The sequence below is a fragment of the Xyrauchen texanus genome, chromosome 38 (genome assembly GCF_025860055.1).
Source record: "Xyrauchen texanus isolate HMW12.3.18 chromosome 38, RBS_HiC_50CHRs, whole genome shotgun sequence".
Classification (NCBI taxonomy): domain Eukaryota; kingdom Metazoa; phylum Chordata; class Actinopteri; order Cypriniformes; family Catostomidae; genus Xyrauchen; species Xyrauchen texanus.
Window position 1 is genome coordinate 2,651,977 of NC_068313.1, and position 50,793 is coordinate 2,702,769.

The window sequence follows — 50,793 nt, forward strand, 5'->3', positions numbered from 1 at the left end:
CTTCATGAATTTCTTTACAGATAAAATTGAAATAATCAGAAATAAAATTGGAATTATGCAATCATCTGTCATAGCACCTCAGAAAACAGTGTCTAATAATTTTCCTCATGTGCAACCTCAATCCTTCGCTATCATAGGTCATGAAGAGCTAACAAAACTTATCGAAACATCAAAAGCCACAACTTGTTTGTTAGATCCTATACCAACTAAGCTCTTAAAAGAGGTATCTCCTGTAATATCAGAACCTCTTCTTAATATCATAAACTCCTCGCTATGCTTAGGACATGTCCCAAGAAACTTTAAAATGGCAATTATCAAACCGCTTATTAAGAAGCCACAACTTGATCCTGGAGAACTTGCTAATTATAGACCGATTTCAAATCTCCCGTTTATGTCAAAAATACTAGAAAAGGTAGTATCCTCCCAAATATGTTCATTTCTACAGAGAAATAGTATATATGAAGAATTTCAATCAGGATTTAGGCCTCATCACAGTACAGAGACTGCACTTATCAGAGTTACAAATGACTTGCTCTTATCATCTGATCGCGGTTGCATTTCTCTTCTAGTGCTTTTAGATCTTAGTGCTGCATTCGACATGATAGATCACGACATTCTCTTGAATAGGCTGGAGAATTATGTTGGAATTTGTGGAGTTGCATTAGCATGGTTTAGGTCATATTTAGCAGACCGCTACCACTTTGTCTATGTAAATGAGGAATTGTCAAACCAAACAAAAGTAAAATATGGAGTGCCACAGGGATCAGTTTTAGGGCCTCTGCTTTTCTCCATGTATATGCTTCCCCTGGGAGATATTATCATGAATCGTGGGATAAGTTTCCACTGCTATGCTGACAATACACAACTTTATATTTCTTCAAAACCTGATGAGATTTCACAATTCTCAAAATTAGCAGAGTGTATCAATGAAATAAAAAATTGGATGGCCAGAAATTTCCTTCTGCTCAATTCTGACAAAACAGAGGTTCTAATTATTGGACCAAAAAACTCTAAAAATAAGCCGTTAAAATATAATTTGACTCTAGATGGATGTACTGTTACATCATCTCCAACAGCAAAGAACTTGGGTGTTTTATTTGATACCAATCTGTCCTTTGAAAATCAAATTACAAATGTTTGTAGAACAGCATTCTTCCACCTAAGAAATATTGCTAAATTAAGGCACATGCTCTCGGTTGCTGATGCCGAAAAACTAATTCATGCGTTCATGACCTCAAGACTTGATTATTGTAATGCATTACTGGGAGGATGTCCAGCAAGATCAATAAATAAACTTCAATTGGTTCAAAATGCAGCAGCCAGAGTGCTGACGAGAACCAAGAAATATGATCATATTAGCGCCATTTTATCATCGTTACATTGGCTACCTGTTAAATTCCGTATTAATTTTAAAATTCTGTTAACTACGTACAAAGCTTTGAACGGTCTAGCTCCGCAGTACTTAAGTGACCTTCTACCACGCTATATTCCAACACGTTCAATAAGATCCCAAAATTCTGGCCTGTTAATAGTTCCTAGAATATCAAAATCCACTAAAGGAGGAAGATCCTTTCCATATTTGGCACCTAAACTATGGAATAGTCTCCCAAACACTGTTCGAGATGCAGACACACTCCCTCAGTTTAAGTCTAGACTAAAGACTCATCTATTTAGCCAGGCATACACCTAATTTATCCTCCAACCCACAATTAGGCTGCTTTAGTTGGGTCTGCCGGAACCAGAAACCAGAAACATTGAGCAGGATCTCTAACTCTGCAATAAATTGAATGGCATCTATGCTTACATCTTTTTATTTGTTTCCCTGTCTCAACCTCGGGACTCCTATCCTGAGGTCACCAGAACCGGCTGGATCCAGCCCCATTCCTGCTTCATGTTGGACTCCACTGCAACATGTCGCAGAATGATGATGACTAAATGCAGCCGGTGTCAGCCAAACATCACTTCAGTCTATTATGATGGACTTCAGAGGATGAAATAATGCCAACTCCAACCTGCTTCACCTCGGTCTATTGATGGACTACGATCTTGAAATGGAATGCTTAGACTAACTATTGCCAACAAAAGCCTTCATCAGCCAATTAACAAGGACAATTGCATCTATGTGAATTTCTGCAATTAATCTAGATGGACTTCAAAGACATTGGTCATTAATCTTACAGTTCAAACACAATCAATGTTTAATCACTGACCCTTAACACTTAGTTTAATAATTTTAAACCATGATTTTACCTATACATAATTAATATTTACATTATACTCATGATGTTAGCCAGAGGGGAACTGGCCCCCACAGTGAGTCTGGTTTCTCACAAGGTTATTTTTCTCCATTAATCTACATCTTATGGAGTTTTGTGTTCCTTGCCACAGTCGCTTTCAGCTTGCTCACTGGGGTTATTAATACAATTATCATTTAATTATTTTTAAACACTATTAATATCTTATTTTATCTAAATTACACAATGATGATTCATAGACTTTATAGACATTACAGTTTTATCATCTGTTAATACTGATATTCTGTAAAGCTGCTTTGAAACGATGTGTGTTGTGAAAGGCGCTATACAAATAAAATTGACTTGACTTGACTTGAATTGACTTGACTTGACTGCTACCCTTTACCAGTGTACATTACACAGTCTTTGATCTGTCTTTAGTTGTCCTTCATCACTCTTTTCCTTGTTGAAGATGAGTGCACAGTAGAGTAAGGAAGCCATCATCTCCATTCTACCAAATATTTCATAGGACACTGTTCTTCTCTTGGTAGAAAAGATAATAAACCAAGAAGTGGAGAGCAAAGCAGATTTGCATTATGTTAGAAAAGAGGACCTTGCTGAGTTCATAAGACCTATCCAGTGCAGAAAACTTGTAGAGTATTGGAAATTAAAAGGTAGCCTGTTACAGTATTCGGCTGAACTCTCTGACAAATGTATTTTGTGTTCAGATATTCTATATAGCTATCTGACACTTTAAAGCTATTTCAAAGAATGTGGCCTGGAGCTTTGAAGCATCTAAAAGGACTTAAAAGCATCGTAAAAAATGTTTGTGTGAAGAACAGACCAAAGTTAACAGACAAAGTAAAAATCTTTACATCCTTTACGTATTGATGTCCTATTTGTGAATGAATCATTAATTTGAGTCAATCTTTTCAATGATTCAAGTTGACCCATTTACAAAACCAGTTTAAAAAATGTGTTCACTTAAAAAAGGATCGAGTCAGTGAGATAAACTGGAGAAACGAATCAGTCTGATTCATGAACGAATCATTCAGACTTGTTTTGTGAACTGGTTCAACTGATTCATTGAAAAGATCTGACTCAAAGGAATTATTATTTCATTTTAGAAGACATACATAGAACACCAATCAAATGGATTATTTAAAAAAATACTTTATGGTGTTTTGCATTATTTCTGAAGCATGAAATGTCCAGTCCCCATTATTTGTACTGGTAATTTCTCCATGCAATTACATTCTTCACAATGTCTCCATTTGTGTTTCACGGAAGACAGAATATTAGACGTGTTTGGAACAACATGTGGTTGTGTAAATGATTATAGAATAATTTTGGGATGAACTATTACTTTAATGAAGTAACACTGAATAAACAGTGTAATTTAAGACACAATCGTAATCTTTTTCCATCAGAACTCAAAAACTGCCCTACAACTCATCCCCACTACCCAGTACACAGCTCACCCCTTCCAAGCACATCAAGGTCCAGAAGCCCTTTTCCATTGTGCAGCTACCCCTCCCTCTTGCCAATCACTTCAGGGGCCAGTAATCCTTTGTTGTCTTCCTCATCTTCACCACTGCCATCAGTACAACAGAAGTGTTCAGAAACTTTCCTGGTCCCCTGGGAACAAATGCCACCTGGAGTCTGTGCTTCCATTGCCAGTAGGAAGAGGCCTTCATCATCTGATCGAGGGGAAATGGTTTGGGTCTTGGTTGATGACATGAGGAAATATGAAGCCAACCCAACCAAGCCGCAGTGTCATATAATTGCATGGAAGGCTGTTTCCACAGTCCTTTTCTGACGTGTTTTGTGGGCATGTTGTTGGTGAAGTATTTTAATCTCTCTTGGAGCAAATTAAAGTTTGTTTTGAATATCTCAACAGAAACAACACTTTAGCGAGGCGGAGGTCTGTTCGAGGTTGTAGAAGTGCAACTCAACAAAGGTCCTGCTGACAGCTATGGCTGTAAACTCTGGCAGCATGACCTTCCACCTGAAGAAACTGAAACCACATTGGATGAGAAAATGCAGCCACGTTTTTCTCACACATGGGCTTTTCAAGAAGTTCAACAACTCATGGCAGCAACGTACCACCCACCATGCAAAATGATAAATGCAACACCAGAACACTCCGCTGAGTACCTGAAGTCTCAGTGGTCTCAGTGGTATGAGCAAATATTTTGAGACCTTAACAGACACAAACATTATGCACAGACTTGAAGCATCTCTTGAGGAATATGGTAGAAGTATTGTGGAATTCTTCAAACAAAATCCAACTAATGCCAAAGTAAAGACTCTCCTTACTACAAGTAAAAACAGTGTGGCAGCTCCCCATGTTGTTATGGTACTTCTGTCTCCTTTTAAAGATCAGCCTGATGCTCTTATCCTCCAAGAAGATGTATGTATGTGGTCTTTCACTGATAATGTTTCTTTTTGTAACCCTAATAGTTGTTCCTATTGTACTGCATTTGTTTTTCTTTATAAATGTTGCCAAATTAAATTTTCTCAGTTTTCTGCCTCTGCTGCTGTGATCGACATTCCCTGGATTTGCCTGACACTCCTCCATTGACTGTTCTAGGTATGGGAGTAAATGTTCATCTTTCCCCTGTAGCTGTGGCAGATCCTGGCACAGATATATAGACAGCCACCTAGTGATGCCACCGTTCCTTCGGGCGGCACGACAGGCCACTGCCCCGTCCTCATACATAGCTCTCAAGGTGCACACTCAACAAAACAAAATGCTCCCTCAAGCTTCTACAACTTCAACGTACCAGGATGGTGCCTGCTGCACACTGGAGTTTATCCAAAGGTATCACACTGGCATTTTAAATATAAGCACATACATTGAACTGTCACTGGTATGTGGATCTTTCCATTTTTCCAGATGGTATGCTGTTATTGAGTTTTCGTCTTTACTTGAATAACAAATCAAAGCTCATATTTGCCACAGCTAAGATAGAATTGATTAAATGCTAAAACTTTTTTGAATTTCTAAACTTTATGCTACTATCTATTAAGGTCTACATGACTTTTAAATATTTTAACCACTTAAGTATTAAAGATTTTACATCTAAACTTGTGTTAATTCATAGTTAGATCACACATATAGAGACTCCTCCTTCATAGACAAGCATATAAAACATTTTAGGAGATGCATTTGGGGAATGTTTGCTTGATGAAGGCCTCTCAGCCAGTATAATGAGCCATTACATTATCTCCTGCATTATTCTGTTCTTTATATATTTCCAAGTACAGATGCTTCATTGGTATTAACCCGGAACATGGCTCTAAAGCCCATCAGGGAAGGTTACCAGGAAACGGACTGGCAAAACAGTTCAAATGAAGCAGACATCCCTGGACCCACATGTATGTACACTCATGAGGAAGCTTATGGACTTTAAGTGTGACTTTTTGTAATGTGTGTTCGCTGTGTTTTAACCATTTATGCATGAGTTGTCTACAAATTGTTATTGTTTGTTTAAATTTTCTCCTTTTCCTTGAACATCTAGAAGTTCCAGAAGAATTGACTTAAGATGGTTTGGAAGGAATCAAAGTTTTCCATAGCTTGTTTTTAATTTCATGAAGATGTTTAAAAATCTTAAGCGCCAGTGGACAGTGGACAAACACACTCTGATATTTCAGTTCTCAAATATCGTTGAATTGTATTTTTGAATTGTAAAAGTATTGTTTGAAATGAAAGACTTTATGTAATACATTTGCCTCTGAGTTCCTGTGATCTTTGATGTGTGTCTTCTAAATTATAATCTTTTTCGTATATGTGCAATAATTGTCTGTAATGTGATATACAAATTAACGGTAATGTACTGGAACAATATAATGAGAAAAACATTGACAGTTTTGAGCTGTATTGTTGAAACACAGCAATGAACCGGGAAATGAGTATGGTAATCTCCTGTACTTTTGAAATGAATGCAGTAATAAACTGTCTACTTACATTACAGTACTGTACTGTAATTCAGACATGCAGTATGAGTACTGCATAAAAACTGGACTCTACTGGTGATACTGCTGCCAGTAAATTACTGTACTTATACAGTTCACTTTTCACAGTAATAGTGCAGCATATAAACAGTAAATTGCTGTGAACTAAATTTACAGTAACTCATTGCAAACTGCTAAAATGCAGTAGTGACCTATTTTAATTATGATATAGTACAGTATTCGTGCATTGCTGTAGCAGTACTGTGGAAAAATTGTCCGCTACTGGTGAAACCGCTGCCAGTAAATTACTGTAATATCATGAACATTTTTAACAGTGATAACATCTGATGTGTCGGCCTCCAGCTCAGTGGAATTTTCTCTTGGTTTGGATCATGATTGGCACCTCATGGGAGCATGTGATGTTTATAAGTACTGGTGCAGTCGCTACAATCCCATAATGCTCTGCTCAGCAGCTGAGATTGGGCAGTGCCTGCTAGAATGTCCTAAATGAGTCAGGATTATGTGTCTCTCTTGCTCAGATTGAGAGTAAAGCCACGGCTTGAGCGCTTTGTATCTCTGCTGCTTGGCTGAGCACAGGAATGAGCACAGCAGTTGTACACAGAGGATTCCTCAGGAAATATGGTAAAGTGAACACTTTCTCATTGTCTCTTCTTTCTACTTCCTGCACTCCAGTTGTGATGGCTAACAGTTTTTCTTATTTTCTTCTTATTATTATTTCAATTATGTAGATTTTGAGGCTTAGTAACATTTGTTTATGCATAACCCTCTGAATTATAAATGTCAATTAGTTCATTTAAGAATAGTGCAGTATGTATTGTATATACTATTCGCCTAAAACTTTTGTTGCTTTGTCGTAGTGTAAAATAATGCCGTCTGTAGTAATTTGTTGATTTTATGTCGCACTGACGTTTTCCAATACTGTACATCTATTATATTGTCATTGAACTTGTATTGAATGTGGTAAATCTGTCATTATAGAGTAATATGAATAGATTATGAGCTACTTTTGATGCATGGCCTGTATTGGCAAGATGAAGACGAGGTCTTGTAGAAAAACACAGCTCACCGATTGAAGATTTAAAGAACGTGGCATTCTATTTGAGTATGTCAAATATTGTCCACATTCAGGACTAAATATATGACTGAATATAACATCGAATCAAGAGCTGTGACACTTTTCACTTTTCTAAAACACAGCTTATGATGACCAATTAGATATCATTTCAGACATTGTCTGCACAAACCAGAAACTAAACCTGGAAATTAAAAAATGTTTATGATTTTGAAACATGGAAAACAAAGAAAAGTTTTGGCATAAAATTAATAATAAATATTTCAGATTCTGCAAGTTATTGTGTGACTGAGCATATTAACTCTTCTTTCCTTGCTTCCATTGAAAGGGACGTACTAAGACATTCTTAAATTCACTTTTCTTTGTTTTGGGGCGGCTGAGGCTCAGGTGGTAGAGCGGGTCGGCCACTAATCGCAGGGTTGGTGGTTCGATTCCCGGCCCACATGACTCCACATGCCGAAGTGTCCTTGGGCAAGACACTGAACCCCAAGTTGCTCCCAATGGCAGGCTAGCACCTTGCATGCAGCTCTGCCGTCATTGATATGGGTGAATGGGACACAGTGTAAAGTGCTTTGAATACCTTTTAAGGTTAAAAAGGCCCTAAATAAGTGCAGACCATTTACCATTCAAATTCAAAAGCATTTTTTACCATGCACATTTATTTAATTCTATTTTTATCTATTCAGAATTATAAGCCATTGCAGCACAAAATATCTATTAAAGATGAAGTGTGTCATTTCTGCGCCACTAGTGCCGCCGAACAGAAGGGCAAGAATGCACGTTGTTTTCAGATACACCCCATCTGACACTGATCGAAAAAACATAGTCCCAAGAGAGTATTTGAACACCAAAAAAGTTCATTTTAAAAGCACACAGATGAAGCCAGAGTCACAACATGAAAAGTCGCAGTGTGTCACAAATCTGTTGACATGTTCTAGATTATTTCACTGGATTGTTGTATTTTTATTGTTGTGACCCCACACCTGATGAAGCCCTGCAGTATTCTTAAAAGTTAATCCACATGAGGTTTAAATAATCTCTAATCTGGCAGTGAGCTATTTGCATGGGCTCTTCATCTACTGTTTTCAGGCATTCACATTATAAAGTGTGTCAGCTCCAGCCGACCGCTTCAGTCTCTGTCTATCTACCGGTGTCCTGTATTTAGGTCAAATGATGATGGCAGTGATGACAAAAATCATTACGACATTTAGTTCTAACAGTATTGGAAACCAGTATTATCTGTGTTCTACTGACACCGGTCAATGTATTATCAGTCAAATCAAACACTGGCAGCTAAAACTTAACTTCTTTGAATAAATATGGATATAATTAACAGAAAGAAAAAACTTGACACTCTGTTTAGAGTTTAATTCAAAATAAATAAAAAAAGTTCATGAAAATATATGTAAAAATAATAAATAAATCATAATAAATGTAATAATACAAAATATGTCATAAAAACAGAAATATATGTTTATTAATCATTAAAAATGTATATACATAATGATTGTTTTTCATCAGAATTTCTGCCAATTTGTATACCGCCTCATACTTTCTGATGTGATATAATTATCAAGCTTCCCAATGAGAACGTTATCCTTGCAGTAATTTCCTCAACAAGAACATCCAGCATAACATAATATTATATATTAATATTATTTTCCACTTTCAATGAGTAAATTTTTTTAACCAACATCAGTTCTGATCATAACTACCAAATATTCATTTATTTTCAGGATTTAAACACTTTAAATGCCAGTTTTTTTTTTATATAATGCCACACACACACACAGACACACACACACACACACACACACACACACACACACACACACACACACGTTGTGTTTCCATGTTTTATGGGGACTTTCCATAGACATAATGGTTTTTATACTGTACAAACTTTATATTCTATCCCCTAAACCTAACCCTACCCCTAAACCTAACCCTCACAGAAAACTTTCTGCATTTTTACATTTTCAAAAAACATAATTTAGTATGATTTATAAGCTGTTTTCCTCATGGGGACCAACAAAATGTCCCCACAAGGTCAAAATTTTCGGGTTTTACTATCCTTATGGGGACATTTGGTCCCCACAAAGTGATAAATACACGCTCACACATACACACACGTACACACACACACACACACACACACACACACACACACACACATTTATCAATACACACATACAAAACACACTCTGAAATCCATACCAATACACCCACACAATGTTATCTGTATCATTTATTCAGTTGTCCTGCAGGTCTCTATAATACAGTAAACAGAGAATAGGGGAAAAGGATGTATTTGCTCCATAGGCTAAACATGAAAAAAAAAATGGCGCCATCTGGTGGAAAAAAATAAAACATTTAAATTTTGAAGCCAGAGCTCCTGCATGAGTCAAGTCAAGTGGTTTTTACAAAACATAATAAAAGCATAATATCATAGAATTCATGATTTTATGCTTTAATGCCACTGTGGTCAAATATTGGGTTATCAATGGGGACATTTTTGTCCTGAAGGTCCTGAGTGTATCTGTTTTGTGTACACAGTGTGTTATAGATGTATTATAGGAACTGAGGTTGAAATATCAAAATTCCCCCAAAAATACACACCTTTTGACCAGATTCATGCCATTGGCATTAACACAGCCAAAATAATAAAAAAAAAAAAGAAAAAAAAAGAAAAAGACAAACATTTCCTGAAGGTTGTACAAGGGTTAAAAAATATTTGAGAACTTCTTTAAAAGATTTCAAGAATTGCACTTAGAAACATTCTTACGAACTTCTTATAATTTATACTAAGAACTTTCTTAAGGCTCGTCTGAATTTTACCAAAACACATCTTGATGATCCTCAAATCTTTTGGGAGGATGTTCTGTGGACTGATGAGTCAAAAGTGGAACTGTTTGGAAGACAGGGGTCCCATTACATCTGGAGTAATTCAAACACAGAATTTCACAAAATGAACATCATATCTACTGTCAAGCATGGTGGTGGTAGTGTGTTGTGTCGGGATGCTTTGCTGCTTCAGGGCGACTTGCAATAATTGAAGGAAACATGAATTCTGATCTCAACAGAAAATCCTAAAGGAGAACGTCCGGTCATCAGTCCGTGAGTTGAAGATCAAGAGCAACTGGATTATGCAGCAAGACAATGATCTAAATCATAGGAGTAAGTCCACCTCTGGCTCCAAAGAAGCAAAATGAAAGTTTTGGAGTGGTCTAGTCAAAGTCCTGATTGAGATGTTGTGGCAGGACCATAAACAGGCAGTTCATGCTCGAAAACCCTCCAATGTGGCTTAACTAAAGCAGTTCTACAAAGAAGAGTGAGCCAAAATTCAACCACAGGCTGATCTCCAGTTATCAGAAGTGTTTGGTTGCAGTTGTTGCTGCTAAAGGTGGCACAACCAGCTATTACGTTTAAGGGGGCAGTTAGTTTTCACATGGGTGATGTAGGTGTTGGATAACTTTTTTTTAAATTCAATAAAAAAAATATTTATACTTTGAAAACTGTCATTTGTGTTTACTCAGGTTGCCTTTGTTCTATGTTATATCTCGTTTTAATTTTTGAAACAACTAATATGAGATATACACAAAAGTATATATATCATGATATTTCCAGACCCAAGTTTCCTGAGAATGGGCCACAAACACACCCTCTGAAGTTTGATTTTGTTTTAAAGGGGGCTTCATGTTCAAGCAGTGGAAGGAGAAGTATCTGGTATTGACGGTGGAAGGAAATTTGATGGTGTGCAAAGATGCAGACTCACCACCTGAACAGGTGGTGGCACTGCAGAGTAACTGTGTGTCCATTGTGGAGGGTAAAGAAATCCTGGACTTGCCTCGATTACCCCCTGGAGGGCGCAGAGGGAGCTGCTTTGCCCTCATCTTGCCCCAAGACAAATTCCTCCTGCTGCTGTCCGACAGCCCCGATGAGTGCAGGTGAGCTCACATGCTTGAGTTTGCTGAATAATTATCCTCCTCATTTACATATTTATTGTTTGGGAAAGACTTGTGTGCTCTTAAATTGTACAAAACAAGCAAAGTACCTATGCTGATGGGTATTGCATTCATTTTCTTTAAAAGAAAGAGATATTTCAGCAGATTTGTTGACTAGAAGTGTCACTTTTATTTCATTCCCAACAGTCATTGGCTGAAGTTACTCAGGAAGGTGAAGGAGGTACGTTAATCTTTAAAACATTATTACTTTCCATTATCATCACATCTCATTACTACGACATATACAGTTGGGTCCAGAAGTCTTAGACCACATTGGACATTTGGGATTTATTTATTTATTTCATTTAAATCTGTAAATTAACAGAGTTTAAGGATTTGTTTTAAGCAAAGAAACTACATTAAATTAATAAAACTTGTTAAGATTCTGTACTCAGTGGCGGTTCTGGCTTACTTGGTGCCCTAGACAAGATCCAACGTGATGCCCCCCTTAATATCAACAACAACAACAACAACAACAACAACATGAGAAACAGATCAATATTTAGGTATTTTTATACTCTAAATCTCCACTTTCACAACTGAAAGTCACATTTGATGCAAGTTTAGTTTCACTTTCACGACTGAAAGTGTTAGTGGAGATTTATAGTAAAAAAGGAACTTAAATATTGACTGTTTCTCACCCACATCTATCATATCAGTTCTGAAGACATATATTTAACCAATGGAGTCTTATAGATTACTTTTATGCTGCCTTTATGTGCTTTTTGGAGCTTCAAAATTCTGGCCAACATTCACTTGCATTTATGGACCAACAGAGCTGAGTTGTTCTTTTAAAAATATTCATTTGTATACTGCAAAAGAAAGAAAGCCATGTTTCTGGAATGGCATGAGCAAATTTTCATTTTAGGGTGAACTATCCCTTTAAATAAAAATAACTAGACAATGAATATAGAAATGTAGTAACTATACTGTTGATCATGATTATCTTATGTTTGTTCAGAATGTAAGAATAAGCCTTAATCATAAGGCTGAGTAGCCTGGCAGGAACAACTCGGGGCACACCCCCCATCACAAACTTGCGAGATCTCTGTGGGGGTGGCTCGATTTGGGGCACCTTTCTCTCATCGCGAGTCAGAACAGTTCGGGGCACCTTTTCCCCATCGCCGATCAGGTACTCTGTGGTGCCGCCCCAGAGAGCGTTGCTGCCCTAGGTGGCTGCCTATATCGCCTATGCCAGGATCTGCTACTGTCTGTACTATTTCTTGTACCCAATATGAAGAAATTCTCTAGTTCAGGTCGTTAATAATGTAATTTATTATTATTATGATTTGATTATTTTGGATTATTTGGTATAATTGCATTTGTCCATCTTGAGTTTCCTGGTAGCAATTAGTTGATGAATGTCCATGAGCTTTTTCGTAATTCAACATAAAATTTGACATAATTATACATTTTTTGAATGCTGTTACTGTTACACTTTTTATTTTCACCATTTCTGAAATCCTGTAGTGTAACTATTAATTAATATGATATTTCCATATTAATTAATACTAAATTAATGCTTAGAATTAATGTGAGCTCATAAAAACAGCATGTATAATCATTTTAAATAATTGAAAAATATATCAGAATAGAGCATGTCACACTGCAGGACCTGGTATTTGCACTTTTGTTTGGGTATGCAAGTGTAATATTTCATAATAATCTGTTAATTCTAATCCTAACTGCTCACACTATACATCATTCTATTTCCATGTATTTATTTATTTGACACTGTGACACTGCATACTTTATGCTTCTTTAATAACTGACCGGGCTCTCTGAAATTGAAACGTAAAATTGTATTTTTACATGACGATCCATATGTCTCCATAAATGCAGTTCAAAGGCTTTTCTACAGGCGAGAAGAGCTGGATTATTCACGATGAACGTTATGTAATATGTCACGTGGCAGTGCCTTTGCCAGACCCTATATCAATGAAAAGTGTTTTAATCTCCCATGACAGTCTAACAGAGTACTTTGGCATCTTTAATCTCTGGATTAGAAAGACGTTTGCGTGACCGCCCATATTTCCTCTGCATCCTCTGTTTATTCAGGGTGTGACGTCACCGCTCGCCCTGAAGAGGCAGCAGAGCATCACCCCCTGCATCACAGACAGAGAGCCGCTTCCAGATGTGTCCAGTGATAAAGACCCCTCCTCCCCCCACCTCAGCGAAAAGGCCATCAACTCCCCAGACGTCCGATCCAGAGAAAATTCCTTCAGACACAGAGGTGTGCCTCATTTTACTCACTCTTGCTCCTGCACTTACAAATATGTACTGTGGTAATACCATGTTTGTTTGGACCATTCATACCATTCTTGGAGTACCAATACCATGGTATATGAATATAATAATCATGCAGTACCATAGTACATGTTATCTCATCGCTGCACCATGGTACCACCACAGGATTTGTAAGACTCCATGAAACATCACATTTCATTATCATTAGTATAACATCTCATTAAAAATATCATTTAGTGTTTAGAGGATATTCAAATTCTCATCTGCTTTAAATAAATATGAATTGTGTTTTCTTTAGCTTCATGTCACTGTTTCTGATAATAAAAAAATACAGTGAAAACTTTTACTGAGTAATGAAGTTTAACACTCTTAGGGTGTGTTCACACTTGTAGTTCGGTTCTCTTGGTTCTCCTGGTTCATTTGGCACTCACACTGGCATTTTTAACACCGAACCTAACGATACAAAACCAAAGGCATCAGGGAAAATTCATGACCTGATTGGACAGCTTTTATGATGTATCGTTTTTGACAGAACTTACCGAACATCCAAAACAATGCTGGTGAAATGCGCTCGTTGGATGTATATGTACGTATATATGGTGGTATGTATTTTTACCAGCTGAGAACTAACGAAGAGTTAATAAAATGTGTAAAGGAGTCAAAACAATGCCAGGAATTCCTCCGTTGTACACACAAACGAAGATATGCTTCAAGGAAGGCTGACGGGTGGTTCCGATGCCTGTCCCGAACTGTAATGGGCAACATAGCTCCTATGATGAGAAGAACCAGGTATGCTTGAGGTCAGTATTAGGCAAATGACTTCCTGTTGTTGGTCCGTATAGACCTCTTTGGCCCATGTTGCGTTCATATATCAGTTGAACTGTCCAGAGTTCGTTTGGAAGCGGACCGAGACCCACTATTCAGGCGGTCTCGGTTCGCTTGTTTAGTGCGCACCAAGGTTCGGTGACAGCGTTCTCACTGCTGAAATGCACCAAACCTGCCGAGTGTGAACACACCCTTAAATGAATGCCTAGATTGCTCTGTTATTTTCTGTATATTTTCTGTATACAAGGATGTGGCAAACTGTCTCATGACAATTCGTACTAATTCATCCGACAAGGCGAATTCGTACACGACAACAAATTCATTTTAGATCAGCCAATCGCATACGTTTCCTTCATCTCATTCTAAACCCTGATATGTCCTTTCTTCCATGGTAAATAAAACATATTTTCCAATTACAGTCACGGTAAGGGGTTCGACTTTATTGTTAGGTTTAGGTACAGGGTTTGGGTTAGGGGTAAATATTAGGAAAAGTATCACAAACGTGTGTTTAAAAGCCATATGTTTATCTTTCTTCAGTGGTACACAACAGGCCTTGTTACATTACTATCATGGTGATGTTTCGTTCATTCGTGAATCAGCCGTGAATCAGCCTTAATTTTTTAAGGGAACGAATTGTTCTCATTCACTCTATACACTGACTCATATTTCCCTTTCGAAGCCAATCAGTTCTAGTTTGAAGCACGAAACTGCTTTGGTGGGTTGCCATGCATGTAAAGACTGACTATAGCATGAGCCAATCACTGAACCAGTGGAGTCAGTCATTTGAGTCTGAACGAGATGAGATGTCCCATTCATGTACAAACTGAATGTACTGGGAAACTCATTTGTGAAAGAGTGAATCTCATTCATGAACGATCTGCTGACCAGCTGAATGAGAGGAGGAGCTGCATGTAGTTCGTTCAGTTCATCAATCATTTAAAACAAGAGAAGGGGCCGGATGAATTATGAATAAAAGTGAGTGATGACCACATATTACATTTTAGGCTAGTATTTTTGTCTCTTTATTGAATAGCTTGATAAACAATCATGCTCAGCAGTTTAGAATATGATAAATAAGCTTTATTGTAATTTGTGGATAAATGCATACGATGCTTAACTACTCTGCAGTGCTGAAGTCTCTTAGTAGAATTGTAGATATGCACATTTTAACAAAGGATAATTACACTTGTTCTGGTCATGAATGACTGCTTTTGGTTCAATTAAATTACTTTAAAAAAAAAAGGAAAATGTCAGTGCGCACGGACGCAGCGTCTACTCCGGGTCCAAAAGACGGTGTTTTTTATGTAATCTAGTCTTGTTACTGCGTTTTCAGCAACGCGACAACATAAGGAAACTAAAATGCTACGTTTATGATCGCCTTGTGGAAATCAGAAGAACATGCAAGCATCGCCCATCACTGGTGCCCATGAAAAAGCTATAAAGCCTTTGTTTGCTGCGGAAGTCAGACCCTGAGACCGCGATCACGCCTACCAATGCGGCCTGCACAAACCTCACAACACCATATATGGAAAAGGCTGTGGAGATGAAGAAATTGCGCACAAACTTCATTGGTTCTTGAGTATGCTTTTATTATTATATTTAAAGGTGTTTTCAGACCTGTAGCTTGCTTGATTTGTTCTGAAATAGAGGCTTAAATTGATACAATTTTGCATTTTTGTCACTGTTTGGTTCACATTTAAAATTGAATATTTCAAAACGGACAAAAACTTTGTTAATAAAAGTCACATGTGAGCAAACTGTTCCCTCATTGGTCATAATGATTGTGCACTGTTCCGGAATTGAGCGCATACATTGATATATCGGTTAAAATGACATTCCTGTAAATGTGTCAACTGGAACAAAATATTCGAGTATTGTTTATTTTAAGGTTATGCAAAACGTCACCACATGGTAAAGAATGCGCGTTCCAGTTAGAGGTTGCACTAAGAATAAATATCTCCCTAATAATATTTCCCTCTCATGCCTACACACACGCACAGAGAAAGAGTGAAGCCTGTCCAAAGTTGCTGACATTAAAATACATTTAAACTTTTCTGTAAAAAAATCTAAAACCTGGGTGACAGTGAGACACTTACAATGGAAGTCAATGTGGCCAAATTTTGGAGGGTTTAAAAGCAGAAATGTGAAGCTTATAATTATATAAAAACACTTACATCATTTTTCTGTGAAAACCTGTGTATTATCATTGGGGTTTTATGGTGTCATTTCTAACATTTTAGGGTTTTAGGGTTTACGGTGTTGCGTCGTCATGGCAACAAAGTTGTAAAATTGGCTATAACTTTACACCAAAGAGGTTAGTAAGTGATTTTATTACACAAAAATCATGTTTACATGCATATTATTTATGTATTGGGTCTATAATTTTGAAACAGTGAGTATTTTAATGTTTACGGATTGACCCCCATTGATTTCCATTGTAAGTGTTTCACTGGCACACAGATTTTTGCTTTTTTTTAAAGAAAAGTAGGACGAGTCAAAATAAAGTTTTGTTGTAATCAACATTATGCCACAAATGCTGTTGGTTGAGCTTAACTTTTATTGATCCCGGAATATGCTGAGCTACTCCTACCTGATAAAAATTTCTTTCATTGGTAAATACTAATGTGGTCAGGTTAATTATATTATATTTTTGACTTGAATAAAACCACTTCATTTATATTTTATCACATGAAGCACATCGTTTGAGTTACCGAAAAAAATGTTTTTTATTATGGTGCATTTTAGTTAGTTTTTGCCAGTAGTATTTGTAAATATTATAAATATACAGTTCCAAGCAGGGACATTTACTTTTGTTTACTCTTTAGTTTTGAAGTAGTTTGATAGGTGGGCTGACTAGCAGCTTTGGAGCAACATTGCAGACACCATAGTAATAAATCAGATCTAAGTACACTTTATAGCTCTCTTATCTCTATAAACATTGACTCAGCCCATACTGAGCATTCTCTAAGATGTAACTTTTGAACACAATGTCAACATGTTTACTATGTACATAATCTACAGCTATATCTCTTCTGAACTTTAGGCAGCATAAACCAACGCCCTCCCCGCAGCCCCACTATAGCTCCGCCCCTTCGATCTGCAGACTGTCTGCGCCATGGAAACAGCAGTGATGCGCGGGCAGTGAGGGCGGTGTGTCTTGTGATGGGCGGGGCGGCTGCGTCCTCAGCGCTGGGTTACCTGAGCTCCTGTCCACCTACCTCCTCAAACATGGCCGCCCATGCGCCCGACATGGCCCATTCAACAGCTTTCTCCGAGGCGGGCGGAGGCAGTCCGTACCACCCCTGCAGCCAGGCCATAGAGTCACCACATTTTAACAGCTTCGACTTCGAGGGGGACTCTGATTTTGATGCTTTTGACTGTGGAGGTTTTGCTTTTTAATGGAGTTAATTCCGAAAATTAGGGTTTCATTTATCCACAGGGTCCCCACGGTCATGGAAAACCTGGAAATATTAGGGAATTAGAAAATTTTGAATTGCACACCTGGATAAGTCATGGAAATTCATAGGTCCAAAGATGTGAGAACCCTTGATCCACTGTCTGTCTGTGTTTCTTGTAAAACGGCTCTTTCCTCAGTGGAAGGCAGCAAACAGTTGGAATTATGAGGAACTGTTTGAAGATGCAAATGGCTGAATTCCACTTGTCAAACATTGTTGGGTGTAATCTGATTACAAAGTAACTTGCTACTGTAATCAGATTACCTTTTAGCCAATAAGTGGTTTTAGTGTACATTAAATTCTTGTAATGAGATTACAGTCACTGAATTTCCATTAAGTTATTTACTTTTAAGTACATTACTTGGGTAACACATATTTCTAGAACAATTGTATTTATTTAAAATACATCTAAAACATGAGTTTTGTTGATTTGTATGTCTTTTTGCGTTTCTGTGACAGCTGAAGGGACAAAAGCAATGTACAATGAAGAAATATTTGCATTATTTTAAATTAATTTGAATTAATTTTTCGTCAAACAATCAGTAAAGTACACACACACACACACACACACACACACACACACACACACACACACACATCTAGCTTTTGTAAAGGAATGTGTATAAAATCACTGTAGTATTTGTTACACTGCCATTATGTTAATTTAAAAATATATTATTTTTTCTGTAATACAATAAAAAATGAAAATACTCTATTAAAGTAATGCAAATCACCATTGACAATAAAGGGACTTATAAAAAGCACAGAAGTAAAATATCAGGATATATAGCGTTAATGGAGAATGTGCTTAATTGTCATGAAAATATAATCAGAATGCAAAAAAACAAAAACCGTAACGGTCCGAAAACACTTTGCAATAACGCTCCAGTCGTTAACAATAGTCAATGCATTAGTATCATAAACAAACAATGAACAATATACAGAATTTTTTACAGCATTCATTAATGTTTGTCAATGTTAGTTGATAAGAATACAATTGTTCATCCTTAGTTCATGTTAGTTCATAGTGCATTAACTAATATTAACATATTTACAACTTTTGATTTTAAAAATGTATTAGTATATGTTGAAATTAACATTAACCAAGATCAATACTGCAAATTCTGAAAAAGTATTGTTCATTGTTAATGTTAACTAATTGTTTACTAATTAACCTTATTGTAAAGTGTTACCAACAGTCCTAAGAAAAAACTTTTTTTCTTTGAATTTTGGGGTGAAATGTCACCTCTCGCCCTTGTGTTCTTGACTGTTGTCATGAGATTGACCCAACTGTACTCCTTTTAATTCATATGTTGTGGCTATTGATTTTGTATGTTATATGTGTAATATACATTATGTTCCCATATAAAGAAGTAATGTTACTGTGTTTGAAAAGTCTTATTTAACCAATTTTTGTTTCTTACTAACCCTAAAGGGTTCAAAGGTCTTGTCTTGGTATGGTTGCACACACTTATCACTACCCTCATTGTACAAAAAGACTGTAATGTGAAAAGATGAATCTGCTTATTCAGAACAGTCTTTATGTGCTCTTTTCAGTAACTGTGGCAGTGTTTCCCCTATATGCATTCAGGAGTGGTGCTGCGTTGCTGCAGAATTGGGACATTTCACACGGCTCATTAATATCCATGATGCAATGAGACACTTGCCAGCACCAGTCATTTGCACACTTATACTGTGTGCAGTCAATTGGGACACCTGTATGAAGCAAAAGAGACCCCATCGTATACACTCACGTATTCACAGTGATGTCATCGTATAGCAGCCAATCAAAAGCCGTTCAATAGTGCGTACACATACACAACAGAGAACCAGGAGACCCAACATGATAAGTCATGTGAACATACGAAATAGCCAACTCGTAAATTATGTAGGACATTTCATGACATCAGGTTGGGTGCTGGTGCCACCATCTGTAGAACTTGGTGGCACCAGTGCCACCGCTCTCATATGCTAGTCTGGAGCAGTGTGGTGACATGTATGTTCTGTGAGATAGGTTTAGATTTTCTATTGGGGTTTATGTTTAATAAAAATAGTGAAAGTAATATGTCTGAGAGCTTCAAGTGTTAAAAGCTCCCAGTAAATAATAAACACACACATGACAAGGTGAACATGAATAACCCATCTATAACAATTCTGAGGTCATTTTAAGCTTTTACTCAATATGGCTTCGGCCTTGCAGGCTCGTGGATGCACGCACAGCGGAACCGCTTCGGGAAACAAATTCTAAGGGAAACTATTAATGTTATATTCGCTTCTTTTCCTCCCTCATTCCTATGTCCCCTTTTGCACACATTCTTTCCTGTGTTTGTGTGAGAGAGTTTGTTCAAGTGAGCACAAAGGTGAGGGTCTTTTAAATGGAAATAAAGTGTCATGTCAATGTGAATGTCATCATATCCACCTGTCATTCAGAGCGAGTGTGATCAACTTTACACCGTGTTAAATGACTCAGCAAAGAGTCAAGCAGAGGATGAGAAAGCAGATTTGCTGCAGAAAACAGGAGTAAGACAGAACTGAGGGATGAGTACACTTATTTTCATGTCCCTTTGGCTCATTTTCCTTAACATGAAGCATAGTTTTTTATTTCTGAAATTATATAGGGGAAATATAGAGTACGTTAAACATTTGCAGGTGTTATTTGCACCTCAGTGTAACTAGTTACATTTGTAGACTTTTTATGTAAATTATACTCCTTCTATAATGTTCAGTTATTAAAGGAAATAACTTAGAAATCATTTTAGTTTCTGAATAGAGCTCCAACTCTGTCAAGCAGCTAAACCGCAGCCAGTGTGTAAGCTTGTCCCAAGCCCGCTGTTGTTACGCTGCAGTTATGAGTATGCACTGCTTTGGCGTTCGATGTGAAACAAGTGTGAATGTGAGATTTCTTTTTTGTAGCATAGCCCCAGAAGCGAATATGCAGATAGATTTGGATTGTCTGATTCATTTCAATGAAAGAAAATCCTTTTTAAACTTTTTAACCCAGAACAAATATATAAATATCGAAATATATATCAAATAATGTCTAAAGGCTAAAAATATCCAAATACTTTTTGAGATATATAGGCTAGCCCCAATTACTGGAATATATAATACTACAATAACATATGTTTATTTTAGTTCATAATTGTTCATGTAAGACATGCATGCTTTAGTTGCAGTCACACAAACAGTCACAAGTTATTTTTGTGCTCAAAGGTCAGTGATGGTCTGTGTGTCAGAGGCACAGAGCGTCTGAATGTCGGTCAAATGAATATCAGTTCAAAGATTCAAGGATTATTTGCCTTGTCATTCGTGCAAATGCTTTTGGGATACAGCATTATAAACAGATCGTATCTGCATGTTAAACAGGTATGGCTCTCCAGCATTTCCATAATGGCTTAGCTTGCCAGCATGTTTAGGTATCTCGAATATTTAAAAAAAACAAAAAAAACAAAACAGCATATTAATAAAATAAAAATCATACCCATCAACAATACGTTTATGTCCCCAAAGAACTGTCTCATAGAAATGGTTGAACATATATTTGAATATAAAAGTGCAGAGTGTAATTTCTGTTTCACTAGTGGCACCGAACGGAAATGCAATTTGTTTGTTTTAGCAGCCCAACGCAATATTGAGAACAATAACTGTCCCTAGAGCAGCTTTAGGACAATCTGATCACTGTCTGGTTCATCTTCTTACAACCTATATGCAGAAACTAAATCAGCTAAACCTGTCGTAAAAACTGTAAAGAGTGGACCAATGAAGCAGAGCTGGAACTACAAGCGTGCTTTTGCGGCACTGATTGGGGTGTTTTTGAGGGTGCAGACACCAATCTGGATGAACTCACAGATACTGTGACATCATATATCAGTTTCTGTGAGGATATATGCATTCCTACTAGGACTTATATAACATACAACAATGACAAAGCATGGTTAACAGCAGAACCCAGGCAGCTTCATCAGGCAAAAGAGGATGCTTACAGAAGTGGGGATAACATCTTGAACAATCAGGCCAGGGACACACTGAATAGGGAAATCAGAGTGGCTAAAAGAAGCTACTCCGATAAGCTGACAAACAAGTTTTCAGCTAACGACCCTGCATCAGTGTGGAGTGACCTGAAAGAATTTACTAATTTCAAGACACCATCCCCCAACGTTGTAGAGAACCAATAACTGGCTGAAGAATTTTATGTGTTTTACTGTAGATTTGAAAGTCCCATTCTCACACCCCACACCCGCTCTGACCGTCACTTCACACAAACACCAACACCCCCTGCAACCCCCTCCTCACCTCTTCTGCTACTCAACCTGCACTTAAGATCTGTGAGGAGGAGGTGTGCCGTGTCTTCCGGAAACAAAAGACAAGGAAAGCATAGGGCACAGAAAGTGTTTCACTCATTTGTCTAAAATCCTGTGCTAACCAGCTGGCCCCCATCTTCATCCACCAAGGACCCCTCTGTCAAGCTCCTGAAGTTTGCAGACGACACTATTGTCAGCGGCCTCATCCAAGATGACAATGAGTCTGTATAGAGAAGGGAGGTTGAACGGCTGGCTCACTGGTGCAGTCAAAACAACCTGGAGCTGAACACGCTCAAAACAGTGGAGACGAGTGTGGACTTTAGGAGGAACACCCCAACACTGACCCCCTCACCATTCTAAACAGCACTGTGGCAGCAGTGGAGTCATTCAGGTTCCTGGGCACTACCATCTAACAGGACCTGAAGTGAAAAAGGCCCAGCAGAGGTTGTAATTCCTTCGCCGGCTGAGGAAGTTCAACCTGCCACAGGCGCTGCTAATCCAGCTACAGTATCGGACATCAGAAGACTAAAAGGACAGTTCAGACTGTTGAGAGGATTATTGGTTGCCCCCCCTTCAAGAACTTCCAGAGTGAGGAAAAGGGCTGGAAACATCACTCTGAATCCCACTCACCCAGCCCATTACCTTTTTCAACTGTTGCCTTCTGGACGGTGCTACAGAGCACTAAGCACCAGAACCGTCAGGCACAGGAACAGTTTTTTTCCCTCAGGCTATCCATCTCAAAAACAGTTAAAACTGCCCCATTTAGTAATAATTATGTGCAATACACAGTTTAGTCTATTTATATTTATCCAACATACCATTCCTTTTCTGCCATTACATTCCCTTGCATATGCATATATTTGTATGTGTGTGTGTGTGTGTATTGTCTTATTGTGTATTTCTATATATGTATACTTTATTTTCTATAAACTTTTTATTTTAATTCTATTTTTTATTATTATCTTTGCATTGTTGCTGTATTGTTTGTGCATTGGTAGCTTCTTTGACCAAGACAAATGTGTAGGCATATTTGCCAATAAAGCTAATTCTGATTCAGATTCTAATAATTATTTGTTTTAACTTATTTGCCTTCGTATATTGATTTCTTGAAGCTTGAGTGGTCCAACATGTTAATTTTTGGATCAACCAGTGGTGTGAGTTTGGGGCATGACATGCAAGTGACTCTCCTGCAAGTGGCGCTCACAGAACTGCGCAGGCAGGCGATGTCCACCCTGGTTGTCCAGGAACGCCACCTTTGGCTCAACTTGGTCAACCAAGGTGGTGAACTTGCAAGCGCTGCCCCAGGAGGAGTCAGACCCAGCCTTGGCATTGCTGTGTCTGGTGCGTGCTTTGTGCATCTACTTGGAGAGCACTAGAAGCTCCGAGCAGCTCTTTGTCTGCTTTGGTGGACAGCGGAAAGGAGGCGCTGTCTCCAAACAGAGGATCGCCCACTGGGTCATTGATGCCAAATCACGCCACCCCCCCTGATGGAGGGAACAAGACGTTGTGTCCCTCCTGTCACAACACTGAACTACCCGCTGAAATGGCCGGGACCTTGTCTCAGCTCCTCAGCACAAAGCCTGAATGAGTGGTTGCATTCCAGCTCCTTTTATACTTGTATGTCCGGGGGAGTGGCATGCAAATTCCACTCACCAATTCCAATTGGCTTTTTCCTCAAAGATCAGAGGTGTCTGGGGCTCCCAAGGATAAATGGTCTGCATTTGAGAGCATGGTCGAGAGCAAGAGTAAATTGTATTCGTACCGACTGACATCTTGAAAATACGGAAACTTTCATGAATCTGAAAATTTTCGTCTTTACAAACGATTTACACATATGTTCGTTCTGCTCATGTTTCATGACTGAGGCCCTATATGTTTGCAATCTTATAATGAACATACTGTACCTTTTTTATTTCTTTTTTTTATCCTGTCTTTGAAAGCCTGTGATTCAGGCTCTGTTTGCTCTATGTCCCTGCAAAAAGTATTGAATAAAACACATTTTCCACAGATCCGAAATGCAGGGGGTGCTCTTACACAGCTGAGCACTCTTTGTGCTGATGTACTGTATGATATGTCATCATAAGCAGTCAACATAAATATTGATTATTTTTGTATTATTTACCTAAACAAGCAATGAGTAATGAGAAAAATCATTCATTTAAGCAGTCTAAATCAGTTGTCCTTTCTCCGTGCATCTCCCAGCCTGTGCAAAACTTCCCCCTTGCCACTTCCTCCAACTTCTGCTGCTGCTGTCTGTCTGTCCATAACAAAAGTCTCCTCACCTGCTAGAGCCAAAAACCGAGGAGGGATGGATGATAATAGTGGTGTACAGAACGTCAAGGTTATCAAATTGCAAAATAAAATCCAAATGAGGCGGATTTGCGTCCCGATTTCTGTCATGGACATCTGGTATATAACTCTGAAAACAAAGGGTCATGTACAGATGTGATCAAGGACATGTAAGACGTGCTGGCATTTACTTTTTTTTTTACTTTTATGATTGTATGACAATATCCTATAATAACTTAAAAACTTTGGCAAACCCAACAGCCCTTTTTTTCTCCTATTTTAATGCTATTACAGGTTTCTGTATTTAACTCGAGAGCCAAGATCTTCCAATCTAACTGAGATCTACTCAAGTTTACTGACCCATCTAGATTCTTCTTATGCCTGCGCTGATGTATTCTTGATGTTATTTACTGGTGGCAAAACAACAGAAAGGAGGTTAATGTGCACCCTGGTTACAAACAGGTTATTGGCCACATACCTCACCTCTGTCCCATTCACACTGGAACCACCCCCTCCTGCTCTGCTCCCTCTTTACACATAAAAACCCTAAAGCCAATATAGAACAGACAGTTAAGAAACACTGAGAATGAAAACAGATGTTCAGAAAGAAATAAGCTGTTCTTCAAACAACATTTTGTATAAGAAGAATGGAAATCTCCAGCTCATTTGTGTTGGTTACAGTCTTTGCCATGTTGATGTTGGTCAGATGGTGGAGGAAAGCAAGTGGACTTACTCTACCTCCGGGACCTTTGGCACTGCCACTGATTGGTAACTTAACGATGATAGAAAAGCGTGCACCCTTTAAAAGTTTTATGAAGGTAAGAGAGATGTTTTATGAAAGTGTTTCAAATATAAGCTCATGCACTGGAACAGATGATTGCCAGTGTATCACAGTGTAGCTGTCTTTTCTGGATAAAGTTGACAGACAACTACAGTTTTGCTAATGTTCCTCGCACCTACAAACGCTTGGTGTGCAAGTCTGTAAGAACTAGTGCTTGTACAATATGCATGTTTAATTTTTTATTTAAATCAGGAGTGATTTATCCAACTGGACTCTAAAATACACATAAACTACACTAAAACATTAGATGCTACAAAGATCTCCAATCATGAAAATTAAGGAACTTGTCACAGTGACCCACCTGTCCAAGCTTGCACTGGTGTGTGGTGGTAAAGTCTTTTCTTTTAAACAGTGGAGTAAAACTTATGGACCTGTGATGACGGTGTACCTTGGGCCCCAGAGAGTGGTGGTGCTGGTCGGTTATGATACAGTGAAGGAGGCCCTAGTGGACCAAGGTGAAGACTTTGCCGGCAGAGCCCCCATTCCCTTTCTCCAAAAAATTGTGAGAGGCTACGGTGAGAGTAATGTTTCTATGTTTCTTTGAAAACGGTGTTCATTTGAATTCTGTTCAGTCTAGACCTTTCTGCATGTTTGTACTGTAGGCCTGGCCATCAGTAATGGCGAACGTTGGCGTCAATTGAGGAGGTTCACTCTCACCACACTGAGGGATTTTGGGATGGGACGCAAAAGAATGGATCAGTGGATTCAAGAAGAGAGCAGACACTTGCTGAACAGTTTTGAGGAAACCAAATGTGAGAGAAGAGAGTGTCAGCAATCTACTGAGTTTTTGGCATTGAAAGTAGTCAATGTTAACATTAAGGTTTTCTCTCCCTCAGCTGCACCAGTTGACCCGACCTTCTTCCTGAGCCGAGCTGTGTCCAATGTGATCTGCTCCTTGGTGTTTGGGCAGCGCTTTGATTATGAAGACAAAAACTTCCTGCATTTACTTCAGATCCTCTCCAGAATCTTGCGCTTTGCCAGCAGCACTTGGGGCCAGGTGAGCATCAATAGGTGGCAGCGTGCCTCAAAAAACCTCATAAGGGGATGGCGAAGCACAACAGAATACAGGAATCTTGAGATTTGATTTGGTTTCCATTGCTTTTAACGTGAAAATTTGACATTTATGTTAATGAATCCTATTGAGACTCCGTCTGACGCACATGTACATAAAGCGACAATTAAAAATAGTGCAGACGGAACGCAAGAACATGAACTGTGAGAACTGGATACATTTCAGTCTGTATTATAGATTTATCATATATACAGTATTATATGTAAGGAATAATCCACAGCTAGGTGAGTGTTAAATTATTTTAAAAGAACCACCTGATGTGAAGCCTCCACGAAGTCCATTTAAAATAATTTTACACACACCTAGCCGTGGATTATCCCGCTTATACCATGGTCACTTGCCAGAGTTAATTAGCCTATTAGCCTATCTCCGCTTATTCTAAATCAAAGAGAAAAAGTAGTGCGACCACAAACTTGGTCAAAAATGTGAATTTAAATGCACAATCCAGAAATAATAATATCCACAGAACTTAGAGGGGCTGGCACTCCAGCGAAAATGTATTATTTAATTTGTATTAGTTAGATCCCCCTTAAGCCTTACCGTAGACTTTGTCAGTTCGAACCAGTCTGGCCATTCTCTGTTGACCTCTTTCATCAACAAGGCATTTCAGTCAACAGAACTGCCCCTCACTGGATGTTTTATTGTTTTTGGCACCATTCTGAGTAAATTCTAGAGACTGTTGTGTGTGAGATCAGCAGTTGCAGAAATACTCAAACCAGCCCATCTGACGCTAACAATCATGTCATGGTCCAAATCACTGAGATCACATTTTTCAGAATTCTGAAGGTTGATGTGAACATTAACTGAAGCTCCTGACCTGTATCTGCATGATTTTATGCACTGCACTGCTGCAACATGATTGGCTGATTTGATAATCACATGGATGATTGTTGGTGTCGGACGGGCTGGTTTGAGTATTTCTATAATTTTCACGCACAACAGTCTCTAGAATTTACTCAGAATGGTGCCAAAAATAAAAATCATCCAGTGAGTGGCAGTTCTGTGGACTGAAACACCTTGTTGATGAGAGAGGTCAACAGAGAATGGCCAGACGGGTTTGTCTGTCTGACAAAGGTGTGTAGACAAACTCTACAGTAACTCAGATAACCACTCTGTAAAATTGTGGTGAGAAGAATTTCATTTATGAATGCTGTTCTGAGATGTAGGTTGGTGCTGTTTTGGCAGCACGAGGGGGATATACACAACCGTTGGCAGGTGGTTTTAATGTTGTGGCTGATCGGTGTATAATATATGCTACATGGCAGTCAAAGCAGTTTATTACAGTTATGAGCCACGCTAAGGTATTGAATGTGTTGAAGGCACTGAATAAATAGTGGAACCCACCCTTTCAGAATTTTTCCACTTACAAGATACTAACTTGCAATTTATACATAAAAACTCACTAGACTTCTCAACACCAACAGCTCTACAACATCTTCCCTCGACTAATGGAATTCTTACCTGGGAATCATAACAAAGTGTTTAGAGAGACAGATGACATCAGATCCTTTGTTATGTCTAAGGTCAAAGAGCACGAGCAGACTCTGGACTTCAGCGATCCAAGAGACTTTATTGACTGCTTTCTTATCAGACTCAAACAGGTAGGCAAAGTTTAAAACACTTTAAGTGTTTCTGTTGTTATCTTTTTGTTGTGCTTTGATCTACTTATGCTAGATCCAATCTTTTATCCTAGAGTGCAATTCACAACATTTGTATTGATAGCACCAGTTGAGCTTAACGCTGCCTACTTAATCAGATATTGTTGCAATTAGAGGTCAACCGATATTGTTTTTTTCAGGCCGATGCCGATCTTTTGAAATCCGGGTCGGCCGATGGCCGATTAATGCAGCCGATTTATTTTGGCCGATATTTGGCCGATATGTGCTTGTTTTTAACCTCTTATTTGAACCTTTTATTTGAAAGATAAAATGTAACACAAATAATTACTTAAGATAGACAATTTCTCAACAAATACATTTATTGAACACTTGACCAATCTGCACTTGTAGACTTAAATTCAAAATGTATAATGTAAAAACATATTGTATAAATAATGTATAACAATTATATTAAACAAAGCAGGTGTTATGAACTGCTCCGAGACACGAAGGTTGAGATCCAAATGCAGCTTTAATTAAGGGGCAATCCAGACACTTAATCCAATATTCAGAGCATCCAAGAGAAGCACAGGCATAACTAGGGATGGGTCGTTAAGGTTTTAATGCTATTACTATCTTACCGATACTGCTTATCGATCCGGTACTTTAACGGTATTCTTAACGGTTCTTTTTGTTATATATATACAGTATATATATATATATATTACACAAATATAAACGTTATATAGGCACAGTGATTTAATTTCAGGAAGGTCTACTAACATTACTGTTCAGGTGTGGTCTAAAAAGAAATCTAATAAAGTAATCAATTGTAAAATAACACTGCATAGTTTATCATAGATAGATTAATGCAGATTAATGCTTATTAAAGCAGAAGTTATTCATTCAAGATCTGTAAGTGATTTTCTCTTTGCCTTTTGTTGTTTGATTCACAGTAATGGCTCAATGTCTAATAGACTCCTGACGCGCCATATTTTATCCCAACTATTTCCATAACTACGTCCATTTAAGACATAAACTGTGTTTAAGTGAATCTCCAAGCCGGTCGTTTTGACATATTTTTGTGTATAGTTGATCGTTTAGATGCGCACATGAAACCCAAAGTAGCCTATACTTTGCTTGTCTTGTTTCTGTCTGTTTCGGAGTGTGCGCCGCCTTTGGAACGGTATCTCTTGCGCTCTTTTTATTATTAAACGCGTCCCGCAATTCAGCAACAGTAGCTAGACTGCATTTTACAACAATCACCGATCGTGCTGATTCTGACGTTAAGTTTGAGTTTTAGGGAGAAATGTCAGTGCACCGCTGTGAAGGGAAGGAAGTTGTGCTAGACAGAATGCGGCTAATGTATAAATATTATTTTTATAATCTTTGGAAGGCGAAATATAAAATAAAATCAGACTAATATCACAGATCTAAACCAGGCTATGTTTGAATGTTTAGTTCTGTCACTCATTTAGCAGGGCTCGTGTTGTGCTCGCTGTGCGCGAGATCTCTCTCTCTCTCTCTCTCTCTCTCTGACTGCGAATAGCTAAATTGCATCACAGACAAATGGTTTCATAGAATTATTATACATAGAAATGGCTGGCGAGATAAAATAACTTTCTCTTTATAGCAATAATACATGTATTTTCTTAATTTCTCCAGTACCGACAACAGAAGCGATAACGTCCGAGCTTACCAAAGCCAGTCCTTCAATAGCCTATAGTGCGTTGGTATCTTTTGTATTACTTATTTCTCTGCATTGAGTGACAACACTCACAAATATAAGACACACAAACAGAACAAATAAAAGTCTCAGATTCACTGTCTGTAATTGCAAAATTCTTGTTTACTTATTGTGACATGATAGCAACCCTTCTGCTGTGATAATGCAACTTCAACTACGCTATCAATATCCAAAGTAGCCGAACGTCATGTCACGTTTTTTCTCGAGGTTGGCAGTAACATATCAAAAGTTTTTAATTAAATATAAAGAAGTTATACAAATTTAATCCTTAACGTTTTCTCCAAGGAACTTAGCACTGGATGAGGTCTGCTCACTCTGCTGGAAAATGACTCTAGGGGCAGCGTGCGTCGAACACGTGTTCCACAACAACACTAGGCTGCCCACAGATGCGCCTGCCTAATAATCGGCTTGATATACTTGGATATTGGCCGATGCCGATTATGTTAAAAAATGCAAAAAATCGGCCGATTAATCGGCCGGCCGATTAATCGGTCAACCTCTAGTTGCAATTATCTAAAATAAGCATAATTTATGTTGTAATTTTGTGTGTGTGTGTGTTTGTGTGTGTGTGTGCGCGCTATAACAGGAGAAAGACAATCTTGAGACAGAATTCCACAAAGAGAACTTGACTGGGACAGTTTTAAATCTGTTTGCAGCTGGTACGGAGACCACCAGCACAACTATCAGATATGCCCTGATGCTGCTGATCAAGCATCCACACATACAGGGTGAGAGTTGTACACAAATACACCTGATGTCCCAATGGTTCTCTGTGACAGATCTTCTTGCTGTTTAAATGAATAGTATCGTACTATTAGTATAGCTAAAAATACATAAAAATATTTCATTGTTTACTTATGCCATCCCCTAATGCCATCCCAGATGTGTTTGACTTTCTTTCTTCTGCAGAACAGAAATGAATATTTTTAGAAGAATATTTCAGCTCTGTTGGTCCATACAATGCAAGTGAATGGTGGCCAGAACATTGAATCTCCAAAAACCACATCCATACAATTCCAGTGGTTAAATCTATATGTTCTGATGCAGTATGACTGGTGTGCATGAGAAGAAGATCAGGAGAAAGTCCTTTTTTATTATAAATCTACTTTCAAACAGCATCCCATGTGTTAACTAGAGTTCTTCTTTTATTTTGTTTTTTAGTGATTCACATTCTTCGTGCATATCACCACCTACTGAGCAGGAAGGAGAAAGAAAAAAGGAGGGATAAAAAAAGTATATTTGCACAACATCCCAGTAGGTGGTGATATGCACGAAGAATTAGAATCGGCAAAAAAACAGAATGAAGAAAGAACTCTCATGAATGCGCATAGGAGAGCTGTTTGAAAGTAGATTTATAATAATAATTAAAAAAAAAAAAGAAATAGAAAGAGAAAAAAAAATTGGGGGGTTGGAAAGGACTTACATATTGATCTGTTTCTCCCCCAAACCCATACATGTAGCTTCTGAAAATAGAGATTTAACCACTGGAGTCAATTGGATTACTTCAATACCGCCTTTATGTGCTATTGGAGCTTTAACGTTCTGGACCCTGTGGACATGCATTGTATGGACCAACATAGTTTAGATATTCTTCTAAAATGATTTGTTTGTGTTTAGCAGAAGAAAGAAAGTCTGGGATGGCATGAGGGTGAGTAAATTGTGAGAGAATTTTCATTATTAGGTGAATTTTTCCTTTAAGGGGTTAAAGGGTAAACGTTGAGAATGCAACTTTGTGTTTGTGACAAGGAGGTCTATAATTCCTAAGAGACCAATCTGCTAGTTTTACCATTCATCTCAATAGCAGTTACTCGACTGGTACACACAGAGCCGGAAGTACACAAACATGCATCCTGTAATTTTCGCAGCTTACTTATTATTATTATTATTATTATTTTGAGTTAGTCACCTGATCACTAAATGCCATGTGTTTTGTCATTCTGGAACTGCAAGAGGCAAATTGCTGATAACACTGCAGTAATAAGCACAAAAGCAGCAGATGGAAAAATAAAATAAGACAATTTCAAGCTTTTATAAAAAATATACAAATAATCGATGACTGGCAAAATATCTACTGGAATATAATGATATTATAATAATTATAATGTGTGTCGTTCATAAGTTGCTTGAAAAAAATATTTAGTCAGAATACACATTTACACAGATAATGCAGTATACAATACAATATATAAAATATGTAAAAAAAAACTGTGAAGATCAATACTGAATACCCTGATACTTTTGAATGGCTGTCAATGGAGAAACAGCATAATGGCATAATTCTGGCATCTACCAGCAAGCATATAACTGCTGAAACTAACCAGACAAATCCTGAACATTTGTCTGTGTTCCTCCCTTATCATTCTGACAGAAGAACATATGCTTTTACAATATTTTAATACTTCTAAAAAACACTTTTGCACATTTTTAACACTTGCATAGTGATCAATACTCATCAAGTTACCGTCATAAATTAAGTATAGTTACATGCATGTTTCTCCATTTGTCTTTTTTATGTTTTTTGGTCACAATTAAAAAGAATAAACAATAATAGCAATAAATTTTTGGTGTATTTGATGTAGAACAAATTCAGAAGGAGATTGATAGAGTTATAGGACCGAACAGAAGCCCTACAATGGACGACAGGAAGTCCCTCCCATTCACTGATGCTGTGATTCATGAAGTGCAGCGATATCTGGACATTGTCCCACTCAGTATTCCTCATTACGCCACAAAAGACATCTCATTCAGAGGTTATATGATACCAAAGGTAACAATCAACAACATATACAGTGGCCAGCTTCTTTTAGAGATTACTAGATTATTTTGTCCTCCAATTCTAACTGTAGAGAATGTACAAAAACCAAACCCAGTAATCTTCATATATGTGTTGTGTTGAAATCTGAACATGGTTTTTCGTTCTTCCAGGACACAGTGATTATTCCCCTGTTGCACTCTGTCCTAAAGGATGAAGGACAGTGGGAAACCCCTTGGACATTCAACCCTGAACACTTTTTGGATGCCAATGGCCATTTTAAAAAGAATCCAGCCTTTATCCCCTTCTCTGCAGGTCAATTATAGGAATTCTCTTACAGTATATCAAACCAGGATTAATCACAGTTATCTTTCGAGCTTAGCAATGGAAAATAAATTTTCTAGCAATTATGTCGTTTGGCATTGTAGGACTGAAAGTGCTGTTTGTCCAAATATGTGGTTAAACTTTGAACAGCTTTATCTGTCAGTAATAACCCCACCCCCAATCAAGTATCAAATAATGTTTAACAAGACCTCTAGCTCCACAGAATAGCTACAAAAGCAAGCAACAAATTGAGGATCAAGACTTTTCATGGTAACAGCATAAATGGTCACTGTCGTCTCCTCTGTGTTGTATCTCTGCAGGTAAACGCTCTTGTGTTGGCGAGTCTCTAGCTCGTATGGAGCTCTTTCTGTTCATCGTGTCTCTGCTTCAGAAGTTCAACTTCAGTAGTCCAAATGGTCCAGATGACATCGATCCCAGTCCTGAACTAAGCGGCTTTGGCAACTTGCCTCGATTTTATCAGCTTATTGCCTCCCGTCGCTGAATAACATGGATATTGCAGCCTGTTGATCAAAGTAAACTGTCTAAATTTAGTAAGCATTTGTATATATGTATTCTTTTAAAGTTTGTATGCTATGAAAATTCACTAGCCACCATTATTATCCATATTGAGAACTGGTAGTATTTTTGTATCAGTGAAAATAATGTGAATAGAAGCTGATGGGAAGCAGTCTAACCTTAAATTAATTTCAAGTTCAATTTTGTACTTTTTGTTCTACTCTAACCAAATCTAAAATCTACAGGAAAATTAAATATGGCGTTTTTTCTACATCAGTAAGCATAGCCACAGCACATAGCCATTAAACAATTGTCCACTGTTGTTGTCCACTGTTGAACCAAGGAATAATACTGTTGTATTATTAGGGCCCAAGCACAAAGTGTGTAGGACCCTATTGTTTTCGTTAGGATTATTATTATTATTATTATTATTATTATTAGGGCCCAAGCACAAAGTGCGTAGCACCCTATTGTTTTCGTTAGGATTATTATTAGGGCCCAAGCACAAAGTGCGTAGGACCCTATTGTTTTCGTTAGGATTATTATTATTATTATTATTATTATTTTTTTTTTTTACGACTTACGGGGCACTTTTGGGGCTCTTAACATGCTCAAAAACTCTTGAAACTTTGCACACGGGTCAGAACCTGCGGTCATTAGGGCCTGAAGCTGGTACCCGAGCGTGGCAGGGGGCTCGACAGCGCCCCTGGAACAGGGGCCGAAAACTTGGTCTATAACTCAAACACGCTTGCATGTAATAATATGAAACTTCGGTACACATATAGATCTCATCGTTTCATATATCCTTCATACTTTCACTTTTTACCCCAGACCAACAGGAAACCGTCTATTTAGGGTTGTTTGAAAAACGCACGCAATGGAATTTGGAATACTCCTCCCAGAGAACTCCACCAATCGCCACCAAACTCGGTCAGCATGATGTCAAGACATTGAGCATGAAAAATTGCCGGCAGATTTTTGATATCTCTAACAGTTTGGCCGTGGCAAGGAAACGAAATGATGGCGAGAAACGAGAAACAGTCAGAGTGTTATAACTTCTACATACATTAATTGATCTCGATGAAACTTCAGCGGTGTGTTCGCTGTAAGAGGCCGATCGCATGGATGTGACTATTGTGAGTCAAAGTTATAGCGCCACCAACTGGCAGAAGGAAGTGTGTCACTTTCAAAATGCTTTAAAATCACCCACTTATTGTTACACGATTTACTTCAAACTTTAGGTGTATAATGTAAACACACGGCAGATGTAGACGTGTGAAAGAATTATTGATATCTTAAATACTGCTGTCGCGGCAGCTCTTCAAACTTGAATTTTCTTTTTGATGCCTGGTGCAGGGGCTCAGTAGCGCCACCTTCAGACAAAAGTGGGGTATTGGTTTCATACTTTGACCTACAGTCAGATATTTTGGTTTGAATGTGGAACACATTGCACAAGAACTTTGAAGCTCAAAAAAGCACATAAATGAAGCTTAAACAGCAAGGAAGTGTGTTATAACTTCTGCATACATTACTTGATCTCGATGAAACTTAAGCAGTTTCTTCACTTGAAGAGGCCGGTCGCGTGGATGTGACTATTGTGAGTCAAAGTTATAGCGCCACCAACTGGCAGAAGGAAGTGTGTCACTTTCAAAATGCTTTGAATTCACCCCTTATGTCTCAATTGAACAAACAGTTGATAAAGAAATCGGTATCAATATATTGAATTATGAATTATTTCACTGATCAACTGTGATGTCCGGTTAAGATGAAAATAAACTATTACTCTGTCTAAGCGATTATCTTTCTGAAACACGTCACAAAAACTTACAGAAACGGATAACACAAACATGACGTTGGAAATATACACTTATCAGTATAGTTATATTAAACTTGTCTATTTCAGTTATAAAGCTGTCTCATATGTAATTTCTCCTTTAATTCTATAATATAACCACTAGATGGAGGTCTAAGCACATTTTCTGTATTCTCGTTGTTTTAACGTAAGAAGAACACCTGTACGTGTTGACTGTTGAGAACGGTGTTTGGAGATTTTAAAAGACGCGGACCAGACGGAAAAACAAGACATACTGCGTCATTGCGTTCAATATTTTAACGAGGGCCACTCGTACGCTGTACACGGTGTAAGCATCAGCTTGAGGACTCTTCAAAATGTATATAGGTCTCAGTTCTGGATGGAGTTATTTGCAGACCTTAGAGATGCTGGATACTTCAACGGGAGTCGTGAGCGTCATTGCTTTGGTGATACAATAAAAAATACTCTACAAAAAAAAAAAAATAAAAAAAAAACAGGGTTTCCACGGGGTCTTAAAAAGTCTTAAAAGTCTAAAATTTCAAAATCACAATTTAAGGCCTTAAAAGTCTTAAATTTGCTGAAGTATTGTGTTCTAGGTCTTAAATAATTTTTAACAGGTCTTCATTTTCCTACGTCCATGTAAATCTCATTTAAATGCTCCACGCAGCTTTGGAATGTTTCTTTTTTTACTTCCGTGCTGTTGTAGTGTCTTATTTCGCTAGTCCAAATATAATTCGCTGTATTATGACTACAAAATAGACCAACATGCAACAGCCAGCTTTGAGCTTTCGTGTTATTGGCGCGAGTCTCTCGGATACAACAGAAAGACGTTAAACGGATTTTATTCAGCTATGAGGAAGTGCAAGTTTAGCGATACTTGGCTTGAAAAATCTGAATTTTGTGCTTGGTTAAACCCAGTTGCAAATAACGCATTTGAAGCCTACTGCTTATGCAAGAAAGCTATTAAATTGGGAATGTTGGGTGTACTGGAGCTGGAGTCTCATTCAAAAGTGAAAAATATCTAACTGCTGTCAAGGGTCTCCAGCAAACTACAGCCATCAGCCATTACGCGCTTTGGAATAGCGGATGATGACTAATTTCCAAAATCACGGGACCGTTCGTGCTGATGTTCGACGAAAGTCTTCATCGCACCACCAAAACGAAACAGCTGGACCTGCACGTACGTTTTTCGTCTGCTGCGAATGGGTCGAGACTGCAATAAATAAAAATAAAAAGGAATAGGCTACAATGAATGATCTATGGCAGGGCTAGTATAATGGTGGCCCCCAGATCATCTTTATCTGACCCTCCAACAGTTTTTTTATTTTTAAAAACCCTCACAATCTGATATCAAAGTGCCCTCTCAGCAAAGGTTTAGCGCGTTCATAGGCAACCGCATTCATCGGTGAGTTTAACAACGCTCATTGTGGCGTACAACACCATTCATCGGTGAGTTTAACAACGCTCAACTGCAGGTAAAGCAGCACTCAGAGGTGAGTTCAACCAAAACAACGCTAAACTGCATGTGGCTAATGTTTACACTCAGGGTACATTACGGCATGTTTTCCATAACGTTACGACGTTCTCAATATAATTCATAATCACACGTTTATAATGAACAACGCGTTATGGTTATTGTGTTATTAAAAACTGTGTACGCAGGTGTTACAGTTAACATGGTAACACTAAGTTACACCTGGTTTACTTGTATGTTACTGATTAAGAAGTAATGTAAAAAAAAACAGTTATAACTGCATGAAGATGAATGGTAACACAATACTGGCAAAATACTGTTTACATCTTGCAAATGCATATGATTCAAGACTACAATAGGCTAAATGCCAACGGCTGTTGTGACGTACTTCCGCTGAAATCTCAGCCACCACGAATACTTCCGGTTAGCCTAAGCGTCGACTTGTTTTAGTAGCTGCTTCTAGTTTTTTTTACAGTCTATGAGTTGATATGAAGTCATCAAAGTTTAAATACCAGAGAGTGTCTGGTACTACTGCCGAACACTGTTGTGTGCCACAGTGCCAGGCATCCGGAAAGTACAATTCTGTACTTAGTTTTTTTACTTTTCCTGCTGATGAGGAGCTGAGGCGTAAGTGGATCGTTAATATTCGCAGGGACAAATTCACCGTTACGCCTCACACCGGGTGTGTAGCCGGCACTTCAGAACGGAAGACATCCGTGAACCAGCATCAGAAACAGGTCAGTCGGCTGTTAAAAAGGGTGTTGTTCGGTTTTATTTGAGTGGAACAACTTCTCCCTTCCACCTACAAGACCGGGGTTTGGGAGAGAAGGGAAAGACCACCGCCGCCAGAGGATGACTGGGAGGATACACCGGACCACGGAACATTCGGCGTCCCCATGCAACACGACTACGCGTCGAAACCTGAAGCTGCAGTCGTTGATTTGGTGTTGGAGGAAAATGCGTTTCTCCGGGAGGAAAATCGCCTGTTACGCCAACAGATCGAGGGGCTTACACTGAGGCAGCGGTTCGGCATTCATCGTTTTGCTGCCTCGGACAAGGATATCAGGTTCTTTACAAGGTAACTTACGTCTAGACAGGTAGGCTTAGGCTAACGTGTGTGTGTGTGTGTGTGTGTGTGTGAGTGAAAGAGAATTATTATTATTTTTTTATTTTTTTTAAGCATCTAGTCAGGAGCACATCCCAGATTTGTTTTTTTTATTTAGTATTTTTTTTACGTCATTACACCGTTTAGAGCATAAGAAACAAATTAAAAAATATATTTTATTCATAGTTTATGCTATGTCCTCTGTAGAAAACACCAGGTTGTTTTAAAAATAAAATTACATGAAATTACATGCATAGGTAAAAACAATGTTTTTTTTTTTTATTCAGCCAATCAATTTCTATGTTTCAGGATTTTTTTAACCAAACTTTGTTTAAAGATAATTCTCAACTATGTTATGAAAGACATAATGGAATTGATTGATATATGATTTTCCATCCCAAAAAGTGTAAAAATGGGAGTATTGATTGGCAACATTTTCATAATAATATTAAATAATTATTAGGAATGTTGATATGTAACTTATTTCCCTATTTATTGTTCTGTCTCCCAAAATGCCTGATAAACAATGTGCCTTAGTGTTTTCAATTTGCACAAATACATTTAATTAAAGTTATGTGTGTACATTTTGTGTTAATTATGAACCGTTATTAATAGTGTATCTGTATTCCATTTCTTTAGGTTTGCATCATATGATCTACTGATGCGTTTCTGGGGCTTGATTGCGAACTCACTACCATCCATGGTCAGTGTTCGACAAGCACAAAGAGGAGCTCTCACAGAGTCAAATGCTACAACCCATTCCCTGCAGCCCATTGACGAGTTTTTCCTATTTTTGAATTACCTTGCCCTTGGGTCTAAGCAGCGGGACCTTGCTGACCGGTATGGTATTCATCAGTCCACGGTCAGCAGAATCATTACTACATGGAGCAACTTCCTGTTCACAGTACTCGGCTCAGTGAGGATCTGGATACCTGAAGAGGAGATACAGAGAAAACTGCCTGCAGACTTCAAGGACTACCCCGACAACACAGTCATCCTTGACTGCACTGAGCTGAGGTGTCAATGCCCATCTTCCCTCTCCTCCAAAGTGAGGTATTTTCCTCCTACAAGTCCCACTGCACTCTGAAGGGGCTCATTGGGATCGCGCCACATGGGCCAGTGACATTTGTGTCTGCGCTGTATGCTGGGTCTATCAGCGACAAACAGATTACCCGTGAATCTGGTCTCCTCAGTCTGCTCAAACCTGGGATGGCTGTCATGGTAGACAGAGGTTTCCTCATTAATGACATTGTGCCCTGCAAGGTTTACAGGCCAGCCTTCCTCTCTGGCAGGCCTCAAATGTCTGCATCTGAGGTTAGGGAGACCCAGGCCATAGCACGTGTAAGGGTGCATGTGGAGCGCTTCATTCGCCGGGTCAAAGAGCACAAGTTTTTCGATTCTGTGATTCCCCTACGGGTTTTTGGGAGCATCAACCAACTGTACACGGTGGCTTGTCTCCTTACAAACTATGAAAATGGGCCACTGGTAAAGGCCTGGGCAAAGAAGCCTGAGATCTGAGGATTTCCAACGTGCAACCACACTGTATATTTATACACTTTCATAAAGGCACTGCATATCAGGCTTTCAGCCAGATGACCTTCAACAAGCCATTGCACATAACATACATAAAAACTATGTATTATATGTGCAGTGCACTGATGAGGGACGTCTGAGTAAAAGCTTGATATGCAGTGCCTTTATAAAAGATTTATGAAAGCTTTGTGATATTAAAAATAATTGTTAGTAATCTGCTTTTGTTTGGTCTCTCATTTTTAATTCCTGTCTCTTAACTTTTAAAACTAAATTTAAGCCGTACAAAACACCAAAATGCTCAGATTTATCAAGTCATTTATTACTTACCCTAAGCATTACATCACAATTAAAAACATTACATCACAATCAAAAACATTTCACTGTCAAATATATTTACACTGCAATCAAGTCATTAATTGGCCAAGAAGGCATTGAGGTAGAAATAAAAAAGAAATAGTCAACTTTTTCTTTAATGGTTTGTATGACTTGCATGTCACGGGAATTCTCTGAATGAACATGTCATCCTCTGTGTAAATGACAAAGTCACACCAGTCACAGCCAGAAATCAACATTTGTCCCTGGACTTGCCAGTAATAAGGATGGGTTCAGCCTCAGTGTATGTGTACCCTCCTTTATCACAACATAAGGGCAGTCCACATAGCTAGTTACATTTGGGCATTTAATTTCTAACAGGCCAAACACTGGCTGCCCCTCAGGATCGTACACAAGCCCATCAGGTGTTGACCCCATCCGTGGTGAGTCAGGGTGGATCAGGAACCCACATGGGTAGTGGTTGACTTCCCTCACCTTGCAGTACTCCTCTACTGCTACAGGCTCCAGGGCAAGACCCCGCCGCATGTCAGCAGTCTGATGGCAAGATCCCAGAAGCCTTTTGCCAGGTTTTCAGCAGAGCTTTCCCCTGGTGTGGCAAACTTCTCTAAATTTAGTAGAGGTGATGCGGCACCTCCTTAGTTGGTGCCACTCAGCGCAGGAACTCTGCTCTCGCGTGCTTTTTCAACTTTGTGTGCCGTCTCAAAAGATGTCGCAAGGGATGCCAGATGATGGTGCTGATGTTCAGAAAACACAAATGCACAGGTAGGGGGTCCCAGTCTGTAATCCGAGAGTGGCAGCTGTGGGGGAGAAGGGGCACCTGTGTGTGGACGGGTACTGGGGACTGCCATTACTGGTAGCTGATAGGAAAGCACACTTCCCTCCTGCACCGGACCGAACATGGACTCAATCAGAGGTACATCACTCGAAATGGCCATTGCTGTGATCATGGGAGCTTCGTCTGCACTAAGTCCATGGTACGCCTCCTGAACTTTCAGAGTGGAGATGTCTGGCAGAGGGCAGATAACTCCTTTATACAAGTTGCTTCTGTGGAAAAAAGACAAACAAATGTGTTAGAATTAAGAAGTAAATGTGCAAAGCAATGAGTTTTGTGCGTGTGACAGATCGCAAATGTATATATATCGCAATATGCATATGGCAACGGCTTGCAATAACTGCGGTCATGAACAAAAGACAAAGAGAAAATCACTCACTGCTGTGGGCTGAATAATTTTTGTAGCTTTAATAAGAATCAGTATATATTTAATTCATACAGTGAAAACTAAGCAGTGTTTTATTTTTTAATTTGATTATTTAGTTTCTGTTGTTAAATAAACTTAACGTAGGATAACCTAAACCCCGTGGTTTACACTGATGTTAAAATAACACTTCTTATGCTACTGTAAAACACTGATGTTCACTTTCAGAAGTTGTAGGGATGTTTTCTTGTCACAAAAATAACGTGAAACAAGTATGTAGGTTATATAATTAATTTTGAATATATTTTTAAGAAGTTACGTTTATTTTACACACTTTAAGCATTATCGTATCACATATCGAATATCGATGTATAAATATATAGTTTATATAAAATAATGTTCATAAATCAATTTCCTAAACTTAAACCACTAACCTTTATTTGGTTTCACTTTTTAAACTTTTTTTTTCTACTTTTAAATGAGACCACACTTAAGTCTCAAGCTTTATTTTATTTTTTTGACAGACATTTTTGTCCACCATGGACCTATGTGTAACTTTTTTTAATTGATGCACAAGGGTTGAGCAAGTAAGTACTTCTGAGGGTGCGTAAATGTATGTGTGCAAATGGATTTGTTGTGTGTGTTTAGTATAGATAACAACATACCTGATTCCTTCTGCAAGTCTCCTTTCTTTTGGTCTGGCTGATACAATGACCATGTCATTAACTGGACCAGGTTTAATACCCTGCAACGAAATAAAAACATGTTTGAGAAACATCCAAGAGATATCCATACATAAAATGAAAGAGTCATTAAAAGGCTTGCTACCATGGTCCTTGGTTTGTGCCACTTTTGTTCAGTTTCTGTGCAGCTGAACACTGGGGAACTGATATAAGCCTCAGCTGGGAGTAGTCGCCGTCTGGTACAGTAGAGCTGCCACATGACTGCACAAGGCTGTACCTGCCACACAGGTACACTGGCATCTCAGTAACACCACCGGCTTTGAATCCCTTAGCACAATCTGTTACAACAACAAATATTTGTTAGAAAACTGTACCGGCTACAACTACAATTAAAGAGACACACTAAATTTGTGAACGGCTGTTAGCAAAAATCTGTTAGTGAACTTTAAAATGTGCAAAGTGATACAGGGATTGTTACAATTTATTTAGCCTATAGTTGACCATGTCAGATGTAATATATCATGATTAATCTCACTATACTCATTTTAAAATAGTAGTGCAGAATAAGTAATGAAGAAATTATAAAAACTCTTAACAAAATCTTGCTTCTGTGGGAGCCATTAATTTTACATTCTTTCTGGCACACCCTGTATTCATATTTCACATGATATCTCAGGTACCATATGATTCATATAGTGCAATGATGATGTTTATCTGGATCTAATTCACAGCAATGATATGGCTCACAGAAACTTCATTTTGACAAAAAAGAACCTGTTTCTTCTGAACCTGAACTGAACCTGCAGGATGACTTTCCCTTACACTCAGACAGTGAGGCTTCTGGCTTTTCCTCATAGATCTGAAGCACTCAGACCTAACCGTGACCTCTCCTGACTCCTTGTTTGAAACTGTGATTAACATAGAGGTTAGGGTATTGCATTTCAGAAACACAAAATATTCATGATGTTAACCTATCACTCTGCTAACATTATTAACGTTGCTTCCTCACTGTGCTATCTTTGGCTAGTAAAGAGCCAATGAGCTAGCATGTATCGCTTTTGGTAAACTCAAAACAGAGGCTTGTTAACTTACCTTCGTAGTTGTTTATATAACTGGACACATACAATTTAAAACCTTTGTCCTTTTTTGATGTTGGTGTCTTCGATGTGGTCTGGATGATCCGATGTACATCGTTTGCCGTTATACTCGGCAGGTCCTGCAGCGATCGCGTAAAAAACGACATAGCTACAGCGTACGCTACCGTGGACCGGAAGTACTGAAGCTGGCTGAAAAATGCGGAAGTACCAGAACGGAAGTGCGCGGCATTAAGCCTATTCCCCCAGAACGGAGGGAGGGGCGGGGTGACCAAACCTCATTATCATTTAAAGTCATATGCACTGAAACGGCGTGCTGAAAACGGAGCTGTTTTTGAGCAGTTAAAATTTGTGTTTTCTTAAAACACTAATGAGAATTTTTAATAAAAGTATATTACAAAGTTTTCATTTAGACCCTAAAGATTCATATTAACTTGTACAAAAATGGCATTATATGACCCCTTTAAGGTTACAAATACACACACACACACACTCCATCATTGCAATCTTGACATTGCAGCCTGTTCATTATAGCCGCAATAAAATATAATAATAAAATAGTAAACCTACCATATAAAAATTACTCTGTTTAAATAGTCAGTAGTACAATTCAGTATCATTCACAGTAAGCACCGCTCCACTGTGATGTTTCCAAACATATTTTTAGCATGCAAAGAGGATGATTTTCTACGTCGGTATTGGAGCGTGAGTAAAGTACAAAGCCTATAATAACTGGCAGAAGGCAGTAAGAGAAACAGGAAGTCTGTTATAACTTCTGCATACATTAATTGATCTCGACTGAAACTTCAGCAGTGTGTTCGCTGTAAGAGGCCGATCGCATGGATGTTGCTATTGTGAGTCAGTTATAGCGCCACCAACTGGCAGAAGGAAGTGTGTCACTTTCAAAATGCTTTTAAATCACCCCTTATGTCTCAAGTGAACAAACAGACCAACAGAAAGTCAGATATTTTGGTTTGAATGTGGATTTCTTGGAATTTGCACACATCTTCTTGACGGTCGAGCGAAGCTTACGTTATTGCCCGTCGTGCGCTGGCGACCCTAAAGGCCCAGGGTGGCGGTGCCACCGGCTTGGGCTCGTCATCGCTGCTCGCAGCTTTAATTATTATTATTATTATTTATTTTTTACGACTATTGGGGCACTTTTGGGGCTCTTAACGTGCTCAAAAACTCTTGAAACTTTGCACACGGGTCAGAACCCGCGGCTGTCAGGGCCGGGCTGAAGCTGGTACCGGGCGTGGCAGGGGCTCGACAGCGCCCCTGGAACAGGGTCCGAAAACTTGGTCTATAACTCAAACACGCTTGCATGTAATAATATGAAACTCGATGCACGTATAGATCTCATCGTTTCATATATCCTTCATACTTTTACTTTTTACCCCAGACCAACAGGAAACCGTCTATTTAGGGTTGTTTGAAAACGCACGCAATGGAATTTGGAATACTCCTCCCAGAGAATTCCACCAATCGCCACCAAACTCGGTCAGCATGATGTCAAGACATTGAGCATGAAAAATTGCTGGCAGATTTTTGATATCTCTAACGGTTTGGCCGTGGCGAGGAAACGAAATGATGGCGCGAAAAGAGAAACAGGAAGTGTGTTATAACTTCTGCATACATTAATTGATCTCCATGAAACCGCAGCAGCGTGATCGCTGGAAGAAGCCGATCGCATGGATGTGACTATTGTCAGTCAAAGTTATAGCGCCACCAACTGGCAGAAGGAAGTGTGTCACTTTTAAAATGCTTTGAAATCACCCACTTATTTTTACCCGATTTACTTAAAACTTTAGGTGTATAATGTAAACACACGGCAGATGTAGACATGTGAAAGGATTATTGATATCTTCGATACTGTCGCCGCGGCAACGCTTCAAACTCGAATATTCTTTTTTGATGCTTTTGAGACTCTTAGCATACTTGAAATTGCATGAAACTCGACAGACACATCACATTTATTAGCCAGTACACATGTACAAAGTTTCAGAAACGGGCGTGGTGCAGGGGCTCAGTAGCGCCACCTTTTGACAAAAGTGGGGGGGTTGCTTTACACTTTGACCCACAGTCACAAAACTCAGGAATTATATTGTTCTCATCGAGCCGGACAACTTTCTAATTTACAGTCATTAGCTCAGACCAACAGAAAGTCAGATATCGTGGTTTGAATGTGGATGTTTTGGAGAATTTTCTCTCCCTCTCTCACTGACCCTACGTCTCTCTGTGTCTGGGGGAGGGTGCTGATTTTGCTGAGGAGTGAAAATGCTTTTATTTTTTGTTTTTCAAGGTTTTGGGGCCCTTAACGTGCTCGAAAACTCTTGAAACTTTGCACACGGGTCGGAACCCGCGGCCATCAGGGTCGGACCGAATATGGTACCGGGCGTGGCAGGGGCTCGACAGCGCACCCTGGAATGGGATTCGAACACTTGTCCATATATCAAACATGCTTGCATGTAATGATATGAAACTCGGTACACTTGTAGGTCTCGTCGGGCCGAACAACTTTCGTGCTCTAAGTTTTACGCCAGCCCAACAGGAAGTCGGCTATTATGGGTTGTTTGGAAACACGTGCTCTGGAATTATATATATTCCTCCAAGAGAATGAATCCAATCGCCACCAAACTCGGTCGGCATGAAGTCAAGACATTGAGGATGCTACATTCGGACGGATTTTTGATATCTCGAACGGTTTGGCCGTGGCGAGGAAATTGATTTATGACTAAAAATGGACACATGAAGTGTGTTATAACTTAGTTAGTTCTATCTACAGTTACAAAACTCGGCGTGTATATTGTTCTCGTCGAGCCGAACAACTTTCTAATTTACAGTCATTAGCTCCGACCAACAGAAAGTCAGATATTGTGGTTTGAATGTGGATTTCTTAAAATTTTTCTCTTTCTGAGTGACCCTCCTCCTCCCTTTCTGTGTTTTTTCTCTCAGTGTCTCTCTGTCTGACAGACAGAATGGGCCTGCCAAATTTTTTTTAGTGTGTGTGTGTGTGTGTGGGGGGGGTTCTCTGTTTGGTTTACATTTGGTTTTTGATTGTTTGATTGTTTTTCAAGGTTTCTGGGACTTTTGGGGCCCTTAACATGCTCGAAAACTCTTGAAACTTTGCACACAGGTCAGAACCCACGGCCATCAGGGCCGGGCTGAATCTGGTACCCGGGCGTGGCAGGGGGCTCGACAGCGACACCTGGAATGGGATTCAAACACTTGTCCATATATCAAACATGCTTGCATGTAATAATATGAAACTCGAACACTTCTAGATCTCGTCGGGCCGAACAACTTTCTAATTTACAGTCATTAGCTCAGACCAACAGAAAGTCAGATATTTTGGTTTGAATGTGGAACACATTTCAAATTAACTTTGAAGCTCCAAAAAGCACATCAAAAGTAACATAAAAGAAGGGAGTGTGTTATAACTTCTGCATACATTAACTGATCTCGATGAAACTTCAGCAGTGTGTTTGTGGGAAGAGGCCGGTCGCATGGATGTGACTACTGTGAGTCAAAGTTATAGCGCCACCAACTGGCAGAAGGAAGTGTGTCACTTTCAAAATGCTTTGAAATCACCCTCTTATGTCTCAAGTGAACAAACAGACCAACAGAAAATCAGATATTTTGGTTTGAATGTGGAACACATTGCAAATTAACTTTGAAGCTCCAAAAAGCACATAAAGGCAGCATAAAAGCAAGGAAGTGTGTTATAACTTCTGCATACATTAACTGATCTCGATGAAACTTCAGCAGTGTGTCACATGGATGTGACTATTGTGAGACAAAGTTATAGCGCCACCAACTGGCAGAAGGGAGTGTGTCACTTTCAAAATGCTTTTAAATCACCCTCTTATGTCTCAAGTGAACAAACAGACCAACAGAAAGTCAGATATTTTGGTTTGAATGTGGAACACATTGCAAATGAACTTTGAAGCTCCAAAAAGCACATAAAGGCAGCTTAAAAGCAAGGAAGTGTGTTATAACTTCTGCATACATTAACTGATCTCGATGAAACTTCAGCAGTGCGTAAATTATAATTACATTAATAAACCTGAACAGAGACCTCCGGATAAATACTGGCCTTCTGGATTAACACGTTTAAGTGCTGCAAAAGATATTGACCTATGACATCAAAAATTAATCTACATTAATCTACATTACGTAGGGTGTCTCATTTTTCATTTTAGGTATCGGAAGGGTGCTCACGCATACTTTGTGGTTGATATGTGCCCTCCATGCAAACTTTTGCAGAGCCCACGCTGATGCGAGCTCTACAGCACACGTCTTCTCGACGGTCAAAGCGAGGTTACGTTATTGCCCATCGTGCACAGCGACCCTAAAGGCACGGGGGTGGCGGTGCCACCGGCTTGGGCCCGCCATCGCTGCTCGCAGCTATATTTATTATTATTATTATTAGGGCCCAAGCCTTGAAAAGGCAAGGCCCTATTGTTTTCGTTAGGATGACTATGATTATTATTTTTTTTACGACTATTGGGGCACTTTTGGGGCTCTTAACGTGCTCGAAAACTCTTGAAACTTTGCACACGGGTCAGAACCCGAGGCCATTAGGGCCGGGCTGAAGCTGGTACCGGGGCGTGGCAGGGGGGCTCGACGGCGCCCCCTGGAACGGGGTCCGAAAACTTGGTCCATAAATCAAACACGCTTGCATGTAATAATATGAAACTCGGTACACATATAGATCTCATCGTTTCATATATCCTTCATACTTTTACTTTTTACCTCAGCCCAACAGGAAATTGTCTATTTAGGGTTTTTTTGGAAAACGCATGCAATGGAATTTGAAATACTCCTCCTGGAGAATTCCACCAATCGCCACGAAACTCGGTCAGCATGAAGTCAAGACATTGAGGATGAAAAATTGCCGGCGGAATTTTGATATGTCGAACGGTTTGGCCGTGGCGAGGAAACGAAATGATGGCGTGAAAAGAGAAACAGGAAGTGTGTTATAACTTCTGCATACATTAATTGATCTCGATGAAACTTCAGCAGTGTGTTCGCTGTAACAGGCCGATCGCATGGATGTGACTATTGTGAGTCAAAGTTATAGCGCCACCAACTGGCAGAAGGAAGTGTGTCACTTTCAAAATGCTTTGAAATCACCCTCTTATTTTTACCCGATTTACTTAAAACTTTTGGTGTGTAATGTAAACACACGGCAGATGTAGACATGGGAAAGGATTATTGATATCTTGGATACTGTTGCCGCGGCAATGCTTCAAACTCGAATATTCTTTTTTGATGCTTTTGACACTCTTAGCATACTTGAAATTTCATGAAACTCGACAGACACATCACATTTATTAGCCAGTAGACATGTGCAAAGTTTCAGAAACGGGCGTGGTGCAGGGGCTCAGTAGCGCCACCTTTTGACAAAAGTGAGGGGGTTGGTTTTATACTCTGACCCACAGTCACAAAACTCAGTAATTATATTGTTCTCATCGAGCCGGACAACTTTCTAATTTACAGTCATTAGCTCAGACCAACAGAAAGTCAGATATTTTGGTTTGAATGTGGATTTTTTGGAGAATTTTCTCTGCCTCTCTCACTGACCCTACGTCTCTCTGTGTCTGGGGGAGGGGGCTGATTTTGCTGATGAGTGAAATGCTTTTATTTTTGTTTTCAAGGTTTTGGGGCCCTTAACGTGCTCGAAAACTCTTGAAACTTTGCACACGGGTCGGAACCCGCGGCCATCAGGGCTGGGCCGAAGATGGTACCGGGCGTGGCAGGGGGCTCGACAGCGCCCCTGGAATGGGATTCGAACACTTGTCCGTATATCAAACACGCTTGCATGTAATAATATGAAACTCTGTACACTTGTAGATCTCATCGGGCCGAACAACTTTCGTGCTCTAAGTTTTACGCCAGCCCAACAGGAAGTCGGCTATTATGGGTTGTTTGGAAACACATGCTCTGGAATTATATATATTTCTCCTAGAGAATGAATCCAATTGCCACCAAACTCGGTCGGCATGAAGTCAAGACATTGAGGATGCTACATTCCGGACGGATTTTTGATATCTCGAACGGTTTGGCCGTGGCGAGGAAATTGATTTAGGACTAAAAAGGACACATGAAGTGTGTTATAACTTAGTTAGTTCTATCTACAGTTACAAAACTCGGCGTGTATATTGTTCTCATCAAGCTGAACAACTTTCTAATTTACAGTCATTAGCTCCGACCAACAGAAAGTCAGATATTGTGGTTTGAATGTGGATTTCTCTGAATTTTTCTCTCTCTGACAGACAGACCTGCGATTCTGTGTGTGTGTGTGTGTGTGTGTGTGTGTGTGTGGGGAGGGGAGGGGAGGGGGAGGGAGAGGGGATTTCTCTGTTGGGTAAGATTTGCATTAAGATATTGTTTTTCAAGGTTTCTGGGACTTTTGGGGCCCTTAACGTACTCAAAAACTCTTGAAACTTTGCACACAGGTCAGAACCCGCGGCCATCGGGGCCGGGCTGAAGCTGGTACCCGGGCGTGGCAGGGGGGCTCGACAGCGCCCCCCTTGAATGGGGTCTGAAAACTTGGTCCATATATCAAACATGCTTGCATGTAATAATATGAAACTCGGTACACTTCTATATCTCATCGGGCCGAACAACTTTCGTGCTCTAAGTTTTACGCCAGCCCAACAGGAAGTCGGATATTATGGGTTGTTTGGAAACACATGCTCTGGAATTATATATATTCCTCCTAGAGAATTAATCCAATCGCCACCAAACTCGGTCAGCATGAAGTCAAGACATTGAGGATGCTACATTGCCGACGGATTTTTGATATCTCTAACGTTTTGGCCGTGGCGAGGAAATTAATTTATGACTAAAAAAGGACACATGAAGTGTGTTATAACTTAGTTCTATCTACAGTTACAAAACTCAGCGTGTATATTGTTCTCGTCAAGCCGAACAACTTTCTAATTTACAGTCATTAGCTCCGACCAACAGACAGTCAGATATTTTGGTTTGAATGTGGAACACATTGCAAATTAATCTTTGAAGCTCCAGAAAGCACATAAAGGCAGCATAAAAGCAATCCATACTCCATTGGTATAATTCATAATTCCCGCAGTGTACTTGCTTGTTATATTAGCTACTACAAAATATATAAATACATTTACTATCTTAACTTTAATGATGTACTTAACATAATGATAAATAATCTTAAAATATTATATTGTATGCTATGTATTGTGAATACACCCATGTTAAACATAAAAATGTACTTCCATTGCATATCATAGGAACACATAAGCGTAAATTATAATTACATTAATAAACCTGTACAAAGACCTCCAGATAAATACTGGCCTTCTGGATTAACACATTTAAGTGCTGCAAAAGATATTGACCTATGACATAAAAAATTATTCTACATTTGAATTACCTCATAGATGTGACTATTGTGGTTCACGGTCATAGGCCCTGTCCCAAATAGGGATGGGCGATATGGCCAAAAAAATTTATCACGATAATTTCAGGGATTTATTACGATAACGATACAAATGACGATAAATTATTTTCTTCTGTAAAATATCAGATTATGTTATGTTTAAGTTGTGTTCCAGTGACTGTGCTGAAACACATCACACAACAACAATTACACAATAATAATAATTCAAATCAATTACAAGTTTAAAATGTAAACACAGATTCTTCATTTATTTATACTCTCATGGTGGAAAAATAGTGCAAAGCAAACAGCAAAAGTAACAATCACCAACCATGTCTTCAGTTGTGTTTCAAAATTACAACAGAGTACAACTGCAAATAAATCCTGATAAAGTAAAGAAGTTCAGAGTGAAACACACTCTTACCCCGGATTTCCACCAACTGCGGATCGGCTCCGCTGCGTGTCGGATCCGTGCTCTGCCGTCCTTCAATACCAGATACGGATTTGTTGTGAACGGCTGCGTTCCGCCATGCTTGTTTTCACTCCGCACAGAGAATGTCCGCACGTGAACAGTGAATCGCACGCGCGTGCACAAAACTACGTCATCAACTAGACTTATCATTATTATCGTGAGGAGACACAGTTTTATCGTGAGGAGAATTTTCAATGATATATCGCAAACGATAAGATATCGCCCATCCCTAGTCCCAAATGGCACACTTCATATGAATTTTCAGTCTTGTGTACATATTTCATGTGTCCATTAACTCCATGAGACCGTAGGGTGTGTCATTTTTCATTTTAGATATCAGAAGGGTGCTCGCGCATACTTTGTGGTTGATATGTGCCCTCGATGCGCACTTTTGAAGAGCCCACACTGATGCAAG

General features: G+C 39.0%; 4 protein-coding genes across 4 annotated transcripts; 3 read left to right on the forward strand and 1 right to left on the reverse strand.

Annotated features, from left to right (window-relative positions):
* The first annotated feature begins 6,694 nt into the window (after positions 1-6,694).
* On the forward strand, positions 6,695-19,174 carry si:ch1073-83n3.2 (uncharacterized). Its single transcript, XM_052110764.1, has 5 exons — positions 6,695-6,833; positions 10,973-11,231; positions 11,436-11,469; positions 13,347-13,521; positions 17,404-19,174. The coding sequence occupies exons 1-5, from the start codon at positions 6,791-6,793 to the stop codon at positions 17,757-17,759; spliced, it is 867 nt and encodes a 288-aa protein (XP_051966724.1). The 5' UTR covers positions 6,695-6,790; the 3' UTR covers positions 17,760-19,174.
* A 5,787-nt stretch (positions 19,175-24,961) lies between these two features.
* LOC127631400 (cytochrome P450 2G1) lies at positions 24,962-33,942 on the forward strand. Its single transcript, XM_052109514.1, has 9 exons — positions 24,962-25,223; positions 25,599-25,761; positions 25,849-25,998; positions 26,083-26,243; positions 27,743-27,919; positions 30,250-30,391; positions 32,243-32,430; positions 32,589-32,730; positions 33,060-33,942. The coding sequence occupies exons 1-9, from the start codon at positions 25,053-25,055 to the stop codon at positions 33,239-33,241; spliced, it is 1,476 nt and encodes a 491-aa protein (XP_051965474.1). The 5' UTR covers positions 24,962-25,052; the 3' UTR covers positions 33,242-33,942.
* Positions 33,943-37,360: 3,418 nt separating this feature from the next.
* LOC127631402 (uncharacterized) lies at positions 37,361-39,368 on the forward strand. The gene is made up of 2 exons (XM_052109516.1): positions 37,361-37,620; positions 38,287-39,368. Exons 1-2 carry the CDS (start codon positions 37,439-37,441, stop codon positions 38,732-38,734), a joined length of 630 nt encoding a protein of 209 aa, XP_051965476.1. The 5' UTR covers positions 37,361-37,438; the 3' UTR covers positions 38,735-39,368.
* A 780-nt stretch (positions 39,369-40,148) lies between these two features.
* On the reverse strand, positions 40,149-42,635 carry LOC127631432 (uncharacterized). Its single transcript, XM_052109545.1, has 5 exons — positions 42,485-42,635; positions 42,167-42,300; positions 41,538-41,669; positions 41,375-41,454; positions 40,149-40,557 (listed from the first exon to the last, which is right to left on the reverse strand). Exons 1-5 carry the CDS (start codon positions 42,633-42,635, stop codon positions 40,149-40,151), a joined length of 906 nt encoding a protein of 301 aa, XP_051965505.1.
* Between the last annotated feature and the right edge of the window lie 8,158 nt (positions 42,636-50,793).

Bases quoted from the DNA above. Each gene is read 5' to 3' on its own strand.
- LOC127631402 (XM_052109516.1), top strand. From the start codon at position 37,439: ATGCAACACGACTACGCGTCGAAACCTGAAGCTGCAGTCGTTGATTTG. The intron at 37,621-38,286 runs GTAACTTACGTC...CCATTTCTTTAG, and splicing joins GATATCAGGTTCTTTACAAG to GTTTGCATCATATGATCTAC.
- LOC127631400 (XM_052109514.1), top strand. From the start codon at position 25,053: ATGGAAATCTCCAGCTCATTTGTGTTGGTTACAGTCTTTGCCATGTTG. The intron at 25,762-25,848 runs GTGAGAGTAATG...TTTGTACTGTAG, and splicing joins AAAAATTGTGAGAGGCTACG to GCCTGGCCATCAGTAATGGC. The intron at 32,431-32,588 runs GTAACAATCAAC...TCGTTCTTCCAG, and splicing joins GAGGTTATATGATACCAAAG to GACACAGTGATTATTCCCCT.
- LOC127631432 (XM_052109545.1), bottom strand. From the start codon at position 42,635: ATGTCGTTTTTTACGCGATCGCTGCAGGACCTGCCGAGTATAACGGCA. The intron at 41,455-41,537 runs GTAGCAAGCCTT...ATTTCGTTGCAG, and splicing joins GGCACAAACCAAGGACCATG to GGTATTAAACCTGGTCCAGT. The intron at 40,558-41,374 runs GTATGTTGTTAT...TTTTTTCCACAG, and splicing joins AGACTTGCAGAAGGAATCAG to AAGCAACTTGTATAAAGGAG.
- si:ch1073-83n3.2 (XM_052110764.1), top strand. From the start codon at position 6,791: ATGAGCACAGCAGTTGTACACAGAGGATTCCTCAGGAAATATG. The intron at 6,834-10,972 runs GTAAAGTGAACA...TTTGTTTTAAAG, and splicing joins AGGATTCCTCAGGAAATATG to GGGGCTTCATGTTCAAGCAG. The intron at 11,232-11,435 runs GTGAGCTCACAT...CATTCCCAACAG, and splicing joins GACAGCCCCGATGAGTGCAG to TCATTGGCTGAAGTTACTCA.